Source organism: Macaca fascicularis, chromosome 15 (assembly GCF_037993035.2).
Source record: "Macaca fascicularis isolate 582-1 chromosome 15, T2T-MFA8v1.1".
Classification (NCBI taxonomy): Eukaryota; Metazoa; Chordata; class Mammalia; order Primates; family Cercopithecidae; genus Macaca; species Macaca fascicularis.
Genome location: NC_088389.1, coordinates 2,662,751 through 2,731,488, shown reverse-complemented (window position 1 = coordinate 2,731,488; position 68,738 = coordinate 2,662,751). Strand labels below are relative to the sequence as shown.

Genomic DNA, 68,738 nt, shown 5'->3' with positions numbered 1-68,738 from the left:
AGCTGGAGTAAGGGGAGGGGCTGGAGGCCAGCTCCCAGCTCTCTGCTGCTGCCAGGACTAGCTGGAACTGGGGCAGTGAAGCCCCAGGGAGAGGTAGGCCCAGCACCGAGTCTGAGCCCAGCCAGGGAGCCCCGTGCTCTGCCCCTAGAAGGGAGCATTGCCTGCTGGTGGTGGCACCTGAAAGGTTCCATGACCTGGTGCAACCGTGCAACTGTGGAGCCTATGTCCCCAGCTGCAAAGACAGGTATTCATGGTTCCTACATCCCGAGGTGTGGCAGAGATTGATGCAAAGCTCATTGCAGTGCAGGCATCAGCCCTGCTCCACAGCCTCCAAGCCCGGGCCATGCCTGTCCTAGTGTGCCTCTCACTGTCACCCCCGTCTGATGGAGGACACAGGCTGGTGCCGGCTCCTGGCACCCCGAAGAAGGTCCTTTTCCTTTCTGAGTTGACTGAGATTTAATTGCCCTCATTACCCGGTTTACAGTGCCTCTGGGGCGCTTCAAAGCCCTCCTGGCACCAGCAGCGTGCACAGCCCTCCCTGCCCCCCAGAGACGGATGTTGGCCAGAAGATCCCCAGGTTCATGGAGCCATGGGACCACCCCACAGGCTTTGGGCTCAAAGGACCTGGAGAATGGGGCAGGGAGATGACGGGGGGGCGCTTGGTGCCCGTGAGGCGCCTCGACAGGGCCGCCAGACCCGCAGGTGCCATCACTGTGTCTGCCCGGCACAGACACAGACTCAGCTCTGCCCCCAGGGCTGCAAGGCCAGGCAGGGTGATAGTACAGCAGCCATCTGGGGGGTGGGCCAGCTCGGGCCAGGGCTGCAGCGCCACGTGGATGGGGCCAGGGCATCTTCCTGAGCACCCCTCCACAAAAATAAAAGTAGTAAAAAATTTGATATTTTGGCTGGGCGCAGTGGCTCACACCTGTAATCCAGCACTTTGGGAGGCCGAGGCGGGCCGATTACAAGATCGGGAGATCGAGACCATCCTGGCTAACATGGTGAAACCCCGTCTCTACTAAAAATACAAAAAAAATTAGCCTGGCCTGGTGGCGGGCACCTGTTATCCCAGCTATTCAGGAGGCTGAGGCAGGAGAATGGCGTGAACTCGGGAGGTGGAGCTTGCAGTGATCCGAGATTGACCACTGCACTCCAGCCTGGCCGACAGAGTGAGACTCCGTCTCAAAAAAATAAAAAATAAAAAAAATCGTATTTTATGTCTGTGCTGGTATAAAGACAAATATATTCATATTATGTATTAAAGCATTTTCTTGGCCTTAAAAGTTCAGTTTTTTCTTCTGATTTTAAAATAAATTAAAATATTTCCATGAGCCCCGGAAAATCTCCCAGGTGCTGGTGCTCGGGCCTGGTGCAGGATTCGGCCCAAGAGGATGCCAGAGCTCAGAGATGGGGACCGACAGAGGGGTCAGAAAAGTGTCTCAGAGCCATTGGGCCGGGAGAGGAGGAACAGGCAGGAAGAAAGGGGGGTCACGGAGATGGTCGTGGAGGCCAGGTGGTCCCAGCAGCCCTGCCTGTGGCCACAGCAGCGGGAGGTGGCAGCAGTTGGATGAGATCCGGCAACATCCTGGAGGCTGTGGACGGAGCGCGAGGAAGGTGGGGGCTGCGGACGGGGCGCGTGGAAGGTGGGGACTGTGGACGGGGCGCGTGGAAGATGGGGACTGCGGACGGGGCGCGAGGAAGGTGGGGGCTGCGGACAGGGCGTGAGGAAGGTGGGGACTGCAGAGGGGGTGCATGGAAGGTGGGGGCTGGGGCTGCAGCCTGGAGCCCGGGGAAAATACCGCTGCCAGGATCAGCTGAGGTGGGGCCTGGGTCCAGCTTTCTGGGGGCTCAGTGAGCAGGGGTGCTGAGGCCCCAACTGGCTGCCAGGGAGATCAAGAGGCTGTCCCGGCCCCCAGGCCTCAGTTTCCCCACCTGTACAAGGGAGGTTTGGATAAGAGAGTCTCCAGAGAGGTTCCTAAAAGCCGAAGGAAGACATTGTGGTGCTGGGGAAAGGGGAGTGTCATCTCGGTCGAGGGGTCTTCACCTAGAATTCCAGAAAGGCGATGGGGTGGGGCAGCTCCCCCCAGCCTCACAAACACTGTGGCTTCCAGCTAGAGCTCAGCCCTCTCTCCAAGGACTCCTCCTGGGGTCTGCCTGCCCAGGGACAGACGCTGGGCCAGCTGCCAACCAGCCCTCTGTCCCCCTACCTGTGGGCGAGCACCTCCCCCTGCCTTCCTGCTCCCTCAGGGAAGCCGCCATCAGTCAGGCCTCAGCAGCACCTGTCACTCTGCAGGTTCCCACGTCCTCTGCCCTTGACCTCCAGCCTGCGCACGGCCTGCCCACCCTCCCTGGCCCCTGGCAGCCCCTCAAGGACATGGGGCAGTCCCCCCGGGCCTGGTGGTAGCAGTCCCACGTCATAGTCCTGCCTGTCCTGTGGACACTGGGAGAGCCCCTGAGAATCCTGGCTTGGGACACGACCGTGTGTGCCCCGAGGAAGAAGCTGCAGCTGATTGCACAGGTGAGCAAGCGGGAACTCCACAGGCTCCCTGTCCTGTGCTTGCCCCTGGGGGCCTCGGCTCCTCTCCCCAGAGGCCTGTGTGTCCAGGATTCCCCTGCCTCTGCCCTGGGCCCCTGGATGGATCATGGGAACAGCCATGGGGCCACCGAACAAGGCTTGAGAGGGCTGGGCAGGGTGGAGGGGGCTGCACCTGAGCCTTGTGTCCTGCTGGGGGTCCCTGGAGACTGGGGTCCTCGCCTGGGCCCTGTGCTCACCACTCTGCACTTTGGTTTCCTGGTGGCATCAGGACCCATCGCTCTGGGCCAGCTGAGGGATTTCCAGCTGGGACACCCAGGCCTGGTGGCTGCCCAAGGCCCCTGAGGCTGGGCCCGGTCAGGGCTTCCCAGCCCCTTCTCCATTCTTGGCAAACAAAGGCCCTGCCAGCCATATGCTGCGGCTCTGATTTGTTGGGCGGGGACCTGGAGCACTTGGCACGCCCTACCCCACCCACCCTGGCACAGCACAAATGCCTCTTAGCCCGCACAGTTCCTCCCTGCACCCCATAAGCCCTCAGACTGAGTTGCTCCCCACAGCTGGGTCACCATCACCCCAGCTGCCCAAGCGAGGGGGTCACAGCGAAGCCCCCAGCCTGCCTGTTGCAGGGGTGAGAGGAGGGGGCGACGACAGCGCCCTGTCCCCAGCTCCACTCCCTCAGGCACCGTCTCCTCCCCACAGCCCCCACCCGTCTCCTTCCTGCGACACCCAAGACCCATCCTGGACTGGGGTCTGGTGCTGGGAATCCCATGCTGGACCCCCAACCTGGCTCCCACCTGCCTGCCCTGCCCAGCCCCAGGCTGCCCCTCAGCAGCCCTCGCCCCCTAGACCCCAGACTCCTGTCTCCCCTTCCCCACTCCTCCCAGGCTGGGCTGGGTCCCGCCATGCCCATGTCTGCCCCTAGATCTGTAGGACCACTCGCCAGCTCAACCCTGCACCCCTACCCCCTGGCCACAGCCTCTCCCAGCCTGCACCTGCGGGGGCTTCGTAAATGACCAAGGGGAAATGAAAACGCCTGCACAGTTCCTCCCTGCATCCCATAACCCCTCAGACTACACCCCACAACCCCTCAGACTGCACCCCATCACCCCTCAGACTGCACCCCACAACCCCTCAGACTGCACCCCATCACCCCACAGACTGCACCCCACAACCCCTCAGACTGTACCCCACAACCCTCAGACTGCACCCCATCACCCCTCAGACTGTACCCCACAACCCCTCAGACTGCACCCCACAACCCCTCAGACTGCACCCCGTCACCCCTCAGACTGCACGCCACAACCCCTCAGATTGCACCCCATCACCCCTCAGACCGCACTCCACAACCCCTCAGACTGCACCCTACAACCCCTCAGACTGCACCCCATCACCCCTCAGACTGCACCCCACAACCCCTCAGACTGTACCCCACAACCCCTCAGACTGCACCCTATAACCCCTCAGACAGCACCCCACAACCCCTCAGACTGCACCCCATCACCCTCAGACTGCACCCCACAACCCCTCAGACTGCACCCCATTACCCCTCAGACTGCACCCCACAACCCCCCAGGCTGCACCCACAACCCCTCAGACTGAGCTCAGCTGTCCAAGGCAGAGGCTGGGCAGTGCCCTCCGCCCACCGGCTCCTGGAGCTCAGCCTGGGCTCTGGGAGTGGGGGAAGGGGTTAAAGACCCGGGCAAGAGGAGAGACTGGAGAGGGGCTAGTTGGAGAGAATCGGCCTCCAGCATCTTCCAGCAAAGAGTCTCCCTCCCACCCACACTGGCCTGCGGCCTGCAGCCATTCCCCAGACACCCGCTGCCACCCACCGGGCCAAGTGGAGGCTGAGTGTGGGAGGGCTGTAGCCCTCAATGCCCTGGGGGGCTCAGATGAGGAGGGGGCTGAGAAGGGGAGGGGCCCTAGATGGGGAGAAACAGAGAAGCCCTGTTAGACCAGGTACCTTGAGGAGGCTTGGTTCACATGCGTACACATGCTTATATGAGCGTGCACACACGGGCAGACACATGCACATACACACGGACACATTCTAACACACACATATGCACATGATTGCACACATGTATCCATGTTTGCACACACACATGCACGCATGGTCACACACAGATGCCCACATGCTAGCGCACACACACACACCCATGCTCACACACTAGACTCCCGCATGCTCACACATATACACATGCACATATGATCACACATGCAAACATACACGCACCCACGTTCACACGCATGCTCACACACATGCACACGAACACATGCTCACACATGCACACATACACATGCATGCATGCTCACACACATGCTCTCACACACACACACATACACACGCATGCATGCTCACACACATGCATACATGCTCTCACAAATATACACACGCATGCATGCTCTCACAAATATACACACACATGCATGCTCTCACACACATACACACACATGCATGCTGTCACAAATATATACACGCATGCATGCTCACACACACATGCATGCTCGCACACACATATATGCTCACACACGCACATACACATGCACCCATGCTCGCACACACATACACACACGCATGGTCACACACACATATATACACACATACACACATACATGCTCACACACACACACATGCACTCATACTCACACAGACACTCATTCACTCTCGCACATATGACTGTTCCTGGGGATGTGCTGCCCCCCTGTGGCTGCTGCCAGCTCCAGGTCCAGCCCGCTCAGCTGCCTGGTCCCAGGAGGGCCAGTAGGGATGCCTGGGGCGGAGGGGGCACTCAGCCACCCAGGGCCCGGGGCACCAAGGTCTGGGTAAGGACAGAAGCCACCAAGCCCTTGGTTTACTCCTCCCCTCAGTCCCCAGCACAGTCTGGGCTGGGACCCGGAGCCCTGGGTTCCCCAACAAACCTGCCCGTAGAGGGAACCCAGGCCCCTTTAGGACAGAGCTCGCGACCTCACCAAGGACTAAAGAAAGAAAATTAAACATAAACGAGGAAGAAAAAATAACGAAGACACCAGTAGACAGAAATGAAGTAGAAAGCAGACAAACAACAGAGAAAATCAAGGAAAGCAAGAGCGGCTAATTTGGAAAGATCCATAGAACCCACAGATTTCCACTTGGACGAATCAAAGGAAACGAAGAAAGGAAACCAGAAATCAGCACTGGCAGGAAGCAGAGGAGGCGCCATCTCACCTCCCACAGACACTGAGAGAGTGAACGTGTCAGGAAGGAGAGGAGGCACCATCTCACCTCCAACAGAGACCGAGAGAGTGGACGTTTAAGGAACGAGAGGAGGCGCCATCTCACCTCCCACAGACACTGAGAGAGTGAACGTGTCAGGAAGGAGAGGAGGAGCCATCTCACCTCCCACAGACACCGAGAGAGTGGACGTGTCAGGAACGAGAGGAGGCGCCATCTCACCTCCCACAGACACCGAGAGAGTGAACGTGTCAGGAAGAAGAGGAGGCGCCATCTCACCTCCCACAGACACCGAGAGAGTGAACGTGTCAGGAAGGAGAGGAGGCGCCATCTCACCTCCCACAGACACCGAGAGAGTGAACGTGTCAGGAAAGAGGAGGCGCCATCTCACCTCCCACAGACACCGAGGGAGTGAACGTTTCAGGAAGGAGAGGAGGCGCCATCTCACCTCCCACAGACACCGAGAGAGTGAACGTGTCAGGAACGAGAGGAGGTGCCATCTCACCTCCCACAGACACCGAGAGAGTGAACGTGTCAGGAAAGAGGAGGCGCCATCTCACCTCCCACAGACACCGAGGGAGTGAACGTTTCAGGAAGGAGAGGAGGCGCCATCTCACCTCCCACAGACACCGAGAGAGTGAACGTGTCAGGAACGAGAGGAGGCGCCATCTCACCTCCCACAGACACCGAGAGAGTGAACGTGTCAGGAAGAAGAGGAGGTGCCATCTCACCTCCCACAGACACCGAGAGAGTGAACGTGTCAGGAAGAAGAGGAGGTGCCATCTCACCTCCCACAGACACCGAGAGAGTGAACGTGTCAGGAACGAGAGGAGGTGCCATCTCACCTCCCACAAACGCTGAGACAGTGAACGTGTCAGGAAGGAGAGGAGGCGCCATTTCACCTCCAACAGAGACCGAGAGAGTGAACGTGTCAGGAACGAGAGGAGGCGTCATCTCACCTCCCACAGACACCGAGAGAGTGAACGTGTCAGGAACGAGAGGAGGTGCCATCTCACCTCCCACAGACACCGAGGGAGTGAACATTTCAGGAAAGAGGAGGCGCCATCTCACCTCCCACAGACACCGAGGGAGTGAACGTGTCAGGAAGGAGAGGAGGTGCCATCTCACCTCCCACAGACACTGAGAGAGTGAACGTGTCAGGAAGAAGAGGAGGTGCCATCTCATCTCCCACAGACACCGAGAGAGTGAACGTGTCAGGAAGGAGAGGAGGAGCCATCTCACCTCCCACAGACACCAAGGGAGTGAACGTGTCAGGAAGAAGAGGAGGAGCCATCTCACCTCCCACAGACACTGAGAGAGTGAACGTGTCAGGAAGGAGAGGAGGAGCCATCTCACCTCCCACAGACACTGAGAGGGTGAACGTGTCAGGAACGAGAGGAGGAGCCATCTCACCTCCCACAGACACCGAGGGAGTGAACGTGTCAGGAAGGAGAGGAGGAGCCATCTCACCTCCCACAGACACCAAGGGAGTGAACGTGTCAGGAACGAGAGGAGGAGCCATCTCACCTCCCACCGACACCGAGAGAGTGAACGTGTCAGGAACGAGAGGAGGTGCCATCTCACCTCCCACAAACGCTGAGACAGTGAACGTTTCAGGAAGGAGAGGAGGCGCCATCTCACCTCCAACAGAGACCGAGAGAGTGGATGTTTAAGGAACGAGAGGAGGCGCCATCTCACCTCCCACAGACACCGAGAGAGTGAACGTGTCAGGAAGAAGAGGAGGTGCCATCTCACCTCCCACAGACACTGAGAGAGTGAATGTTGAGGAATGAGAAGAGGGGCCATCTCACCTCCCACAAACGCTGAGACAGTGAACATTTCAGGAAAGAGGAAGCGCCATCTCACCTCCCACAGACACCGAGAGAGTGAACGTGTCAGGAACGAGAGGAGGTGCCATCTCACCTCCCACTGACACCGAGAGAGTGAACGTGTCAGGAACGAGAGGAGGCGCCATCTCACCTCCCACAGACACCGAGAGAGTGAACGTGTCAGGAACGAGAGGAGGTGCCATCTCACCTCCCACAGACACCGAGGGAGTGAACATTTCAGGAAAGAGGAGGCGCCATCTCACCTCCCACAGACACCGAGGGAGTGAACGTTTCAGGAAGGAGAGGAGGTGCCATCTCACCTCCCACAGACACTGAGAGAGTGAACGTGTCAGGAAGAAGAGGAGGCGCCATCTCACCTCCCACAGACACCGAGAGAGTGAACGTGTCAGGAACGAGAGGAGGTGCCATCTCACCTCCCACAGACACTGAGAGAGTGAACGTGTCAGGAAGAAGAGGAGGTGCCATCTCACCTCCCACAGACACTGAGAGAGTGAACGTGTCAGGAAGAAGAGGAGGTGCCATCTCACCTCCCACAGACACCGAGAGAGTGAACGTGTCAAGAACGAGAGGAGGAGCCATCTCACCTCCCACCGACACCGAGAGAGTGAACGTGTCAGGAACGAGAGGAGGTGCCATCTCACCTCCCACAAACGCTGAGACAGTGAACGTTTCAGGAAGGAGAGGAGGCGCCATCTCACCTCCCACAGACACTGAGAGAGTGAATGTTGAGGAATGAGAAGAGGGGCCATCTCACCTCCCACAAACGCTGAGACAGTGAACATTTCAGGAAAGAGGAGGCGCCATCTCACCTCCCACAGACACCGAGGGAGTGAACGTTTCAGGAAGGAGAAGAGGTGCCATCTCACCTCCCACAGACACTGAGAGAGTGAATGTTGAGGAATGAGAAGAGGGGCCATCTCACCTCCCACAAACGCTGAGACAGTGAACATTTCAGGAACGAGAGGAGGCGCCATCTCACCTCCCACAAACGCTGAGACAGTGAATGTTGCAGCAAGGAGAGGAGGCGCCATTTCACCTCCAACAGATACCAAGAGAGTGAACGTTTAAGGAACGAGAGGAGGAGCCATTTCACCTCCCACCAACACTGAGACAGTGAATGTGTCAGGAACGAGAGGAGGCGCCATCTCACTTCCCACAGACACCGAGACAGTGAACGTGTCAGGAAGGAGAGGAGGAGCCATCTCACCTCCCGGACACTGAGACAGTGAATGTGTCAGGAACAAGAGGAGGCGCCATCTCACCTCCCACCAACACTGAGAGGGTGAACGTGTCAGGAACGAGAGGAGGCGTCATCTCACCTCCTACAGACACCGAGAGAGTGAACATGTCAGGAACGAGAGGAGGAGCCATCTCACCTCCCACAGACACTGAGACAGTGAACGTGTCAGGAAATAGAGGAGGAGCCATCTCACCTCCCACAGACACTGAGAAAATGAATGTTCCAGAAACGAGAGGAGGCGCCATCTCACCTCCCACAGACACCGAGGCAGTGAACGTGTCAGGAAGGAGATGAGGAGCCGTCTCACCTCCCACAGACTCCGAGAGAGTGAATGTTTAGGAATCAGAGGAGGCGTCATCTCACCTCCCACAGACACTGAGAGAGTGAACGTGTCAGGAACGAGAAGAGGCGCCATCTCACCTCCCACCGACACTGAGAGGGTGAACGTGTCAGGTTTATTAACAGCTTTATGACCACAAATTTTCCAACTTAGATGACATAGAAAAATTCCTTGAAAGACACCCATGTCAGATCTGGCAGAAAAAGTGCTCATCACCAGAATGGCTGTAGATCTAGTAAAGAAATTCTATTTATAGGCCGGGCACGGTGGCTCAAGCCTGTAATCCCAGCACTTTGGGAGGCCGAGACGGGCGGATCACGAGGTCAGGAGATCGAGACCATCCCGGCTAACACGGTGAAACCCCGTCTCTACTAAAAAATAGAAAAAAAAAACTAGCCGGGCGAGGTGGCGGCGCCTGTAGTCCCAGGTACTTGGGAGGCTGAGGCAGGAGAATGGCGTGAACCCGGGAGGCGGAGCTTGCAGTGAGCTGAGATCCGGCCACTGCACTCCAGCCTGGGCGACAAAGCGAGACTTCATCTCAAAAAAAAAAAAAAAAGAAATTCTATTTATAACTAAAACCATCTCACGAAGACAATTCCTGGCCCACACGGCTTCCCTGATGGATGCAACCAAACATTTAGGAAAGAAATAATATCCATTCTACACAGACTGTTCCCAGAAATACAAGTTTACCAGGTCACCATTACCACAAGCCCAAAACCAGAAAAGATATCACGGGAAAAGAAAATTACAGGCCAACGTTCCTCATAGACGTAGACACAAAACAGTTTCTAGAATACTTGCCTTAAAAGTAAATAGAGGCCAGGTGAGATGGCTCATGCCTGTAAACCCAACATTTTGGGAGGCCGAGGCAGGCGGATTTATTGAGGTCAAGAGTTTGAGACCAGCCTGGCCAACATGGTGAAACCCCGTCTCCACTAAAAATGCAAAAATTAGCCGGGCATGGTGGTGGCAGGAACCTGTAATCCCAGCTACTCGGGAGGCTGGGACAAGAGAATCACTTGAACCTGGGGACAGAGGTTGCAGTGACCGAGATTGTGCCATTGCACTCCAGCCCAGGCAACAAAGTGAGACTTTGTCTCGGAAAATAAAAAAATAAAAATAAATAAATAAATAAGTAAATAGAAAAAAAATGTTTAAAAAGACAGACACAAAAGTTGTAACTAAATCTTAGTAGATCGAATTGCACAATGTATAAAGAGGATAATACATCAAGACCAAGGGGAGTTTATCCCAGGAAGTCAAGGGATCCAGCTTTCTTTTTTTTCGGACAGAGTCTCGCTCTGTCACCCAGGCTGGAGGGCAGTGGTGTGATCTCGGCTCACTGCAGCCTCTGCCTCCCGGGTTCAAGTGATTCTCCTGCTTCAGCCTCCCGAGTAGCTGGGATTACAGGCACCTGCTACCACGCCCAGTTGATTTTTGTATTTTTAGTAGAGACAGGGTTTCACCATGTTGGCCAGGCTGGTCTTGAACTCCTGACGTTAGACGATCCTCCTTCCTCAGCCTCCCAAAGTGCTGGGATTTGAGGCGTGAGCCACCGTGCCCAGCCTGTTTGTTTGTTTGTTTGTTTGTTTGTTTGTTTGTTTTGAGATGGAGTCTTGCTCTGTCACCCAGGCTGGAGTGCAGTGGCACGATCTCGGCTCACTGCAAGCTCCGCCCCCTGGGTTCACACCATTCTCCTGCCTCAGCCTCCCGTGTAGCTGGGACTACAGGCGCCCGTCACCACGCCTGGCTAATTTTTTTTTTTTTTTTTGTATTTTTAGTAGAGACAGGGTTTCACCGTGTTCGCCAGGATGGTCTCGATCTCCTGACCTCATGATCCGCCCGCCTCAGCCTCCCAAAGCGCTGGGATTACAGGCATGAGGCACCACGCCTGGTCGCCTTTTGCTGTTTTAACACCAGTGACCCTATATTTATTCTGACAACTTTCACATTCATGTTAACAGAATAAGAAGAAAATCCATGTAATCCCCTCGGGCAAAACCATAACAAAATGCGTCATCATTCATGGTGCAAACTCTCAGCAAACCAGTAATGGAAGGGAGCCGACTAAACCGGCAAGACCATGTATCTGAAACCATCGCTGAAGTCATGCCTGACGGTGAGAAACAGAAGGCCCGGCGCCAAGGTGGGGAACAGAGCCAGGGGGCTTCTCTCACCACTTCCTCTGCACCATGCAGGAAGTCCCAGGGCAATAAGGCAGGAAAGGGAAAGGAAGACATACATGATCCGGCATGTAGAAAACCCTTTTAAGGCCGGGCACCATGGCTCATGTAATCCCAGCACCTTGGGAGGCCGAGGTGAGAGCATCTCTTGAGCCCAGGAGTTGGAGACCAGCCTGGGCAACATAGCAAGACCCTGTCTCTATAAAAAAAATTTAAAAATTAGCCAGGCATGGTGGCACGCACCTATAGTCCCAGCTACTTAGGAGGCTGAGATAGGAGGATTTCTTGAGCCTGAGAGGCCGAGACTAGCCTGGCCAGCATGGCGAAATCCCGTCTCTACTAAAAATACAAAAATTAACCAGGCGTGGTGGCACATGCCTGTAACCCCTGCTACTCGGGAGTGGGAGGCTGAGGTGGGAGGATCACATGAACCTGGGAGGTGGAGGCTGCAGTGAGCCGAGATTGTGCCACTACACTCCAGTCTAGACAACAGAGAGAGACTCTGTCTCAAAAAAAAAAAAGAAAAAAGAAAAAAAATTGAACCTTAACTTTATTTCACTCTGCACAAAAATGAAATCAAGATGAGTCACACAGACGTAAACATAAAATCCAAGACCTTCTGGAAGAAGGCGAGAGAAAATCTTCACAATTTGCGGTAGGCAAAGACTTCTTTCAGGTCACAAATCACCAGATGTACAAGAAAAGAAATTGATAGCAAAGTAAATTTTTTTTTGCTGATCAAAAGTCACCATGAAGAAAATGAATAGGCAATCCAGAGACTGGGAAAAAATATTAATTGTAGATATCTCTGAAAAAAGATTTGCATTCATGGCCGGGCGCAGTGCCTCACTCCTGTAATCCTAGCACTTTAGGAGGCCGAGGTGGGAGGATCACCTGGGGTCAGGAGTTCGAGACCAGCCTGGCCAACATGGTAAAACGCTGTCTCTACTGAAAATACAAAAATTAGCCGGACGTGGTGGTGAGTACCTGTAATCCCAGCTACTTGGGAGACTGAGGCAGGAGAATCACTTGAACCAGGGAGGCGGAGGTTGCAGTGAGCCGAGATCTTGCCACCGCACTCCACCCTGGATGACAGAGTGAGACTCCATCTCAAAACTAAATAAATAAAAAATAAAAATAAAAAAACATAGAAAAGTGCTCAACATCTGTAGACACCAGAGAAATGCAAATTAAAATTATAGTGAGATGTGGCCAGGGGCAGTGGGAGGCCGAAGCAGACGGATCACAAGGTCAAGAGATCGAGACCTTCCTGGCCAACATAGTGAAACCTGTCTCTAAAAATACAAAAATTAGCTGTGCGTGATGGCGCGCGCTTGTAGTCCCAGCTACTCAGAAGGCTGAAACAGGAGAATCGCTTGAACCCAGGAGGCAGAGATTGTAGTGAGCCGAGATCGCACCACTGTACTCCAGCCTGGCAAAAGAGCGAGACTCCGTCTCCAAAAAAAAAAGAAAAATTACAGTGAGTTGCCAGTACATACTGGTTCGTCAATGGTAGCAAACGCATCTCACAAATGTAAGATGTTAAATAATCAGGGAAACTGTGTGCAGGCTGTTTGGAACTGTCACGAGAGACAACGTTGCAACAAATTAAGCTTAAAAATCTTAATTAGCTTTCATTCATGATTCTAAAATTGGCTCAGAACCAGGACAAATTCGAAGACCCCGGGGCTGCACATTTATGGAAACGGAAGTGACGCGCAGAGGCAGTTTTGGTGGTGGCCGCTGGGCGCTTTGCCTTGAAATCAGCGGCCACTGGCAACTGACAGGATGGCAGCTGCGGTGACCTGGACCCAGTCCCTGTGACTTCAGGCCAGGCCAGGCTGCAGTTTGCAGTAAGGACTCATGCCCCAGACCTCCTCGGTGAAAACTTAACAGGTCTCTAGGGTTCATTTTGAAAGCTTTATGTAAAAAATGGTGGCTTGGCCGGGCGCGGTGGCTCACGCCTGTAATCCCAGCACTTTGGAAGGCCGAGGCGGGTGGATCACTAGGTCAGGAGATCGAGACTATCCTTGCTAACATGGTGAAACCCCGTCTCTACTAAAAATACAAAAAACTAGCTGGGCATGGTAGCGGGCGCCTGTAGTCCCAGCTACTTGGGAGGCTGAGGCGGGAGAATGGCGTGAACCCGGGAGGCTTGAGACCAGCCTGACCAACATGGTGAAACCCTGTCTCTACTAAAAATACAAAAATGAGAGGCCGGGCACTGTAATCCCAGCTACTCCGGAGGCTGAGGCAGGAGGCTGAGGCGCTAACTCAGCTCACTGCAACCTCCACCTCCCGGGTTCACACTATTCTCCTGCCTCAGCCTCCTGAGTAGCTGGGACTACAGGCGCCCGCCACCACGCCCAGCTAATTTTTTGTATTTTTAGTAGAGATGGGGTGTCACCGCATTAGCCAGGATGGTCTCGATCTCCTGACCTCATGATCCGCCCGCCTCGGCCTCCCAAAGTATTTATTTATTTTTTGAAACGGAGTTTCACTTTGTCGCCCAGGATGGAGTACAATGGCGCCATCTCAACTCACTGCAACCTCCGCCTCCTGGGTTTAAGCGATTCTCCTGTCTCAGCCTCCTGAGTAGCTGGGATTACAGGTGCCCATCATCACGCCAGCTAATTTTTTGTATTTTTAGTAGAGATGTGGTTTCACCATCTTGGCCAGGCTGATTTTGAACTCCTGACCTCAGGTGATCCGCCCAAAGCACTGGGATTACAGGTGTGAGCCACCCGCCCTGGGCCATTTATTTTTTGAGGAACTGTTGTACTGTTTCCCACAGTGGCTACATCATTTTACATTCCACATCACACAAGGGTTCCCATCTCTCCACACCCTGAACAACACTTGTTACTTGGTTTTTGTTTTTGATTTTGTTTTTGAGACGGAGTTTTGCTCTTGTGGCTCAGGCTGGAGTGCAATGGCACGATCTCGGTTCACTGCAACCTCCACCTCCCAGGTTTTTTTTTTTTTTTTTTTTTTTTGAGACGGAGTCTCGCTCTGTCGCCCAGGCTGGAGTGCAGTGGCCAGATCTCAGTGCACTGCAAGCTCCGCCTCCCGGGTTTACACCATTCTCCTGCCTCAGCCTCCCGAGTAGCTGGGACTACAGGCGCCGCCACCTCACCCGGCTAGTTTTTTGTATTTTTTTTAGTAGAGACGGGGTTTCACCATGTTAGCCAGGATGGTCTCGATCTCCTGACCTCGTGATCTGCCCGTCTCGGCCTCCCAATGTGCTGGGATGACAGGCTTGAGCCACCACGCCCGGCCCACCGCCCAGGTTTAAGCAATTCTCTTGTCTCAGCCTCTGAGTAGCTGGGATTACAGGCGCCCGCCACCACACCCAATTCATTTTTTTGTATTTTTTAGTAGAGAAGGGGTTTCATCATATTGGTCAGGCTGGTCTCGAACTCCTGACCTTGTGATCCACCCATCTCAGCCTCCCAAAGTGCTGGGATGACAGGCGTGAACCACCGCACCCGGCCGTGGGATGGTGTCGATTACATCATTTTTCTCATCATAGGTTCCATTCTCCTGCTCCTCCGCATGCCTGGCAGGTCCTCTTCCTTTGGACGCCAGCCCTTGTGAATTTCACCTGGCTGGGTGCCGGGGACTCTTCTCTTCCGGGAAATCTTGAGCTTTGTCCTGGACGTGCCGTTAAGTGATCTGGAGGCAGTTGCATCCTTTCTAGTCTTGCTTTTATGGCTTGGTAGGAGGGCTCAGAGCAGAACTCAGGCTCAGGCTATCGTCCCCCGCCGAGGAGGGCTTCACCCAAGGCCCTGTGAGTTAAGAGATTGTCCTGCTTGGCTGATGGGGAGAGATGCTGTCCTCGGTCATGAGACGGGTCCTGTTCCGTCTCGTCCTTCCAGATGGCTTTTTACCAACCCTGGGGAGTTTCCTTATGGGAATCAGCAGGGCAGTCCTCTTCTGGATACTCCAGGGGTCCCGTCCAGATCTTCGGGGTCCCTCCCTGTGCGACGCTCTCCACTCTGGTACTGTCTGTGAACTCGAGCCGCCTCGGCCCCTCCAGCCTCGGGGATCTGCTGGGACCTGTGTGGGTTCCTCCTTCCCGCCCGCAGCCTGGACTGCCCTCCAAGGCAGTGAGTGCAGGTGACTAGGGCACGGCTGCTCCCGTCACTCAGGGTCACCGTCCTCTAATGCCTAGTGTCCCGTGTCTTGGAAGCCACGTGTCTGCGTTTTGTCTGGTTTTGTTTTGCTTTTTGGCTGTTTCGGGTAGGAGGGTAAGTCTATGACAGCTCACCTCAGCTGGACTGAGAAGTTTTTCCTAGAGTAATGGAAATATTCTCAATGTGGTTTTGGATGGTGGCTCCACAGGGTCTGCAGCGGACATACTCCCTGACCTCATATGATCCGGCGATTCCGCAGCAGATCCTGGGACTCGTGGCCTTCACCATCGTGGCAGCCAGTCCCTGTAATAAACCGCTTTCTCTGCTTACGCACCTCCTATTGGCTCTGCTTGTCTGCAGAGCTCTGAGGAATACAATGAGGTCCCCAGAGTGCCAGATCCATAGATGGAAAGTAGGAGGGAAGGTGCTGGGCTGGGGTGGGGTGTGGGGAGCTGGTGTTTCACGGGGACAGGGTTTCAGTTTGTAAAATGGAGGCGTTCTGCAGATGGGCGGTGGGTGACACAGCACTGGGAAGGTGCTTAGTGCCACTGAGCTGTGCACTTAACAATGGTCAAAATCATAAGTTATGTGTATTATTTCCGTGATTTTACCACAATAAGAAAACACCCAGCTGGGCATGTTGGCTCACGTCTGGAATCTCAGCACTTTGGGAGGCCGAGGCAGATGGATCACCTGAGGTCAGGAGACCAGCCTGGCCAACATGCTGAAACCTTATCTCTACTAAAAATACAAAAATTAGCCAGGCGTGGTGGCGGGCGCCTGTAGTCCCAGCTACTCGGGAGGCTGAGGCGGGAGAATCGCTTGATCCTGGGAGGCGGAGGTTGCAGCGAGCTGAGTTCGTGTCACTGCACTCCAGCCTGGGTGACAGAGCGAGATTGTGTTTCAGAAAAAAAAGAGAGAGAGAGAGAAAGGAGGGAAGGAAGGAAGGAAGGGAGGGAGGGAAGGAGGGAGGGAAGGAAGGAAGGAAGGGAGGGAGGGAAGGAGGGAGGGAAGGAAGGGAGGGAGGGAGGGAGGGAGGGAGGGAAGGGAGACTCATTGGCCGGAACTCCTTGGCTCCTGCGGCTGGGCCAGGGTGGCTAGGGAGAGACCACAGCAGGCCTCAGCCGCATCTGGCGGTCAGGAGGTGTCTCCACTGCAGCCGGAGCTGCCTGCTGAGGTTTGCGAAGTGGCGACTGCCTAGTGGATGCTGCTGCAGAAACGCCAAGTGTCACGGCAACTGGCAAGATGGCTCCGTCCTCCTCATTCTCCCACGAGGCAGTACATCTGGCTGCCTGAGCTATCCCGGACTTGAGCTCTGGCTGCAAGGGAGGTTGATAAAGGACATACTTAGCATGCCAGACTCCTCGGTAGGAGAAGGGGCTCCAGGAAGGGGTGGGACAAGTGCTGAGTGCCGAGTCCCTGCAGCGGCTCCATGGCTCCAATGGCTGGATGGGAGACCAGGGCTTAGTGAAAGGACACACACCAAGGTCAGAGTGCCAAGGTCAGAGTGCCATGCCAAGGTCAGAGTGCTAATAAGATGCATCCCCCGAATTTTTCCCCTGGAGCCAGGGGCTCAGCCACTGCTGCCCAGAAAGCAGCACCAAGGGGACCCAGCAAGTGATAATTTTCTGTAGAAAAGAAAGAAGTGGCCTGATTGGTTCCTCATGCCTAAGATTGGGCCTCCAGGCCCCTCAGCCTGGTGCCCTTGAGCATCTGTCCCTGCCTGACCTGGGGCTGTCACTCAGCTCCTCCCTGTCTGCTGTGCTGCACACGCCTGCCCCACATACCAGACAAGACCTCCTCTTTTCCCCACGTTTCCCATGGATGTTTGCACACAGAGGCTCAGTTCAGGGCCTATTAACTAAAAAAAAATTAAATGATTTCATTTTATTTTATTTTATTTTATTTTATTTTAAGAAAAGGTCTCACTCTGTCACCCAGGCTGGAGTGCAGTGGCACAAACACGGCTCCCTGCAGCCTCCTCCCGGGCTCAAGCGATTCTCCCACCTCAGTCTCCCAAGTAGCTGGGACTACAGGCAGGTGCCACCACACTGGCCAATGTTTCCATGTTTTTGTAGAGATGGCGTCTTGCTTGCTGCCCAGTCTGGTCTCAAACTCCTGGGTTCAAGCGAGTCTCGCCCCTCAGCCTCCCAAAGTGCTGGGATTCCAGGCATAAGCCATCACACCTGGTTGTGTTTTTTTAAATTTTAAAAGCAATGTGTGCGCCTAGTTTAAAAGTTTCCCCAAGACAGAGAGAAAATAGCAACTCCAACTCCAGAAGTGATCACTTAAAATTCTTTTAGCCGGCCAGGCGCGGTGGCTCACGCCTGTAATCCCAGCACTTTGGGAGGCCGAGGCAGGCGGATCACGAGGTCAGGAGATGGAGACCATCCTGGCTAATAGGGTGAAACCCCGTCTCTACTAAAAATACAAAAAATTAGCCGGGCGCGGTGGCGGGCACCTGTAGTCCCAGCTACTCGGGAGGCTGAGGCAGGAGAATGGCGTGAACCCGGGAGGCGGAGCTTGCAGTGAGCCGAGATCGCGCCACTGCACTCCAGCCTGGGCAACAGAGCAAGACTCCGTCTCAAAAAAAAAAAAAAAAAAATTATTTTAGCCAACTTAGCTCTTCTAGCCAGCATCACCTCCCTATTGTGAAATAATATGCTCATCGTGCAGGTCCTTGAAGCTTCCTGTTGACTTCCTACCGGAAGATGAGGATCTGACTTTCCCATCTTTCCCGGACCAGTGCATGCACTTCTCCCCTCCCACCTGATGACGGATCCCAAATTCTTCACACAGGTAGTCAGCGCTTGCATTAATATAACTATGTAATTGTTCACACTTGAGCCAAGTACTATATGATAAATGCATTTCCTTTTTACAACTTTTTGTTATTCCTGGAATTCGTAACTACTTCCTTTTTCACTTAGTTAGAATATTGGTTAAGTTACTGAGGCAAAGAACCAAAACACCAGGAATCTAAACATGATACAGCTGGTTTCTCACTCACATGAAAGTCCTGAGGCTGATGGGCTTTCCTGCCACTCTCAACACGCGACTTCTGGCTCAGGATCCAAGGGGCTACTCCACCTCTCACCTCTCCCTGCCTGCAGGAGGGAGGGAAAAGGTCTTCAAGACAGTGGCCCTGGCCAGGCACAGTGGCTCACGCCTGTAATCCCAGCACTTTGGGAGGCTGAGGCAGGTGGATCACAAGGTCAGGTGTTCGAGACCAGCCTGGCCAATATGGTGAAACCCCCAACTCTACTAAAACTACAAAAATTAGCATGGTGGCGGGCCCCTGTCGTCCCAGCTACTCAGGAGGCTGAGGCAGGAGAATCGCTTGAACCCAGGAGGTGGAGGTTGCAGTGAGCCGACATCACGCCACTACACTCTAGCCTGGGCGACAGAGTGAGACTCTGTCTCAAAAAAAAAAAAAAAAAAAAGAGAGAGAGATTCTTCCTTTTTTTTTAAAGTTATGGGACCGGGTTTGCTAATAACGTATGTGATGAGAACAGTTGATTGCAGTCTCACCGTGAAGGCAAAAACAAACAAAAAATGAAACCCAAAGGATATACAGAAATAACCCTGTCCACCGAATAAACTGAATAGTGTTTATAGCTGTATAACCCAACTAAGTAATCTTTCTCCCCTCTTTAGCTTTTATGCACCACCTGCCATTCTAGATATTACCAATCACTCTAAACAATATTAATAATAAAAACCAAGGCTGGACGCGGTGGCTCACACCTGTCATCCCAGCACTTGGGAGGCCAAGGCAGGGCACCTGAAGTCAGGTCAGGAATTCGAGACCAGCCTGACTAACATGGTGAAACCCCGTCTCTACTAAAAATATACAAATTAGCTGGGCGTGGTGGCGGGCGCCTGTAATCCCAGCTACTCGGGAGGCTAAGGCAGGAGAATCACCTGAACTTGGGAGGTAGAGCTTGCAGTGAGCTGAGATCGCGCCTTTGCACTCCAGCCTGGGCAACAAGAGTGAAACTCCATCTCAAAAAAAAAAAAAAAGGAATAAAAGAAAAAATAAATAAAAACCAACCACTTTCAATCTGATAATTCTGGGCAGAAAATTGGATATAGTTTGGACAAGATCTTTGAGAAAAATTCATACACACCAAATTAACTAGTTCTCTTACAAAACTGCTGTAAAAATACACATCATCACGAAACATACAGAACTTTAGAATCCAGCTAAGAGTGGAGAAATACTGAATGTCTTAATTTATCTGGAGGGGGCTGTAAATCCTAAGGTGGAAGGGCGTTTGAGCGTTCTGGCGTGTTCAGAGATTCTAGTGTCTAGTATCTCTCGAACACACAAAGACCATTTTGAAGGTGGTTATGGCCAGGAAACCTCGGGGTGGGTTCTCCCGGAAAAGGACCCTTTCTTTTCATGGGAAGATCTGGAAGTGGCACCTCCCACTCCTGCCCTGGTCCGATTGGCCAGAACGTGGTCACAGGCTAAGTCAGAGGCTGCAAGGAGGCTGGGAAACATGGTCTTCAGCTGGAGAGCCTTGAACCCGGTGAAACTCCTTTTACCGTGAAAGGGGAGAGTACAGCTTGGGTGACAATCAGAGGTCGCCGTGGCAAGGGTGGTCCTCCCCCAAGCTCTCCCACGGAGCCACAAGGCTTGTCCCCGTATTCCCTCACCCATCAGGTCACCACTCCTTTCCATTTCTTTTCTTTTTTTTTTTTTTTTTTTTTTTTTTTTTTGAGACGGAGTCATGCTCTGTCGCCCAGGCTGGAGTGCAGTGGCCGGATCTCAGCTCACTGCAAGCTCCGCCTACCGGGTTCACGCCATTCTCCTGCCTCAGCCTCCCAAGTAGCTGGGACTACAGGCGCCCGCCACTTCGCCCGGCTAGTTTTTTGTATTTTTTTTAGTAGAGACGGGGTTTCACCGTGTTAGCCAGGATGGTCTCGATCTCCTGACCTCGTGATCCGCCCGTCTCGGCCTCCCAAAGTGCTGGGATTACAGGCTTGAGCCACCGCGCCCGGCCCCATTTCTTTTCTTGAAGGCGTCTCCCGGCCTCCTGGAGACCTTTGTCCCTACCCCCCTCTCCTCTGGACTGGCCACACTGAGAGCCTCCCCTCAGCTGTGACTCTGCCACTTCTTCTTCTCAGTCATCACGGGATGCCCCCTGTGCATTTTCCACCTTTGAATCCCAGAGATTAGGGAGCCGGTCCCTCTGCAGAAGAGCGCGGGGGCCTAATGCCCCTGCGGAATCCCCTCGCCAGCCGCAAAGCCGGCAAGCAAACCCTCACCCCAAAGCGTCTGGCATCTCCTGGTCGCCTCAGGGCAGCCCAGGAACCATAGCAGTGGCTGGGACAGCCCAGCCTGCCTCCCTTCCCGACGTGCAGGCCGTGCCGCTGTGTGACTCCAAGGATTCAGGAGTCAGGGGGCCAAAGTCAGCAGCCGGGCTTTCCCTGGAGGCTGTGCCCAGAGCTCCCCAAAAGGTGGAATGTCGGGCCGGGCGCGGTGGCTCACGCCTGTAATCCCAGCACTTTGGGAGGCCGAGGCGGGCGGATCACGAGGTCAGGAGATCGAGACCATCCTGGCTAACACGGTGAAACCCCGTCACTACTAAAAACTGCAAAAAACTAGCCGGGCGAGGTGGCGGGCGCCTGTAGTCCCAGCTACTCGGGAGGCTGAGGCAGGAGAATGGCGGGAACCCGGGAGGCGGAGCTTGCAGTGAGCTGAGATCCGGCCACTGCGCTCCAGCCTGGGCGACAGAGCGAGACTCCGTCTCAAAAAAAAAAAAAAAAAAAAAAGGTGGAATGTGGTGACAGCGGTGCCAGCTGGCTGCTTGCAGGACCCTGGCAGTGACCCCGCAGGCAGGGCCCCCAGGACAGCCTCTGGGGAGCGCCTAGCCTTGCAAGTGGGGACGGAGCACAGGATCCCAGGGTCCCAGGCCCCACTTCCCAACCAAGCCTAGGTCCTCTCCCCACCCCCTCCTCGAATCTTAAGCGCCTTTGGAGAGAAGCCACGCAGGGCGGGACGCACAGACTGTCAGGGCAGGAGGGATGCGTGTCCCAGGGAACCCGGCCCAAGGCTGGCAGCGGCAGGGTAGAGGCCACCGGTCCAGGGCAGCGTCCGCGGGGAAACACTGCCGCGCTGTGGGCATTGGGGGAACTGCAGTCGCCGCCCCATGTGCCGGCTGCAGGGGGGCGGGGGTGGGGCCCAAGTCAACGGGCATGGATCCCCGGAACCCCTCAGCCTTTGTCCCAGGGGAAGCTCCTCACATCCCTGGTGCCAGGGCCCTGGGAGCCTGTGAGACCAGGGTTCTCCCTGCCCAGACTCTTCCTCCAGCCTGGAGGGAACAATGGGGGCGACAGGCACTGACCACCAGGCAGGCAGCAGCAGGGCGGAGCCTGGGGTACCAGGGCGCAGAGGTGATCGGGTGCTGAGCCCTCCCCGATGAGCTCAGCTCGGAGGTGGGAGCCCCTGACCCTTTCCCAGGACTCTGAGTCGGCCTTGGAGAGTGTGGTGTTGGGCCCAGCCACAGAGGTCAGCAGATGGCGGGTGGCAGGCGCTGGGGCCCCGGCTGTGCAGGAGGGTCAGGCCCCGGCACACCCTGGCATTTCCTGTGCAGACCCAGATGGGTGAGGTCAGCTGAGAAGGGAAGAGGCCACAGGGGACTTCCTCCATCCTCTCAAATTAGTGGAGGCAGGGCCCCAAGCCAGGCCAGGGCCTAGGTGGACGTGCTCTGGATGTGGCAGCCTCTCCTCTCCCAACCCCCAGGGAAGCAACTCTCAGCGACAGCCCCAGCCCCGGCGGATGGGTGGGAAACTGAGGCACGGCCACATCCACCGATGACAACGGGCCTGGTCAGTGACCGTGGGTGGCCCTGCGCTCTCCCGCATGCAGGTCACAGGCTCCAGCCACGGCCAACAGAAAATGACTCTCCCGGCCTGGCTCACCCACTCTCAGTCAAGGACGCAAAGGTCCCTCCTGCAGCAGGGCCAGGACCTGAATCGAGCCACTGGGCTCAGGATGGATGCCTCCCGGGAAGCCAGAGAGAGCCCTGTCACCACGGAACGGGTTAGAGGGGCACAAGCCTCTGCGGGCCTCTCCCACGTCCCCCACCCCCCGTGCTTCTGCAGAAGGGGGGTCTTCTGGGGCTCTGGTGCCTTCCCACAGCAGGTGTCATCAGGGCGGGAATACAGTCCCCACCACCTACCCGTGGGTTTCACATGCTGGGGGCAGTCATCGCCCCAACCTCGACAAGCCAAGAGGACTGGATGTGGCCCCAGCACCCCAGCAGCAGCCATGTCCTCCCAGGGAGGCAGCAGGGAGGTAGCGTGACTTACGCCTGGGGTGGAACAGGCTGCAGGGCCTGCTGGGAAGCCGTCCCCAGACCCCAGCTCAGTCCTCCGGCAGATTCACTCCGAGGAAAGTTGTGTCGGTGACCTGGCCGGTGCTAGGCCCCCAAGCCCGCCCGCCAGCATTCTTCAAGTCTGCACGTCCGAGGGCAGGAGGGAGCGTGGACCCCGGCAGCCTCGCCCTAACTGGGGTGGCCCCACATCCACCAGAGGGCAGCTGGGCCCAGTCCCAGCCATCCCCTTCAGGAGCCAGCACAGCGGGAGGCTCCCTTGTCAGCCAGAGCCTGGGTGGATGGCAGAGCCCCGGGGGCCGCCTCTGGCCTGAGTTTGTGTCTGGCTCCTCACCTAGCTAGAACCTGACCTTGAGAGGTCACTGTCGCCCTGGGCCTCAGTTTCCCCATCTGACAGGTGGGGAGAGCGTTAGCATCCACATCACGGCGGCCCCACAGGGCAGTGCAGCGTGAAATACTCAGCTAACCCTCCAGACCCCAGAGGCCAGGCCTCCCCGCCCCGCTGCCCCTGCCCCATCCTGCACATCTGCCCCCACCTGGCTCCCCTCGCTCCCCTCGGCGTCCCGCTGGGTGGGGGCCTCCAGCGCCTCCGGGCTTCCAGGCAGGAAGGCGGCCGAGAGGAGCGTTTCCGCGCAGGCTGCTGTGCTGGGAGTGCAGCCCCTGATAAGGACACGCATGGCCGGCTGCACGTCCGCCTTTTGTCCCTGGCTCCCGCCAGCCCTTCCTGCTCTGGCCTGCAGGGTGGGGACTGAGGGCCCAGCTGCAGCCCTCCCCCCACCCCCGCCTCCACTCTGCCCCTGGCTCCACAGCCCCTGGGGTCCTGGCTGCCCTGGGGGAGTTTGAGGCCCCCAGTAGCAGCAACGGCTGGGGCCCTGGACACACTTGGGGTGTGGGAGCTCTGGGAAATCAACCCCGGGGGACTGCTGGGGCCAAAAAGAAGCAACAGCCCCAACCCAGCAGGGCCAGATGTTCTACTCTCCCTCCCCCAGTTTCGGCTGCCAGGAGGGTCCCCACCCAGGGTCCCTTGGAATCCTGCACAGGCCTAGGCAGGCTCCCTCCTGGGCTGGACCGACCACGGTCCTGCTTGAGGTCCTGGAGAGGCGCTGGCCTGGCCCAGCCCATGTGCCCCACGGACACCCCTGGCTGCTCCTCCGGCATCTGTCTTGAAGTACCTGCCCAGTGTGAGCCCAGCATCAGTGACTGAGGGGCATCCATCCTTACCCCCGACTGCCCATGGTGCCCAAGCAGCAACCTCACAGCCGGTCTGCTGAGCTGGGCTGAGGAGAGGTTCCACCCACCTCAGAAGGAATCCACTCCCATCCCCTAAACTCCAGGAGCTGCCCTTGGCCGAGGAAGGAGGGCACGGGGCAGGCTGAGCCCAGGGTGGCAGGTGCTACACGGTGCCCAGGATGCCTGGCAGGAGAGAGACCGCAGCCCAGAAGGCTTCCCCTGCAGGACTGGGGGCCCCTCAGTGCTCACACCTCCCACTGGCTCGCAGGGCCCCCTACAACATGGCCCATGTCTCAAGGGATTGGAAGGATCCCCCCACAGAGGCCATCGGCAGGGACTAGAGTACAGCCCAGTGGGGCGTCCACCAGTGTGATCAAGCACTCAGCCAAGATGGTGCGAAGGGTTCAGGTCTTTTTTGAATAGCACCTTTATGGCCGGACGCAGTGGCTCACACTTGTCATCCCAGCACTGTGGGAGGCCGAGGCAGGCGGATCACCTAAGGTCAGGAGTTTGAGACCAGCCTGGCCAACATGGTGAAATGCTGTCGCTACTAAAAACACAAAAATTAGCCAGGCGTGGTAGCAGGCTAATTCTCCAGCTACTCAGGAGGCTGAGGCTCAAGAATCGCTTGAACTCGGAACGTGGAAGCTGCGGTGAGCCGAGATCACGCCACTGCACTCCAGCCTGGGCCACAGAGTGAGATTCGGTCCACAAAAGACTTCAGAGGAGACCCTGCCCCCTGGTGCTCTGTACATTCTTCCCCTAAACTGGGCTCAACTTCCTTGTTCTACGTAAAAGTTGGGCAGATGGAATTAAGCCCTCAGAGCATTCAACTTATTTCATAATTTTCAGAGCCAGCCGGGAGTGCAGGAGGGAGAACTTCCCTGTGAATGTCCTGTGATCTCAGGACGCAGAGAACCCTCATCGGCCAAGGGAGAAGTCACTTCCGGATCCACAGATGGTGTGTGAGTGCATGGCGAGCGCCTCCAGGACACACTCACTGTTCCTTCTCTCTGGCCAGACACCAGCCAGACCCTGCGTGTGCATCGTGCTGCTCTCTGCAGCTGCCTGCGAGGGGTTCCTGCAAAGGCCAGCACCTCGGTGAAGAGCCGGGGGCTGAACTTGAACTCAGGGCTACCAGAGTCAGGCCGTGCTTTTTCACCTCTGCCCATGATGTCAGAGCCTTTCCCTAGCAATGTTTAAAAAGTTACTTCTGCCTGGAAAAAAATGGGGAAAATGGCAAATTATATTACGTATAATTTGATAATTTTAAAGAGTTAATGATGTCATTATTACTCAAACCCATTGAATTGTACATTTTATTATTTTTTTTTTTCTTTCTTTTTTTTTTTTTTTTTTTTTGTTGTTGTTGTTGAGATGGTGTTTCATTCTTGTTGCCCAGGCTGTGGTGCAATGGTGTGATCTCGGCTCACCACAACCTCCGCCTCCCAGGTTCAAGTGATTCTCCTGCCTCAGCCTCCCGAGTAGCTGGGATTACAGGCATGCGCCACCACACCAGGCTAATTTTGTATTTTCAATTTCAGTAGAGACGGGGTTTCTCCATGTTGGTCAGGCTGGCCTTGAACTCCCGACCTCAGGTGATCTGCCTGCCTTGGCCTCCCAAAGTGCTGGGATTACAGGTATGAACCATCGTGCCCTGCCTATTATTATTTTTTATTTTATTTTATTTATTTGAGATGAAGTCTCCCTCTGTTGCCCAAGTTGGAATACAGTGGCGCGATCTCAACTCACTGCAATCTCTGCTTCCCAAGTTCAAGAGATTCTCCTGCCTCAGCCTCCCGAGTAGCTGGGACTACAGGCGCCTGCCACCTCGCCCGGCTAGTTTTTGTATTTTTTTTTTTTTTTTAGTAGAGACGGGGTTTCACTGTGTTAGCCGGGATGGTCTCGATCTCCTGACCTCGTGATCCGCCCGTCTCGGCCTCCCAAAGTGCTGGGATTACAGGCTTGAGCCACCGCGCCCGGCCTGTGATGAACAATTTTCAAGAGCAGAGTGTCTTTATTCACTAGAGTCGCAGCGTGTCCCATAGATCTCGGCACGGACTCCTCAACTGAAACTTTGTAGCCCATAGATCTGGGCAGCCACTCCTCAACTGAAGCTTTGGCCTTCAGCCAACGTCTGCCCACCCTGTCCCCGCCCACCCCTGGGAGCCACTGCCCCACTTTCTGCTTCTAAGTTCCACTATTTCACACTCCACATATGAGTAAGAGCCTGTGGGATTTGTCTTTCTGTGCCTGGCTTATTTTACTTAAGATTGTGACCTTAGGTCAGGCGCAGTGGCTCACGCCTTTAATCCCAGCACTTTGGGAGGCCAAGGCAGGAGGATCACCTGAGGTCGGGAGTTCAAGACCAGCCTGGCCAACATGGTGAAACCCCATCTCTCCTTTAAAAATATCAAAAAATTAGCCGGGCGTGGTGGTGGGTGCCTGTGGTTCCAGCTGCTCAGGAGGCTTAGGCAGGAGAATGGCGTGAACCGGGAGGCAGAGGTTGCAGAGAGCCGAGATTGCACTACTGCACTGCAGCCTGGGCGACAAAGTGACTCTGGTTCAAAAAAAAAAAAAAAAAAAATTGTAACCTCCAAGTTCACACATGTGATCACAAGTGACAGGGTCTCCTTGCTGAAGGGCGAACGGTGCCCCGCTGTGTGTATCCGCCACACTTATTTATCCATGCGTGCACTAACTTCCTTTCTTGGCTATTACGAAGCGCGCACCATGCCCGTGGCCTGCAGGTATCTCTTAGACACACCGATTTCATTTCCTTTGGGTCTAAACCCAGAAGAGGGATTGCTGGGTTACATGCAATGTTTAATGTTTTGAGGGGCCTCCACACTGTTTGCTGTGCCACTCTAGCCATTTTTAGGTGTCCCTCAGGGGAATTCTATTCACAATAGGGTGCAATCACCACCACTATCTATGTCCAAAACTTGTTCGTGCTCCCAAATTGAAACTCCATGCCCCTCAGGTGTGTATCCCTGTTCTCCCCTCCTGCGGCCCCTGGTAGCCACTAAGCTGCTTCCTGTCTCTATGGCTCTGCCCACTGTAGACATCTCTTGTCAATGGAATCACTCAGGGCTCATCCACGCCACAGCTCCTGCCACGGTGTTATTCCTTTTATTTATTTATTTTGAGACAGAGTCTTGCTCTGTTGCCCAGGCTGAAGTGCAGTGGTACGATCTTGGCTCACTGCAACCTCCACCTCCCGGGTTCAAGCAATTCTTGTGTCTCAGCCTCCCAAGTAACTGGGATTACAGTTGCAAGCCACCATGCCTGGCTAATTTTTGTATTTTTAGTAAAGACGAGGGTTCACCATGTGGGTCAGCCTGGTCTCGATCTCCTGACATCAAGTGATCCGTCCACCTCAGCCTCCCAAAGTGCTGGGATTACAGGTGTGAGCCACTACCCCTGGCCTAGTGTTAATTTTTTTTTTTTTTTTTTTTTTTTTTTGAGATGGAGTCTTGCTCTGTCACTCAGGCTGAAGTACGGTGGTGTAATCTCAGCTCACTGCAACCTCTGCCTCCCAAGTTCAAGCGATTCTCCTGGCTCAGCCTGCTGAGTAGCTGGGACTAAAAGCACACACCACCACACCTGGCTAATTTTTGTATTTTTAGCGGAGATGGGGTTTCACCATGTTGGCCAGGCTGTTCTCAAACTCCTGACCTCAGGTGATCCACCTGCCTCGGCCTCCCAAAGTGCTGGGAGACTTTACAGACGTGAGCCACCGCCCCGGGTCTCATTCCTTTTTTTTCTTTTTTTTAATACTTTTTGTCCCTTTTTAAATATTTAATTGAGACAGGGTTTTGCCAAGTTGCACAGGCTAGTTTTGAACTCCTGAGCTCAAACAATCCACCCTCTCGGCCTCCCAGAGTGCTGGGATTACAGATGTGAGCCACCGCCCCTGGCCAGAGCTTCATTCCTCTTTACGGCTGAGCTGCGTTTCACTGTGCCGGTGGGCCTCGGCTTGTCGATGCACTCATCCGTGGACGAGCATCCGGGCGTATCCACTTCTTGGCTCCTGTGAACACGCCGCTGTGTGTACACTGCACGTCTGTTTGAATCCCTGCTTTCGGGGAACGTACCCAGCGGTGGAGTTTCGGAAAGTGTGGTGATCCTATGCTGAGTCTTGTGAGAAGTGGGGGGACCCTTTCTTTGTTTGTTATTATTTTTAATTTTTTTTTCCAAGCTCTTCTCTCTGAAATTAAAACGTGTTCATATAAACTGTGGCCCTAAAGTCGGGCGTGGTGGGGTGTGCCTGTAATCCCAGCTACTCGAGAGGCCGAGGCACGAGAATTGCTTGAACCACAGAAGTGGAGGTTGCAGTGAGCTGAGATTGCGCTGCTGCACTCCAGCCTGGCTGATGGAGTGAGACCCTGTCTCAAAATATAAATAAATAGGCCGGGCTCACGCCTGTAATCCCAGCACTTTGGGAGGACGAGGTGGGCGGATCACGAGGTCAGGAGATCGAGACCATCGTGGCTAACATGGTGAAACCCCGTGTCTACTAAAAATACAAAAAATTAGCCAGGCGTGGTGGCGGCACCTGTACTCCCAGCTACTTAGGAGGCTGAGGCGGGAGAATGGCGTGAACCCGGGAGGCGGAGCTTGCAGTGAGCCCAGATCGTGCCACTGCACTCCAGCCTGGGCGACAGAATGAGACTCCGTCTCTAAATGAATGAACGAATGAATGGATGAATGAATGAGTGAATGAACGAACTGTGGCCCACCCAGACTGTGGACTCCTATGCAGCAGGACCAAGTCACAGACACACATAGCACAGACCATCCCTAACCCATCTCGGCCACGCGCGGTGGTTCACGCCTATAATCCCAGAACTTTGGGAGGCCAAGGCAACCTGATCACCTGAGGTTAGGAGATCGAGACCGTCCTGGCCAACATGGTGAAACCCCCGTCTCTACTAAAAATACGAAAATTAGCCAGGCATGGTGGTGCGCACCTGTAATCCCAGCTACTCAGGAGGCTGAGGCAAGAGAATCACTTGAACCAGGGAGGTGGAGGTTTCGGTGAGCCGAGATTGTGCCGCTGCACTCCAGCCTGGACAACAGAGTGAGACCCTGTCTTAAAAAAAAAAAAAAAAAAAAAAGCCATCGTGCTGGGCACAGGGCACCGGCCACTGGGCTCCCACAACACAAATCTCCCAGGAGCAGCAGAGGGCACATCGGGGCTGCCAGGGGCTTCGGAGGGGTGGGAACGTTCTATCCATCCTTTGCAGTGAAGATTACATGGGGGGTGCTCATTTGCCCAAATGCATTAAACTGTCCACGTAAAGAGGGTGCCTCTCAGAGGACTTTGGGGCAGGGACATCTGTGCCCGATACTGTCCTGGCGGCCATGTGCCCTCATACACTTGCCCAGACCCTGAATGTGCTACACTGAGTGACCCCAGTTACACCGTGGGCCCCAGGTGACTGTGACATGTGAGCGCAGGTTCACCCACGTCACAGACGGATGGCTCCGATGACGGGGGGCGGTGCACGTGGGGGTGGGGGCTGTGGCGTGGGACCTCTGTACCTTCTCTCAATTTGGCTGTAAGCCTACAACTTCCCTAAAAAATAAAGTCTTTTTATTTTTTTTATTTTTATTTTATTTTATTTTATTTTTGAGACAGAGTCTTGCTCTGTCGCCCAGGCTGGAGCGCAGTGGCCAGATCTCGGCTCACTGCAAGCTCCGCCACCCGGGTTTACGCCATTCTCCTGCCTCAGCCTCCCGAGTAGCTGGGACTACAGGCGCCCGCCACCTCGCCCGGCTAGTTTTTTGTATTTTTTAGTAGAGACGGGGTTTCACTGTGTTAGCCAGGATGGTCTCGATCTCCTGACCTCGTGATCCGCCCGTCTCGGCCTCCCAAAGTGCTGGGATTACAGACTTGAGCCACCGCGCCCGGCCTTTTTTTTTTTTTTATTTATTTTTATGCAGCTCTCTTTTCCTTAAAATAAAGGCTCTAAAAACGTGTGATTCCACCTCCCCAAGGCTGAGCAAAAGCGCCACGTCTGTCCCTGTCTTTCCCGGGGGCCGGCAGGGAGTGGGTGCCCGGCGGTGACTCAGCCCTGCAGCCTCCCAGCCCTTCCCCGTATGCCGGCAGGTGACGCGGATGCCTCCGTCCCTCGTGGGGTTTGTGGAGAGCGTTGATCAGCGCCAGCCACCAGAACAGAACCTTCGCGAGGTCCCGCAGATGCCGGGCGCCGGGCTGTGGTCCTGGTGCTGCTTCTCATCAAATCCACTGGCTCTTCGAGAGGAAGCATGTCACAGCCCAGGTCAAACAACAAGCAAGAAAATCACTCTTCATTTTGGAATTGTAAAATAAAACAGAAATTATCCTCAAGCTAGAGTGACCTTGCTGTCCTGCCCCAGCCACCCCCCACCTCCCAGCACCTGCACACCCCCCCTACACCCTCCACCGAAACCCAGCCCACCGCCCCCGGGAGGGCCGTGGAAGAGGTCGGAGAACGCATCCCCTCTGGCTCCCGGGGTGGGGGCCCGCTGTGGGTTGGCTGGAATCAGCCCCCCTCCCCCACGTCCTGGGTCCCTGCAGCCCTGCAAGAAGGACACCCAGCCACCCCTCATGCCAGGGAAGCCGGGGCCAGGGAAGGGCCCAGGAGGGTTTGCTCTTCCTGTGGCATGTTGTTCCTTTAAAAATCCCTGCTGCTGGCCCGGCGCCATGGCTCACGCTGTAATCCCAGCGCTTTAGGAGGCCGAGGCGGGTGGATCACGAGGTCAGGAGATGGAGACCATCCTGGCTAACACGGTGAAACCCCATCTCTACTAAAAATACAAAAAAATTAACTGGGCATGGTGGCGAGCGCCTGTAGTCCCAGCTACTGGGGAGGCTGAGGCAGGAGAATGGCGTGAACCCGGGAGGCGGAGCTTGCAGTGAGCTGAGATCCAGCCACTGCACTCCAGCCTGGGCGACAGAGAGAGACTCCGTCTCAAAAAAACAAAAAGAAAAATCTCTACTGCAGGAGTGGTGGGGGGAGTTGGCTGGGGGTGTGGACTGTGGTGCCACTGTGGCCAAATTTGTGCCACCTGGTGCTCAAATTCCAGTACCAGGGACAGGAGGTGGGGAGGGCAGGAACCAGGCTCCCTCAGAACGAACCAGTTGCCCTCCTGCTCTGCCATGGGCCACGGTGGGGGTGGGCAGCATGTGGCCCGTCTGAGCTGCAGCTCCCTCCTGGAGCAAATGGACCCACTTCCCAGTGTGTTGCAGATGCCCTGAAGGACCCACCACACCAAGTGGAATGCGGATGTCCTGGATAGAGTCTGGGCACAGATTAAGATTTAACAAGGAGGACAGAGGTCCAGAGAAGATGGAGGCTTGTCTGAGACCACCCAAGAAGCTGGGACCCATTTCCTGTACCCAAGGAGAACCTGGACACTCAGCCCAGGCCGGAGTGTGGATGTCCGCCATGCTGACCAGGGCTGGTGGGCGGGGCCTGGCCTTCCTGGGCCTGGTCCAGTTGTGGTCTGGGTTCAGTTGGGGGCTGGGGCAGGAGGAGGAGGCCTGGCTGGGGCTGCAGGTGTTTCCCAGTCATGGAGGCCAAATGAGGATGTCTCAATGGGCGGGCAGCTGCCTGCCCCTGCCCCATCCACAGGGCCAGCAGCCCCAGGAGGAGGAGACAAGGCCCCTCTGCGATCCGACCCCTGGCTGGAGTCTGCAGAGAGGTGCCTCTAGCCTTCTGTGGCCCCTTGGACAGAGCGGCAGAGGCCAGCACAGCTCTAGACCCCTGCCAAGCCTGCACCCCAGGTCCTGGCCCTGATGGCCCCTCAGAGAGGAACCAGGACAGCTGTCTCAGGAGCTGGGAGAGGATGGACTCTAGCCTGGGCCCCTGCCCCCATCTGCTGGCCCAGCCGGGGACACTGGCTCCTCAGTGCTGGCACTCCCACCGGGCCGCTGGGCACTTCACTGCCTCTCTCTCCACCTGCGGCCTCCTATCTGGGGAGGGCACCGGCCTGGCTCTGGGGTCAGACAGCCTGGGCTCCAATCCTCACTCTGCCTCTCACCGCTGGGGGGCCTCAGGCAGCCCCCACAAAGTGCCCCTACCTGTAGAGGGCCAAGAGACCGGCCCACAGGCTGTGCAAGGGTCCAGGAGAGCCTAGGGGTGCGGAAGCCGCTCTGGCCCAGGACACAGAGGGTCCCTCGAGTTCACCACTCCATCCTCCTGCGCGTGGGGTCCTGGCAGGACCCCGGATGTCTCAGCCCCTCCCCACCAGCTCCTCCAGCCTCGCTGGGGTTGGAGCAGGCGTGTGAGCAGAGAAGGTAAACGGGGCAGCTGCTGCGGAAAACAGTCCACAGCTCCTCCAGCGATGAAGCATGAAGCACCTGGGGACCACAAGACCCAGAAGCCCCGGGACCAGGTGTCCACCCGGGAGGAAGGTCACATGTCCTCACAGACACATGTACACGCATGTTCGCGGCAGCACCATTCCCAGCAGCCAAGAGGCAGACACATCCCCCGTGTCCGTGGACAGATGAGTGGGGAGATAGGACGCCTGTCCACACCATGAAATGTTCAGCCAAGCCGGGCGCGGTGGCTCAAGCCTGTAATCCCAGTACTTTGGGAAGCCAAGGCGGGTGGATCACGAGGTCAGGAGATCGAGACCATCCCGGCTAACATGGTGAAACCCCGTCTCTACTAAAAATACAAAAAACTAGCCGGGCGTGGTGGCGGCGCCTGTAGTCCCAGCTACTAGGAGGCTGAGGCAGGAGAATGGCGGGAACCCGGGAGGCGGAGCTTGCAGTGAACTGAGATCGAGCCACTGCACTCCAGCCTGGGCGACACAGCGAGACTCCGTCTCAAAAAAAAAAAAAAAAAGAAAAAAAGAAATGTTCAGCCGCAAAGAGGCTCAAAGTCCCAACACACATCACAACACGGCTGGGCCTCAGACACATGCTCAGTGCGAGAAGCTGGACACAAAAGTCCACACGTGGCGTGACCCGTCTACGTGAAATGTCCCGAGCAGGCGAATCCAGAGACAGGCGATAGGTTAGTGATGGCCAGGGCCGAGGACAGGGACAGAGGGTGACAGCTAGGGGACGGGATCTTTAGGAGGTGGGAAAATGTTCTAAAATCCACTGTGGCAATGGTCACACAGCCCTGCGGCTCCACGAAACCCACTGAGCTGTGCACTTTAAATGGGTGGATTACTGTCTCAGTTACAGCTCAGTGAAGCTGTGAAACTGAAAAGAAGCACCCTGGCCGGGTGCGGTGGCTCACCCCTATAATCCCGACACTCTGGGAGGCCAAGGTGGGCGGATCGCTTGAGGTCAGGAGTTCGAGACCAGCCTGGCCAACATGGAGAAACCCCGTCTCTATTAAAAATACAAAAAATTAGCCATGCGTGGTGGCACACGTCTGTAATCTCGACACTCTGGGAGGCCGAGGCAGGCAGATCTCTTGAGGTCAGGAGTTTGAGACCAGCCTGGCCAACATGGAGAAACCCCATCTCTACTAAAAATACAAAAAATTAGCCTGGTGTGGTGGCACATGCCTGTAATCCCAGCTACTTGGGAGGCTGGGGCTGAAGAATTGCTTGAACCTGGGAGGCAGAGGTGGCAATGAGCCGAGATCACGCTGCTGCACTCCAGCCTGGGCGACAAGAGCAAAACTCTGTCTCAAAACAAAAAAAAGAAAAAAAGAAAGAAAGAAGTCCCCAGCCAGCCTTCAGTTCTCTCTGAGCCTCGGCCTGGCCCCTCCCGGTGTGCCTGCAGGAAATGACCCCCCAGCGCCACACACCTGGCAGGGTGGAGGGAGCACGGGCTGGTGGCAGCCTTGCCTCTCAGGCTGCTCCAGGCCAGGGTCAGCCCTATAGGGGTGACTTGGGAAACCCAGTCTCGAGAGGTGAGGCGTTGCCTGGGGTCACACGGCTGGCAGGAACGGCCAGGGCTGGGCTGCCGGGGCCCGCACGGCCCTCCCGCCTCCACCAAAACCCACTATGTTTATTCAGGGACGTGAAGGGGTGCCCAGGTCCAGCAGGCAACAAGCCGAGCAGAGCCTGCCGTCCCAACAAGACGGCCAAGGGAGCTCGGCACCCTCAGTCCCCCAGACAGGGCTCTTCCCCTCTCTGGACCTCAGTTTACCCATAGGTGAAAGGAAGGCACAGTCAGATGGTCCCTAAGGCCCCAGGGACCCAGGCCAGCCTTGCCCTCCCCCACAGCCCCAGCAGCGGGGCATCTGAGCCTTTCATCAGGAAAAGGAGACTAAATTTATGCCTCAGGCCCCCTCTGCACTTGGCAGGGCAGAGGTCAGGCTTCCGGCGGCCCCCACCCCTTGACGCAGTTCCCCTTCCCCTCTGGGGGGCTCTATTGTTCTCGAGGGCTGGTTCCCAATCTCCCCAAACACTCACTTCCTGTTTCCTGACCGAGAGGAAACAGAGATTCCTGACCAGGCAGATGCCTTTTTTTCCCTTTCTCTCTTTACATTTTTTAAGGGTATTAAATAATAATAATAATATGACGGCAGCCTCGGTGCTGAGGAGCGTGGACTTGGGGGCTGGAGGAAGCCCAGGGCCACCTGTGTGGGGTTCTGTGGACCCTCCTTTGAGAATCTGCTGGAAGCTACGGACCCCTCCTCCCTCCCCACCAGGGAAGGGCCCAGGCACAAACTGTCTGCATTGTGACTGGGAACAGGGAGACCCCGGGACCCTCCCCAGGACTCCCAAGACCCTCCACGCCCTGATCTGACATGTGGGGAAACTGAGGCAGAGAAGCCTTCAGGGCACCTGTGGTCCCTGGCCCTACCGGAGCTCCATGACAACCCCGCAAGAGAGACGGGCATGAAGCCTCCAGGGAGGGCCCCCCACACCCTTCCCAGAAGCCCACAGACCCCAGAGGCATGGGCTTCTCCAGGGGAGGGCCCCCCAGCCACTGTGCCTTGCGGAGACTGGGGTCCCTGTGGCTCTGGGTTCCTGTCCAGCCTGCTGGGGAAGGCCTTGGGAGCTTGAGCAGCCACTCCCATGGGGCCTCAGTTTCCTCGTCTGTAGATGGGGTCAGATCATTGCCTCCACCTCGCAGGGCCAGGGCAACGGCCCCAAGAGGAGACACCCGAACCCAGCACCCTGCTCACAGGCCTCTCCGTCTCTCCCACTATTTTCTCCCCTAAAGGCTTGGAGCGCCTGGCCGCCAGCTCTCCCCACACGGGCAGGCAGGGAGAGGACAGGGCGGAACTGCCGCCCCTCCACCGGCTGCCCCACAGGCCCCGAGTTCTCGGGAACTTCTCCTTCCGTCGCGGGAGATGAAGCATTTTTTCCCTTGATGTTAACGGCTGCCCCATCTGTCGGGCCTGGAAAATCACAGCCCACTGAGTGGGGCTTCTGTGCCGTGTACCAGTGCCAGGCGTGAGGGCAGCCTCAGGGGGCCGGCAAGTTCCCCTTCCTCAGCCCCATGGGAAACTCAGCAGGGGTGGGAAGTAACCTCCAGGGCCTGCAGGAGCCGGATCCCAGATGCTGGACACTGGGACCAGCCCCCTTCACGACGCTGAGGACCCCGATGGGTCACGTGAGGCCCTGGCAGCCGCATGGGGTGGGGACTCCGAACTCACTCAAGGGAGTCACATGACCCTCCTTCAATAATCTGCTGGAAGCTACGGACCCCCCCCTTCCTCCCCCCAGGGAAGGGCCTAGGCACAAACTGCCCACCCCATTACTGGGAAGTGGAGACCCCAGGACCCTCTTCAGGGCTCCCAAGACCCTCCATGCCCTGGTCTGACACGTGGGGAAACTGAGGCAGAGAAGCCTTTAAGGCAACTGTGGTCCCTGACCCTACTGGAGCTCTATGACAACCGCGCAAGAGAGACAGGTATGAAGCCTCCAGGGAGGGACCCCCACACCCTTCCCAGAAGCCCACAGGCCCCAGAGGCACAGGCATCCCCAGGGGAGGGGCGCCCCGCCCACTGAGGGACTCCATCTGAGGCTCACCCTGCTCAATGGGACTTCCTCGAGAGTCAGCCCCGACTACCAGTGCCCACCTCGTGAGCTGCCAGGTAGCACCCAGTGTCCACCTGGGGATCCCTCTCCCAAGCTTACTCCCCAGTGGCGGCCTCTTCTCTCTCCTCCCCTCCAGACTCCCCAGGTGCCACCAGGGACATCCACCAAGCCTGCAGCTCACACAGCCCCCCGAGGCCCACACTGTGCTCTCACCCCAGTCGGATGTCTCCCCTGTGAAGCAAGTCTCTCCCTAGGGACAGATTCTGCTGTTTAAAAAATAAGATTTTCTTCACCTTCCTATATGAACAAAAATAACAATACAGCAATACCACTGCAAAATCATCAGAATGGCTAAAATGAAAAAGACAACAGCAAGTGCCAGCAAGGGTGTGGGGTGGCCGAATGCTCCCGCGCTGCTGGCAGGGGACCTGAGAACTGCTGGGCATTCCCTGGCTTCCTGCCCCTCCTGGGACTGGAGACCCCCCAGGAACAGCATAAGGGGATTGCGTCTGTCGGCAAATCTGCCAAGAGATAACATGAGGATGTTCAAAGCTAAGCCCCCAGGCTGGTAACAGTTCCGAGGCACCAGCAGTGTGTGTGAAGAACAGGGGGGTCTGTTCTCCTAGGGATGCCTCCAGCACCTGCTGCCAGCAGTGGGGCACGCCGGTCCCCTGGGGCGTGGCCAAGGGGCTGTGTCTCCTGCTCGGGCTGCCGGCCCCTCTCAGGTTCACTTTCCCATTTCTAAGCCCATGTCTCGCTGCAGCTCGAGTTTGCCAGGCCACCACTGGGTGACACACCCAGCACAGTGGGGGACTCCACACTTTCTGTGCACCTGCTCCGAGTCACCTCTCCCAGGTCCGGGCCTCTGCCCTGTGGAGCGGGTACCCTGGCAGGGGCACGGAGCATGGGCAGGATTGGACTTTGTGCTGAGTGTGATGGCGCCTTGGGAGAAGGTCACACGACCCGATGTCTCCCTCTGCAAAGCTCCCTGGGCACTGGGTGTGAAGGGCAGCGGCACCCAGCAAGGCCGAGGAGGGGCGACTGTCATCCAGGCAGGAAGCGGGGTGGACCAGACCAGGGTAGGGACAATGTCGGGAGAAGGGGACACTCAGATGCAAAGCCGGTGGGGACTTGCCAAGAAGCCAGCCCACAAGGCCATGGACACCTCCACGCCGTCAGCTGGAGAAGTGGGCGGCCGCAGGAAGGGAGACAGGAGCAGTGAGGGAAAGGGTGAGGGGTCCCCTGGGAGACCCCCGAGGCTCAGGGCTCAGGCCCCTGGGATCCAGTCCTGGGCCTCCATTTTCCACCCTCGAGCAAGCGGCTTCCACCCATGAGCCAACTGCCTCCTCTGGAAATGGAAGCCCCTCAACTCAAAGGGTATCAGGGGCTGGAGCAGGCAGGGAGAGGAGAGAGGAAAGACGGGACGCTCACTTCTGCCTGCCCACAACCTCACTCAGGAGCAGACGGCTCCTCTGCCCGCAGGCACCCCTGCCTGGCAGCTCCCTCCAGCCCCCGTCGGGTCCGGGACGTCCTCTGATGGGAAGGTCCCACCACATCCGTGGCTGACAGAGTCAGCCTGTCCAAGGCCGGGGGGCGCTCGGGGTAAACAGGAAGCCCCATCCCTCCAGCACTCTGCTTCATTCCCTCCTCCTGCACCTCCTGCAGCCCGGCTCCCATGGCCGCGCCTGGTGCCCCTCAGTCTCGCGCCACCTAAGATGCCCAGGCTGGCCTCCGCCAGGGGCTTAGTCCACCCTCTCCTGGGGCTGCAGAGGCCAAAAGCACCCTGGTGAGGGGTTCAAGAGGCCCAGGAGGGCCCGGGGGGCTCCGCCAGGCCCCTCCACGCCTCTCTGCCCAGCCAGCACGCTCTGGGAAGGTAAGGCAGCCCTTCCCCTTATAACTAACCTCAGAACATTCCCAGGTGGCTGGAAGGCCACTGGGACAACCTGGCCCTACTGACAGGAGAGCCGATGGGGAAACTGAGGCCTGTGTGGGGCACAAAGCTGGGACCAGAGCTCCAGCTTCCTGCCCCTGCCAGGCCTCCACCTCTGACGCCACCCCAGGCAGGGTGAGGCCCCAGGCTCCAGACCTTCCAGTGCCCGGATGAGGACAGCTGCAGGCCTTGGGGTGGCCGCCCTCTCCCACCAGGTCTCGCCCTCTGTGCTGGGCCCCCGAGGTGAGAGGAGGAGGCCAGACAGCCTGGCTTTCGTGGGGCTGCAGCCTGGGCAGGAGGCACTGCCGACTTCCACAATGATTCTCTGCTACAGGTCTGCGTGCCATGATCCCAAACGCACGCCAGCAGAGAGAGCGGCAAGCACAGGGAAGGGGCACTCCAAGGACAGGAGGGTGAGGGAGGGGCCCGCCTGCCCCCTGCTGAGCCCCTGGGCCTTGGACACAAAGTGTGCTCCACCCATACCAGAACCCAGGGGCAGCCTCAACCCCCTGCACCCCCAGTACCCTCTGGAGTCCAAGAGAGTATAGACAGAACCCACTTCTGTCCCCTGACAACTCCTCGCCCCTCCTGTCCCTGCTGGGCCCCTGGCATTAGGGCAGTACCCCAGTCCGCCTCCTGTACCTGCCCCTGAGGCTCCGGGAGCCTGAGAGAGTGGAGTGCCCCTCCTGTGGTGGCTCCAGGAGACGGGATAGGGCAGAGCCGGCACTCTGGGCCTGAGCCCAGGCCTCCTTCCCTCGGGGAGGGTCTAGTCTTGACCTGGGGAGGGGCTGGGGGCAGGGCAGAGTTTGTCAGGGGGGGTTGCAGTGAAGAACAAGTTGGCCGCAGGCTGGGCCCAGCCCCCCAGGCTGTCACCAGGAGTCCAGTGCCAGGAGGACAGCCTGGGGAGGACCCAGACTCTGCCCTTGCCCCCTGGCCTGTAAGCACAGCAGTGAATTCACCGGGAAGGCCCCCAACGGACCAAGCCTTAGCGAGACTCGTGCACTTGGCTACTCAGCTACTCCTGCCCCGAGCTGTCCCCTGGCCAGACAGGTGTGATGACAGGGGCTGCTCCAGGCTGGGACATAGGACAAGCTGGGGTGGGGGACATGGGGCTCCCCAAGAAGAGGAAGGAAGGGTGAGGCGGCCTCCTGTGCCAAGCATCCTAGCCCTGCCCAGCCTCCAGGCTCACCTGGGCCGGTCACTTCTCCCTCTGGGCCTCAGTTTCTCCCTCTGTACACAGAAAGCGTTGAATCTAGCCCACCCCATGCTTGTAGGTCCTTCTACCCGCAGGCCAGCACAAATCCAGGGGCGTGCAGGTGGGGGAAGAGGGGGCAGGCCGCAGGGACGCAGACAGAGGGCAAGAGGGCACCTCCTGGGATGGGGGCACAAGCCTATTGGGCCCTATATGCAGGAGTAGCTGAGTAGTCGAGTGCAGGAGTCTCGATAAGGCTTGGCCCGCTGGGGGCCTTCCCGGTGACTTGACTGCTGTGCTTACAGGCCAGAGGTGAGGGCAGAGTCGAGGTCCTCCCCAAGCTGTCCTCCTGGCACTGGGCTCCTGGTGACAGCCTGGGGGGCTGGGGCCAGCCTGCTGCCAACTTGTTCTTCACTGCAATCCCCTCCTGACAGCTGGAGGGACAGGCTGGCCAGGGCAGGACGAGCCACTGGGGAGAGTCAGGGGGCCGAGGGAGGCACAGGGCGGCTGAGGGTGCGGCCAGTAGGGTAAGGGCCAGATCCCAGGGTGGCCTAGTGTGGAGGAAGTGGGGAAATGGGGTTCTGCCTATCCGCTCCAACCTCGGGGCAGGGGCCACCTCTGGAGAGAGGCCCCTCCTGCTCAGACCAGCAGTGCCTGGGTGCCAGGAGCGCCCCCTTCAACCATCTCAATGACCACGGAGCAGGTGCAGAAACTGAGGCCTGGAGAAGAGTGAGGGCCTGCCTCGCTGAGGCCCTGAGCCCTGACCACAGCCTGGTGCCCAGAGTAGACCCTTCCTCTGGCCATGGGTAGAGGGGAGCTGGTCCCTGCTTGAGGGGGAGGTGCATCACGTGTGGGTGAGGTTTCCCAGCTGCCCTCCAAAGTCCAGTGGGGAACTTCCCCAGCTGCCCCAGCCTCCCTTGGCCCAAGTTGTCCAGCTGAGTGGGCCTGGAGAGGTGGGGACACACTGACCGCCCAGGGCCAGGGAAATGGGGGTGTCCCAGGCATCAGGCCGACAGGGGCTGACCCCAAAGCAGGGCTCACACCCCACAGACAACGGGGCTGGGAGAGACCCTGCTGTCCTGGATTTTCAGGCTTGCCCTCCGAAGCCACCCAGCTCCCTTCAGCACCGTGCCCCTCCCACCCAACCCACCATTGCCACAGCGGCTCGCTTGGCCTGAGGCTCCCACTGCCACCTGAACAGGGAAGCTAAGGGTCAGACCTGGGGGCTGGGACCCCAGGAATGTGACAGAGCACCCCCTGTGATCACCCACAGTGTCCCGCATCCCTCCCTGCACCCCCGGCCGCAGTCTGCTGCCAGCCCAGAGCACCCCTGTGAAGTGGGGCTGAGGGCATTGGGCCTGCTTGCCCATCTCCAGGGCAGGGGCTCACGGTCTCACTGGCAGCTCTCTTGGGGGAGACAGCTTGGACTCCATGCCTGCCGCCTCCCATCACCCCCTCACCATGGCGGACCTTGGCAGACCTTGGGCCTCAGGGACCCACAGAACAGGCTGTTCTCAGACCACTCAGCCTGTCTTGCCACCTCAGTCCCTTCTGGCCAGGCCTTGCCACTCGCCACCCTCACTGGTCAAGGCTCCAGTGCGGCTGGTCCCTGCCTTAGCCTGGGGCCCCTCCAGGCTCCCACGCTGTGTCACACACATCTGGGGGTGTCCTGGGGGAGAGCCCAGCACTCTGTGGCCCAAAGATGCAGCAGCTCCCTTCTGTCCAGCCACATGCAAGCGTGACCTGTGGACCCACGGTCCCGGGAGGGCCCTGGGCTTGTCTCCTCCATCCCACGCTCTCCCCAGAGTCTCCCCAGCAGGGTCCAGCCCTGCTTTCTGGCTGTTTTGGGGCTAGACTCTGATGGCCCATGGGACAGCTTCCCCACCCCCGGGCAGTTTGTCCAGGCCCCCTCACACGGTGGCCCCCGCCCCCCTTAGGCTCCTGTTTGTCCGACGACACGTCCCCGTTATCAGCGGAGAACACACACAGGAAGTCCGGCTGGGAAGGGCCCATCCCAATCCCGATTACCCGGGACGGAGCATAAAAAGCCGCCCTTCCTCGCCCGGGGGGAGCCTCCCTGCACCAAGCCAGCCCAGCACGGCTGCAAGGGAGGCTCCTGTGGACAGGCCAGGCAGGTGGGCCTCGGGAGGTGCCTCCAGGCGGTCAGTGGGCCTAAGGCCCCAGCAAGGGCCAGGGTCCATCCCCGGTCCCAGGACACAGCAGCGGGTCACCATGGCTACGCCTGGGCTCCGGCAGCATCAGGTACGGCAGGGGTGGCCTTGGAGGGGCAGGGAGCGGACAGGGCAGGCCCCCCGTGCCCCTCACTCCCGCTGACCACGGCGCCTGCTGGCTGCTCCGCAATCTGCTTCCCGGCGAGGTCACAGGGGAGGGGGTCCCGGTCTCCTCCCCTTCTGCACAGAGGAGGCCACTGAGGCCCCTGAGCCAAATGCCTGCTAGTGGGTAGCTCAGTGTAGATCCCAATCCAGTCTGCTGACTCCAACACTTCACCCCCAGCTGCCCTTCCCCTGAACCCCACCCTCTGGCCTTTCTCTCCCTCCGCAGAGCAGCCCCTGGGGTTGGCAGCAAAGTTCAGCTCAGCTGGGCCCGCTGTGAGGGACTTAGTGCTACATCCTGGGGTGTCCCAAGGGCTGGGGTCTCCTCAGCTTCTTCCTAGCAGTGGGGTCTGGGGAGGGGAATTGGCCCCGAGGGAGAGGAACCCCAAAGCCAAATCTGTAGCCAGGATGAGCGGTGTGAACCCAGGGTGCGGGACGTGGGGCTCAGGCTTCGTGATGACTTGGTAGGGTGTCATGGGCAAATAGGTGACTCTGTGGGCCCCCCGTGGACCTTGGAGAAGCCCTTGTTCTCCCTCTCCCCAGCCCCATGCAGAGTGGCTGAAGCCCCATCCCCAAACCCCCGGAGTCATAGTGGGTCCCAGAAGGTCCCACTTTTTGTCTCATACGTCCACACCAAGAGGCCTGTCTGAGAACCCCCACTTTCCAAATGGTGGGGCCTAGCCAGGACGGGGGTAGCGAGGGCTGGCTCGGGGCCGCCCCGGAGCTGCCCTTTCTGCTCCATTGCCTCTTCCAGATTCAGGCAGGAGACGTGGGGAGGCAGGTCAAAGGGTTAAGTGACCGCAGCTCCAGAGATGAGGCCAGGGGCAGAGGACAGGGCAGGGTGGCTCTTCCCCCCAGAGGCCCCCTAGGCTCCACTCTGAACACTTCACTGCCGGGGGCTGGGTAAGAGCCCCGCGTGGGCTCAGGGTGCCAGGAGGCCCAGGACTCCCCAGTCAGATGAGGAACGATCCCTGACAGCAGCTGCTCTGGCCGTCCCTCGGACCACGTGCCAGGGGTTTCCAGGGCCCCTGGTCCAGAGCAATGGCCACTGGATTGCAGGGTGGAGCGGCCTTATTTTGGGGGCTCCTCTCCAGGGACCTGGGCCCCTCCTTTCCTCCAACTCTCATGCACCAAGGTAGGACCAAGCTGGTGGCCCTCCTCAACCCATCTGCAGGCCTCTCGCCCAGCACCCTGGGTTTTGGGGACGGACCTCCAGCTCCACTCACAGCAGCCTTTCATCCCCACGCCGGGGAGTCCAGGGCTGGAGGCAACAACCCCATTTTACTGAGGCCAGGAGCTGTGGATCCGAGAGGACGATCAGCTCGGGACAGGATGGGATCGGGGTAGGTACAGGATGGAGGCCTGTAGGCCTAGTGCAGGTGGAGGTCCCACAGCAGCACCAAAGGCTGGACCCGGGCCATCCCAGCCCCCAGACATCAGGGTGACCAGGACTGTGCATAGGCACTAACCCACACCTCTTCTCCAACCGCAGCCCCCAGGACCGGGTAGGCACAGGTGGCCCCCATCACCCGGAGGAGCAGCTCCCGCCCCTGTCCGGGGGATGACGGATTCTCCTCCGCCAGGTGAGTTCGGGAAAACCCCTTGCTCCCAGGGAACACGTCTCACACAGGTGCCCACACTGGCTACGAGACAGGGCGCTGGCTCCTGCAGGGGTCTGAGGGTCTACTGAATTGGGCTGGCCCAAGCCCCACGTGCGGCGCCCTCAGTAACAGCTGCAACAATTGTGTTGTGGCCATGACCTCATCATCACTAGATCCCAGGGCTGTTTAGCCCCATCTTACAAATTTGGAAATGGAGGCCTGGAGAGGAGAGGTGACCAGCCCAGGGGCCTCCGGTGTGAGAAGACTCCCTGGGGCCCTGTGTATTCTCTGGGAGGAGAGTGTTCCGCGATGGCCCTGACTGTCCTGAACACAGCAGTGACCCAGTGAGCCCGGTGAGGGTGCCTGATGCCTGAGAGAGGGCCAGGTGGGGGCCGGCACAGGGGCCCCCAGCCTAACACGCTAAGGCTAGGAGGGAGGCCTGGGCTCTGCCATGTGGTCTTGGAGGAGTCCCGGGTCTCTGGGCCTGGGGTGGGGACGGTCATGATGCCCACTGCCTGCGAGGCTGCAAGACCGAGCTCAGTGCTAACCAGCACCGGGTGCCTACCGCGCGGCCCCCCAGTGGCTTAGATAGGCGTCCCGGGGTGATTTTCAGCCTGGGGGCTTGAGAGCTAGCAAAGGGCCCGCAGCCCCGTCAGTGTGGGCGCCCTGGGCGGCCTCTCCCGGCTCCTGGCAGCCGGGCTCGGTGGTCGTGCATCCGCTCAGCGAGCGCCCTGCCGCGGGGACTCGGGCCCTAGGATTCCCGGAGGGGGGCTGGGGGGCTGCGGCTCAGAGGCGCTTTTGCGTCAGCCCCGGGTTCCAGCGGAGTCACTGCCCGCCCGCCGCGGGGCCTCAGTTTCCCCGTCTGCGCAATGGGGGCGGGGCGGGGCTCCGGCGGGGCCGCCAGGTGGGGCGGGGCCGGGGGCGGGGCGGGGCGGGGCTCGGGGCCCCCACGGCGCGGGCTCGGGCGGCAGTGTCGGCGGCGCGTGCGCGCCCCGGATCCGGCGGTGAGTGCGGAGCGAGCGGGGCGCGCCGGGGTCGGGGTCTGCTCGTCGCCCGGGCTGGGGCGAGGGCGGGACCCGCGGAGCCCCCGGGGACGGGGGACCTGGCCCCGCGCGGAGCCGGGGGCGGCTCCGGGACGAGACAGCGCGACCGCGGGGCCCAGAGCGGGGAGCGGGCCGAGGCGTCCGCGGCTGGGTCGGGCCGGGCCGGGAGAATGGGCCCAGCGGCCTCGGGAACCGGCTCCCCCTGCCGGCGGCTGGCGGGCGGCGCGGCGGAGAGGGCGGGGGGCGCCGCGGCCCCTCGTCCTACCCGGTCCGACCCAACGCCTCGGGGCCCAGCCCCTGCTGCCTGCTCCGCCCCCCCCAACCCCGGAGCCGGCCGCGCGGCTGGGAGGGGGCGGCGGTCAGGTCCGTCTCGCTCCGCCTCTGCGCCCTCCCTCGTGGGCCTCAAGGTCTCCAGCCCCGCTCCCGCCGCGAGGGGTCCGCCAGTGCCTGCGGCGCGGCCAGGCCCCTCCCTCTGCGGACCCGGCCTCCCGTGGGTGGGGGCTGCGGGGCTGCTGCCGGGCAGGTGGGGAGGGAGCCCGTGGGCGCTGGGGGCACGGGGACCGGACTGCTGGTCCACCTGGAGCCGCCCCCCCCTCCCCGCCCGGCACCTCTGGGTTGAGGCTGTGGCACCCCAAGGGAAATGGGGCTTGCAGCACCAGCTTGCAGAGCGCCATGGGCTTCCTCTGGCCTCGGGAAAAGCATGACTTTCAAAAATTGAGTGTCCACTTCTCAGCACCGCTTCCTTTCCAGACGACTCTCAGGAATTGTGGGGGGTGCTGTGCGAATATGTGTGGGGGGCAATGAGGTCTGGGAGATTCGCCTCTCCCCAGGCCTGCCCTGGCATCTCCCTGCCCACCCCAAGCCACCCGGCCGCTGCCCTACCTCTTCCTTCCCGGGTCCTCATCCCCAGTGTCACCTGTCCCCCCACTTCGAGTCTTGCTTTGGGGTCGCACAAGGCCCAGCCCCTAACAGTGTCCTTCACCCAGGGCCCATCCCCAGAGTTAATCTCCAGCCAGCTCTGACCCCTGGACAAACTCCTGCCCAAAAACTGCTGTGATGTCCCCACTGCCCCCCAGCTAAGTCCCTGCCCCTCAGCTGCCCAGGACAGCCTCTACCTAGTTGGCAGCCTCTGCCCTGCCCTCTTCTCTCCAGCGCATGGAGAACAGGAGGTCCACGAAGGACCCCCAGCCACCCTCCCGCTGGGACTGGGTGATGCCGTGGCAGTGCCCGTGGGAAGCAGATGTGGGTGGGAAGACACCCAGTGGGGCTGGCCAGCAGCGACTGAGGACAGCGTGACTGTTTATAGGACTGGCCGTCAGAGCCAAGGAGGGGCCTCAGAAATCCTATTCTCGTATCTGAGGAAACTGAATCCCAGAGAAGGGACAGCCTTACCCCAGCCTCTGCCCCTGAAGCCTGGCCTTTCCCTTCTGGGAGCCCTGGAGTGCCTCGGAAGGAACCCACCCAGCCTTTGGGAAGCACCCTTGAGAGGCCCTGGGTGGGACCCCGGAGCATGGCAGGGGCTCGCCAGCTCTCCAGACCCCTGGCTGTGTATAGGACAGAATCCCCACCCCCGGCATTGTCACAGACCATTAATTCTGGGCTCTCTCATGCTCTCAGGAAGCCTCACCGGGCCCCTGGCTCCTGCGGCACAGCCAGGAGGGGGTTGGATTCTGGCTCTGGTGACACTGTAGGGGGCTGCTGCCCACCCCCAGGTGTGCACCTGTCACAGCCACTGTCCCAGGATCCCTGGAGGCTGATTGCACACATATCGCAGCCTGGGAGGGACCCCCTCTAAAATGAAGGCTGCCCCTCTGGTGGTCTTAGAATGTGTGCACCCCCGAACGGTTCCTGCTGGCTTGCAGCTGCCGGCCCATCCCCCGGGGCCGGTTCCACACTCAGAAGATGAGAAACCAAAGCCCAGAACAGCTGAGGCCAGCATGTCCCTAGTGGGGCTGGATCTCAGCTCTGCCCGCGAACACCCCGTTTGCACAGACTGGGGTGCAAACTCACCCCTGCCCTACTGTGAGGAGGGCCCTGGAACCAGGCAGGACAGGAGAAACTGGGCCCCAGGAACTGGGGAGACGTCCAGCAGGATCCACTGGATTCCTGTACCAAGAGCTCTGGACAGCATCGCCCCCCTGTGGTCCCCAGGCTGTGGCCCCAGCTGTTTGTGGCTGGCGAGGGTCTCGATGGCTGGAAGAGGGGGCCAGGGGAGGAGAGAGTGGGCACCACCGTGGGGCTCTCCCACTGGTGGAGGCTCCAGCGGAGATGAGCTGGGCAGGCCTCATGGAGCAAGTGCAAATTGCATCCGTGGCCTGGGGGCAGAGCATCTTTGGGGAGACTTAAGGGTCATGCTTTGTGCCCCAGGCCACCCAGAGGAGAAGGCCACCCTGCCCGGAGGCACAGGCCATGTGGGGCTCTCAGGAGATGCTACTGGTGTGGCTTCTGGTGTTGGCAGCGGGCGGCATGGAGCACGCCTACCGCCCAGGGTGAGCCAAACCCTGACCTGTGAGTGCTGGGGTGGGGTGACCAGGAGCCCTCAGCCTGTCCTGGAGGCAGCCCTCAGCACCTGTGGGGGACTCCCTGGGGACTCCTGCAGAAGGTCCTGCCCCAGCCGCATGTCCCCATCATTCTTGGGTCCTGCTCTGGGACTCCTGGGCTGACCCCTCGTCCACCCCCACAGCCGGAGGGTGTGTGCCGTCGGGGCTCACAGGGACCCTGTCTCTGAGTCCTTCGTGCAACGCGTGTACCAGCCCTTCCTCACCACCTGTGACGGGCACCGCGCCTGCAGCACCTACCGGTGAGTGCCCCACCCAACCGAGCCCACCCAGCCCCAGCCTCCCAAGGCCAATCCCCCAAGTTGCCCCCATCTGCCACACATCAGCCTGTCGAGGGGGGGGGGCGTGAATCCTGGGGCCTAAGATGGGAAACTGAGGCCAGAGCCACGAGAGGGCCGACTGAGATGGGTGACCCAGGGCGGTTGGAGCCAAGGGGTTCCATGGTCACCTCCAACGTCCTAATCCTTGCTCTCGTCCCGACACGTCTCAAAGGGCAGCACCGCTAAGGGCATCCCCATGTTGAGAGGGGTCGCCCGTCCTGTCTGCACCCCTCCACTTCTGGGGGATTAACCCCTCCCTGCCCTGTATCCCTGGCTGCAAGGTCCCATCTCCACGGAATGGTGCCCGACTCCCCACTCCACTGAGCAGCCCCTCCACGTGACGGCCCCCAACGGGCACAGATGAGGCCCTGAGAGGTCCCGTGTGCCCACACAAGGGGCTCACACCCCCCAGTCTCAGCCTCGGGCAGAGTCCTCCTTCCTCGGTGTGGGAGATCCACCCCCTGCTGGGGGAGGGGCTTGGGAATTCAGTCTCCTGGAGGTTTAAGAAGTGCTCCGATGCCCAGGGCCCACACTCTGCCATGACCCGCTGCAGGCCAGGCAGGCCCTCTCCTCTGGGCCTGGATGCCCCCACAGGAGGAGGCCAGATAGGTGGGGCACACACAGGCCTGGCCACTGCCTCTGCTCCATGCAGAATGTGGCTGGGCCTTCCTGCTGTGGCTTGAGTCCCGGCCAGCACCGGAAGTCCCAGGCAGGGAAACGGCTGTGCAATGACCCCTCAGTGCCATCCCTTGGGGAGAAGACCCCTGGGGACACGCTGGGGTGACTCTGTCCACTCTGAGAGGGGACTCTAGCTGCCCAGTGGGTGGCTAAGGGGGAGTAGGATGCTCCTCTGAGCTGTCCCGCCCACCCCACAGAACCATCTATAGGACCGCCTACCGCCGCAGCCCCGGGCTGGCCCCCGCCAGGCCTCGGTACGCATGCTGCCCCGGCTGGAAGAGGACCAGCGGGCTTCCCGGGGCCTGTGGAGCAGGTGAGGGCTATGCCCCTCGGTGCCTGGTGTTAGTCAGAAGGGCAGCTATTCCCCAGTCTTCCAGCAATGCTCCTGCTGCTTTTCTCAAACCCGGAACAAAGCACCACCTTGCCACAGAGCACCCACTCCCTAGCAGCTGCCCCCACAGGGTGCTGGGGACCCAACTGAGCTGGTGACCAGCCTCCCCTACCCACAGCAATATGCCAGCCGCCGTGCCGGAACGGAGGGAGCTGCATCCAGCCTGGCCGCTGCCGCTGCCCTGCAGGATGGCAGGGTGACACCTGCCAGTCAGGTGAGGCTGGCTCCACCCTGGGGGACCCTGGAAGGGGCCTGGGCACCTCCTTGCATGTCCTGGGGTTACTGCTGGCCCATGAGTGAGTGATTGTGAAGGGAGCTATGTCGGCAGGACCCCTCCCACAGGCATGGCCGCCTGACACCCCATTTCCCACAGATGTGGACGAATGCAGTGCTGGGGGGGCCGGCTGTCCCCAGCGCTGCGTCAACACCGCCGGCAGTTACTGGTGCCAGTGTTGGGAGGGGCACAGCCTGTCTGCAGATGGTACACACTGCGTGTCCAAGGGAGGGCCCCCCAGGGTGGCCCCCAACCTAACAGGTAAACTCAGCCCTGGCTGGGCCTGGCCTGGGGAGGTGGGCAGCCAGTGGACATTGCCATGTGGCTGTGTGTTAGGCACGGTGAGGGGCACTGGAACCTGGGTGGAAGGTGGTGGGGGCTCCCTCTCCAGGGAGGGAAGACGGGGCGGGAGGACAGGTGGGTTCCTGAGAACTGGGGGCAGGTTGCCTGGAGCCTCACGGTCAGCCAAGAAGGCGGAAGTGCCCGTCTGCGTGCAGTGCAGCATTCTGGAAGACGCCACGCCCCCGCTGGTGATGGGACATTATTACTTTTGGTACGCGCTGTGACACTTCAAACTCGTACCGTGAGTAATAATGCGCTGTCCACAGCACCGCATCGAAAGCGCCGCTGACACCACAGCTCCGACCTCCCTCAGCGTGGCCGGGACCCTGAGCAGCTGCGCAGAGCCATGCGCCCCGATGTACTTAGGTGGCACAGCCCTGAGACCTCTGGCCAGCGCCAGGCAGGCGTCGGGGCCGGCAGAGGCCTGGATCTGAGTCTTTGGGCTCTGCCTCTCCCTGGGGAAATGAGGGAGCCTGGGGGTGTGGGTGGGGAGCCGGCCGACCCTGACCCAGCGCCTGGCTCTGCCCCCAGGAGTGGACAGTGCGATGAAGGAGGAAGTGCAGAGGCTGCAGTCCAGGGTGGACCTGCTGGAGCAGGTGAGGCCTGGGGTGGGGCAGGTCCTCGCGACAGCGGAAGCCCAGGCCAGGATATAGGCTCCATAGTCTCCTGAGACATGGTCGCGACCCACAGATGGCTGGGGGTGGTCTGAAAAGGTCCTGGCCCTGGGGAGGCAGCTTCCTTGCTGCTGACTGCCGAGGGGGCCCTGGCCTGGATCCATACTGGGCAGAGGCAGCCAGACACTGACCAGGACCCCCAGGGCTGGAGGAACCAAGCGTGACAGCCCCCTAGACCATACACACAGCCTGGACCCAGACAAGACCCCCCACCCCCCACCACCTTTATCCCCACCAGGACAAAGAGCTCTTGCCAGTCTTCCCACTGGCCAGTGGTCCAGCTGTTCCCCTAGTTCTGCCGGGGACCCCAAGGCTGGGACCACCCGGCCAGCCTGATGCCCCAGGCACCCACTCTGCCGCAGGCTCTTCTGGCACAGCAGCCCCCTCTAGTGGACACCTGGAGCCCTGCTGCAGGGGCTGGGGCTGGAGGCTTGTGGAGCCCTTCCCCGGGGGGTCCCCCCTAGACCCTGGTGGAGCAGAGAGGGCGGGGCCGGCCCGGAGTCACCACCCTTCTGCACCCGCAGAAGCTGCAGCTGGTGCTGGCCCCACTGCACAGCCTGGCCTCGCAGGCACTGGAGCACGGGCTCCCGGACCCCGGCAGCCTCCTGGTGCACTCCTTCCAGCAGCTGGGCCGTATCGACTCCCTGAGTGAGCAGATCTCCTTCCTGGAGGAGCAGCTGGGGTCCTGTGAGTGCCCCCCACCCTCCAGAGCCCTCCTCCCGGGTCTGCGCCCAGTTGGCCTAGAGGGGCTACCCAGGCTTGGGGGTCGGGGGTGACCAAAGGCCAAGGGGTCAGATCTGGCTGGGCGGGGAGGCTATGGGGAGCAGTGACCTCTGACCTTAGCCTCATCCAACCCTAGGCTCCTGCAAGAAAGACTCGTGACCGCCCCGGCGCCCCAGGCTGCACTGAGCCCTTCACCCTGCCGTGCAGCCCCCATGCCCCTGGGCGACATGCTGGGGGTCGACACCACTTTGGTGTCTCAGTGGAAGGCCAGGCAGGGCCCTCTTGCTCTTCCTCCTCCCCTTCCTCAGGAGGCTCCCAGGGCTCTGGTGTGGGGTGGGCTGTGGTCTTCTGTGTCAATCCACCCCTAGCCAGCCCAACGGCATCCCAAGGCCAGGTGGGCCCTCAGCCAAGGGAAGGTACGAGCTCACGGACTCTCTGCTGGAGACTGGGACCCGTGGCACAGGCCAGGCAGCCCGGAGGCTGGGTGGGGCTTCAGTGGGGGCTGCTGCCTGACCCCCAGCAGAATAAAAATGAAATGTGAGCTGCTGTGTCAGTGGATGGACTCGGGGCCTGGGGGGAGGGCTCTCACCTCCTGGCCACCCCACCCAGACCCGCTGCCGGGTGCCGGCTGGCAAAGGGGGCCAAGTGGAGCTGGGAGTAGGGTGGGGAGGGCACTCCAAGGGAGAGGGGCTGGGCAGGTGGTTTCTTTGAGGCCACAGAGAGCTTTGTCCTGGGGATGTGTTGGCCCCAACCAGAGGCCAAAAAGCAAATCTCTGGCCTCCTTCCCAGTAGCCTGAGGATCCTGGCACACCTGCCCCAATTAGGCGACACCCCCCACCCACCGATGGAAATATTAGAGGGTGATGTGGGCCCACCCCTGGAAAGAGAACACGGGTGGGTGGCGGTGCCTCCACCCCAGGCTCTTAGGGAGAGCAGCTGGGAAGACACAGCATGGGCTCTACCATCCTGGTCACCCTGCCTGCCCTGTGAGTGACCACAGCTGTCCAGCCACTTCCAAGAGTGTGTTTATAAAAAAACAGCAACGGAGTACAATGCTGACTCCAGAGTCCTCCACGCCGGCAGGAGCAGCAGGTCCCACTTCCCGGCTCCCTGTGGCCCAGGGTGCGTGAGTCTGGGACTCCCGGCCCTCCAGGCGCCTTCTCTCCGAGAGCCTGATGCAGCTTGTAGGCTGGACCCTGGAGCCCAACTGCATCCGAGTGGGTCCCAGGTGGCCAGAGCAGAGGGCTCGGGCAGTGAACGTCGGGCCTTGGGGTCCTCCCGTCTGCTCCTGGGCTATCCGGGGGCCTTGTGGCTCAGCCCACCTGCCGGCCACAGCCTCAGGCCTCATCCTCATCATCCCAGCTCTGAGGTGCCATGGGGGTGAGTCCCTGCCCTCGAGCCTGGGGAGGGTCCAGCTGATCCCCCTGCAGCGGACGCCAGGGGCCCATGTCTGAGGCCAGTGACAGAAGGGACCTCCTGCTTCCAGGGCTGAATGAGAGCCGGGGGAGCCGGACACAGTGGTATTTGGAAGCCTGGGTGGGGGTCCCCTCTGCCCATCCTCCAGCCATTGGCTTCCCACCTGCCCTCCCCAGGTCCTGCCCTGCCGTGGTCTCAGCTACTGGGCCAGCTGCACGCCAGGCCCCGCAGTGGCCCCGTTCTCCTGGGGGGTCTTGGAGATGTGGAGGAAGGTGGTCCTCATGGCCCGGTGGCAGGTGTCCACGAGTGCAGGGACATCCGCCTCGGTGAGGCCGCTGGTGGGGATGGCTTCCAACACCTGCACTGTGACTGTTCCTGCCATGGGGAGCAACAGACCTCAGCAGCCTGTGGGGAGCTGGGGCCCACCTCAGCCCTGCTGCCCCAGCCTCACCTCTCCCCGGCCCCCCATAGCCACTCCCTGGGAAGCCCCTGAGGCCAGGCTCTTCTCCTGGACTCCCTAGCCGTGGTGGGTTATTTTAATTGCAGTAATGTTGGTGCAGTAACACCGATAGCTGCCTGGCCTTCATGCCAGTTTCGACAAGTCTATGCTCCCGTTACCGCCCCCAGAAAGCCCCCCTTCCCGATCGCCCCTGCCCCACTGCCTGGCCTCTGCACTCCATACGGGGGGCTGTGGGAGAGATGGAGCTGGGTTCCCCCACTGCTTTCCAACTTTGACCCCACTGTCCCACCTGGGCACCAGGTACCCATGTTCTGGGAACTGGCTGGGAGGGCCAGAGGCTGTGAGCCTCGCCGCCTGTGCCCTTGGGTTGCCTGGGCTCCATCTACCCCATGCAGGCATCAGCCTGGACGCACGGGCTCAGAGGCCACCCTTCAGCCCTGGAGGAGGCCACCTCAAGGCCCCCAAGCTGTGTGCACAGCTGGGGTCTATCCGTGCAAAGCCGGGCATCCAGGCTACCCTCTTGGAGCCTCAGTTTCCTCATCTAAAAAATGGGCCCAGCACCACCCATCTCACGGGGCCACTGGGAAGGGTGACTGCCATGAGATCATGAAGCCCAGAGCCGGGACTCCAGCCTGAGTCACTCATTCGCCACATGGTCACCATGTGGCCACGCCACGGGTGCCACCCAGAAATGGGAACGACGAGGGGCCCGGGGCTCCGTGACCATAGGGTCAGGCAGGGCCTACACCCGGGGTGTACACAAGTGGGGGTACCTGAGGTGAATAACTTCTTCTTGGTGTTGTAGAAGGAGGAGAAGGAGGAGTACACCACGGGGACGATGGGCACCTGTGGGCAGGGAGACACGCGGCTGAGGCAGCCCTGGGGACAGGCCGGGCACACCCCGGGCTGCATATGGTTGGGGAGCCCTGTCCTGTGGCCCACCTGCCCCTGCCTTCGCTGCTGCCATGGGTCCTTGTGGCTGTCCTGCCCTTGGGACCTGGGATACCTGTCCTGCTCTGGTTGGCCCAGAGTTGCAAAGCTCATCCTGCAAATCTCTACTTACCTCCTCTAGGAAACCCTCCTGAGCTAGCACTTATTTGTCTGGTTCACGCCTGTCCCCGTACTGGATGTGTAGCTAGCCAGTGGGGCAGGGCCCTGTCCGATGTAGGAGGAGGTTATGGCGCTCTTCCCTGCCCACGCCTCCCTCCCAGTCCTCTCTCCATCCCAGGAAGCTAGTGAGGGAGGCAGCTCTAGCCGGGGAAGGGGTGGAGCCTGCTGGTGTTCCTGGAAGCCACCGGGGTCAAATCCAAGGGCACTTGGGGGTGATCATTAACCTGAGGCAGCCAGGGAACCTCCAGGGGGCCGGCAAGTAGGCTGGGGACTGGAGGCAGGGAGGGAGGGGGCCAGCAGGTAGGTGGGGACTGGGAGCAGGGAGGGAGGGGGCCGGCAGGTAGGCTGGGGACTGGGAGCAGTCTCCTGGCTGCCGCCACCCCCAGCCTCCCCCATCACAGCCTCCCATCTCCCCTCTCCTCTCCCAGAGCCGATCCAGCCGTCACTCCGCCCCCAAAGGGAAGTGACATCAGCCCCAGGCTGGGCAGGTGTGTCCTGCACCTGGGCAGGGCTGGGATCAGAGCCCACGGATGCCCGCCCAGCCCAGTGCCTCCGGGGCTCCCCAGGCCTCACAGCCTTAGCTGGGAGCCTCCGGAAGGAGGGCCCCCTCCCACCCACCTTGCACAGGGTCAGGCACCGGGGGCCACTACAGGCCAGTGTGAGGGAAGGACCTGAGACCCCGGCCCTGAGTGAGACCCCACCCAGGTAGGGTAAAAGCTCCTTCTCCTGACGCAGCTCTCCCCAGCACAGCGGCAGGGGCAGGACAGGTGCTGTGGGGTTGGGTATACCCTGGCCTCTCCCAGACACCCTAGGACACGCTGCACCCCTGGAGGCTGGGGACCAGGAAGTCCAGAGTCTGCAGGTGCCGCTCACAATGAGCTCCACCCACCCCAAGCTCTGGCCCGACCCGCCGCTACACCAAAAGCCTGGCTTGTCCAGACCCACTGCCCATGCCCTGATGCCCACCCCAGCCAGGCACGGGCCCAGAATGAGCCTCCTGAGAGCCTGGCGGGCAGAGGCCAGCGGCCCGGCTTCCCACCCCTCTACCTGCCCAGCCTCACAGGCCACGTCCTGGGTGCTCACCAAGGGCAGCTGGTCACTCGGGGCTCTGTGTGGGCGAAAGCCTAAGGGGCTGCCCTCCCTGGCCGGTCAGGGGGCAAGTGTGGGAAGGGGCAAGGAGGCCCTGTCCCCAACTCAGTGGGAGGAGTCCCTTGCCTGCCAAGGGTCCTCAGCTTGGCTGAGTGGTCACCTCCTGCCTTAAGCCAGCCTGACCCCGCCTCCGCAGCCTGCACCCCCCCGGGAGGGCTGGGCTCGGCCTACCTGTGCCTGGACCGCCAGGTAGAAAGCACCTTTCTTAAAAGGCAGCAGGTCCCCGTTGTCGTTACGAGTACCCTCGGGGTAGATCCACACTTTGAGCTGCAGGGAGAGAAGAGCCTGGGCTGACCTCACGCCCAGGCCACCCCAGAAAGGCGGCGCTCCCTCCCCTCCGAAGAAGCCGCACTCGGTGAAGCAGCTGGCGTGGGACCCGATCTGAGGAGCAAGGACGATGTGGGGTTTTTTCTGCCAAAACCAAGTCACAGGCTGGTCCCCGCCTGACCCCGCCCGGGCCCCACCCCGACCCCACCCAGCCCCGGCCCTGCACACTCACGTTCTCCCTGACCATGCGCTCGCCCAGGTCGGCCATCACCGTCATGGCAGTGCTAGAGCGCTGCCGGTTGATGAAGAAGACGCCCCCGAGGTACATGATGAGGCCCACGGGGCCCAGGAAGAGCAGCTCCCGCTTGGCGATCTGCACGCAGCGCTCCGGAAGGACCTCCATGAGGCCTGGGAGACAGAGAGAGAGAGACGGGGAGAGGGGGAGACAGTCGCTGAGCACCCACAGACCTGCCTGGGGCCCTGCCTTCTCCCTGGCTACCTGGGCGGGTCGTGTGGCCTCCGAGCCTCTGTGTCTGGCCCTGAGGGAGGGACTGAGGCCAGGCTCGCCCAGGCACAGGCAGTGTCTTGTCCTCTGTGTCTTCGTCCTCGGGACCCCGCCCCAGCCCCGCACAGCCCCAGCTCAGCGGGCCCCACTCAGAACCCGGAAGCCGCCCCGGATGCCCGGCCTACCCATCATGTCCAGGATGCTCTGGTGGTTGGAGACGATGACGCAGGGCCGGGCCTCCTGCAGCCTATGCTGGTCCCGCACCTTGAAGCGGAGCCCATAGAAGTACTTGAAGCTTCGCACGAACCAGCTGATGATGCTGCAGGGGAGGCCACCGTGAACACGGGCCCCGCAGATCCCGCAGCCGAGGCTGGGGCGCGGAGGCCTGGGGGTGGGGTGCGGAGGAGGCCGGGGAGGGGCCCTCCTGGCGCAGGGCAGGAGACCGGGAGACACACGGGAGGGAGCCGAAGGGACAGAGTCCCGGGCCCGGCTCATCCACCTGGATGGCTGCCCTGCCTCCATCTCCCCAGCAACAGGGGAAAACCCAGAGCCTCTGGAACTCGGATGCTAGGAGCATGGGCAGGCGCCCACTTCCAAATCCACGTCCAGGGGCCTGCCCAGTCCTCAAACACCCCACAGGGGACCCAGCCGGAAAGGAAGCGGCACTGGCTCTCACGTCCACCATGAAGGACCCACGTCAGGGAGAGCAGCCTCTGCACCCCTGCAGAGGAGATGGGGCCCCACACACCCTGGGGAAGGTCACTGGCCCCTCAAGGCAGGGCCACATCAGGAATAAAGTGTCAGTGCCAGTGGACACCTCTGAAAGGACCTCCGAAAGGCTCTTCCAGAAAACAGCCAAGACCGAGTCCTTCTCTCACCCCTACCCTACAGAATCAGGCCGGGTTACCTTTCCCCATGAATAGGCGGCGGGGGGCTCGGGGCTTGTCTGAGTTCACACCAGGAGCAGGAACAGAGCCAGGGTCCTGGCCACCTGAGCACCGGCCCCAGCAGCCCCCACTCTGGCAGGGGCCCAGCCCACTGGCGGCTGCCCTTGGAGCACCTGTGAACGTGAGGTGGCCTCGTCCAAGCAGCCCATCGTGGTTGGGACCAGGGATGTCCAAGGGACACCTGAAGTCTCTGAACAGCTCCAAGCGCCCCAAGCCTGTGCCCTGCTGCACTGCCAGGAAGCTCTGGGCATACCCCAGATATGGTACCTGCGCATCACAGGGCAACTGGCAGGGATGGAACCAGGAGGACGGAGCTCACCCCAAAGCTCCAGCAGAGGTAGATGACCAGGGGCAAGGCTGTGCCAGCGCTGACTGGGGGGCTCCCAGTGCTGCTCCCCTCTCCATGCAGAGTAGTGTCCCCCGCCATTTGATCCCCCAACAGTCCTGAGGGCCCCCCGCTTTGTGCAGATGAGTCTGAGTAACTGCTCCAGGCCACAGAGCAGGGTTTCAAAGCCGAGGCCTCCTCTCAAAGCCACACTGGTGGGGATTTTTGTTGTTTTAATAGGGTCTTGCTCTATCACCCAGGCTGGAGGGCAGTGTCACAATCTCGGCTCACTCCAGCCTCCACCCACCTCAGGCCGCTGACTAGCCTGGGACCACAGACGTGCGCCACCACACCTGGCTAGTGTTTGTATTTTTGGTAGAGATGGGGTTTCACCGTGTTGGCCAGGCTGGTCTCAGACTCCTAGGCTCAAGCAATCTGCCCATCTCGGCCTCCCAAAGTGCTGGGATTATAGGCCCGAGCCAACTCGCCCGGCCTTTAAAAAAAAAAAACAATCGTGGTAAAATACACGTAACATAAAATGCATCTCCTTGGCCTTTTCTGGGCGCACGGTTCACAGGCGCTGGGCACATTCGGTGTCCTGTAGCCATCTCCTCCCTCGTCTCCAGAACTGTCCACCTTCCCTGGCTGACGTCTGTTCCCATACGACACCAACCCCCCCCGTCCCCTCCCTGCTCCTGGCGCTCTGCCCTTCCATGTGTGAGCCCAGGCCTGTGGCAGCACCACCTCCGGCGGATGGGGCAACGCTCATGACCCCGGTTGCAGATGGGGAAACTGAGTCAAGGGGGGCCTAATGGTTAATTCTGATGATGAGTCCAGCCGTCCGTCCCTGGACTTGGAAGCCTGGGGCCTCCTCAGATCTGCCCTCCTCAGCCAGCTCCGGAGACGTCTCTCCAGGCCATGCCGGCCACCGCCCCCTCCCACCCAGAAGGCGTGCCCGGGCTGGCAGCACCCGCACGCTCAGGGGAACTGCAGGGCTGTTTTGCCTCCACACTCATCTGCACGATCCAGCTCCCCGGACCCCTGTGATGCTCCAAGAAGTCAAGGAGGCAATAGCTGGCAGTTCACCAACAGAACACACGGAACTGTCTGCTGCTAGCAAGACGGTGGCGTCACCAATCAAAGAAATGCAAACGGAAACAAGAGACCGTCCTCATCCTTCCCCCCGGCACAGATTAAAACGCCTGATAACAGGAGGTGCCAGCCAGGGCGTTGGGAACGGGCCCAGCACCTGGCAGGAGTGGGGAGTCGCACAGACACAGATGCTTCCAGAGGGCAGGTTGGCAGGCCCGGCCAGAGCCCTGAGGAAACCTGGCCCCTCTCCTCTCAGAATCTTCCAGGAATTCACCCGAGGCCTGGAGAAGCCTGGGGTGCTCAAGTGTGCGGTGAATTAGGAAAACCTGAAAATGCTTAAATGTCCGCCGGTAGGGAGAGGGAAAGTAAATTAGGGTCCGTTTCACAGCCAGCTGCGACAGAGGGAAAGAACAGGGCAGGTCCACACTCACATCCTGTGAAAGATTTCTAGCAGCAGCCAAGACGCACCTGCAATTCCAAAGCTAGCTGCCTGCAGAAGTCTCGGGTCACATCTGAAAGGGACAGTGGTTCCCTCTGGTAGTGACATTGGCCAGTTCCATCTTTTATCTACTTTTTTTATTTTTGAGACAGGGTCTCACTCTGTCACCCAGATTGAAGGGCAGTGGTGTGATCTCAGCTCACTGCAACCTCCACCTCCCAGGCTCAAGCAATTCTCATGCCTCAGCCTCCCGAGTAGCTGGGATCACAGGCATGCGCCACCACGCCTGGCTAATTTTTTGTATTTTTAGTAGAGATGGGGGGGGTCTCACCATGTTGGCCAGGCTGGTCTTGAACTCCTGACCTCAAGTGATCTGCTCGCCTCGGCCTCCCAAAGTGCTGAGATTACAAGCATGAGCCACCACACCCAGCCTTTTTTTTTTTTTCTTTTTTTTTCTTTTTTTTTTTTTTTTTGAGACAGAGTCTCGTTCTGTCACCCAGGCTGGAGTGCAGTGGCACCATCTCGGTTCACTGCAACCTCCGCCTCCTGGATTCAAGCAATTCTCCTGCCTCAGCCTCCAAGTAGCTGGGATTACAAGCACACGCCTCCATGCCTGGCTAGTTTTTGTATGTTTAATAGAGACGGGATTTCACCATGTTGGCCAGGCTGGTCTCAAACTTCTGACCTCAGGTGATTCTCCCGCCTCGGCCTCCCAAAGTGCTGGGATTACCAGCATGAGCCACCACAGCAGGTCAGCTGGTTTCTTAGTGTTGACAACTGCATCTTGGTGATGGAAGATATTAACAAGAGAGGACTGGTGAGGGCCATATGGAGTCCCCCTGTAATATCTCTGCAACTTCTCTGTAAATCTAAAATTATTAAAAAATGAGATGTCCATTTATTTTTTTTGAGACAGAGTCTTCCTGTCACCTAGGCTGGAGTGCAGTGGTGTGATCTCATCTCACTGCCATTTCCACCTCCCGGGTTCAAGCAATTCTCCTGCCTCAGCCTAGCAAGTAGCTGGGACTACAGGTGTCCACCACCACGCGGGGCTAATTTTTGTATTTTTGGCAGAGATGGGGTTTCACCATGTTGGCCAGGCTGGTCTTAAACTCCTGACCTCATGATCCGCCCGCCTTGGCCTCCCAAAATGCTGGGATGACAGGAGTGAGCCAGGCACCCGGCCCTCCTGTTTTGATTGTGGTATAACATGCACCACTTAAACATTATCATTTTACCCGTTTCTCAGCGCATGGTTCCATGGCACTCAGCGCATCCCCTGCTGTGCGGTCAGCACCACTCTCTAGCTCTAAAACTTATTATTATTATTATTTTAAATATCTAAGCTGCGGCCGGGCGCGGTGGCTCAAGCCTGTAATCCCAGCACTTTGGGAGGCCGAGACGGGCGGATCACGAGGTCAGGAGATCGAGACCATCCTGGCTAACACGGTGAAACCCCGTCTCTATTAAGAAATACAAAAAAAACTAGCCGGGCGAGGTGGCGGGCGCCTGTAGTCCCAGCTACTTGGGAGGCTGAGGCCGGAGAATGGCGTGAACCCGGGAGGCGGAGCTTGCAGTGAGCTGAGATCCGGCCACTGCACTCCAGCCTGGGTGACAGAGCGAGACTCCGTCTCAAAAAAAAAAAAAAAAAAAAAAATATCTAAGCTGCTTAGGGGATGGATCGTGCACTGATACTTCTCTCAACTGTGAAAGACACAGGTTACAAATCCCCGCCCAGCAGGCAGCGCTGAGCAGACACTCTGTCCTGCTGCCCACCACCGGCCCCTGGTCCTCAGGCCAGAAAGATGGACGGACGGAGGCTGCCCCAGGCCAGGAGGAGGCTGTGGCTCTCCAGAACTCTGCAGCCCATGGTGTGGCTGGGGGAGAAAAGTATACCCTGGAGGCAGAAGAAAGTCCAAGTTGTCCTCAAGGGGACAAAGGGCCACCTGCACCAGCCACGTGGAGCCACTGCACTTCCTCCCCTAGTGTCCCATACATAGTTCAGAGCTCTCTGAAAGCTGGTGGGAAAGTATAGACTCTCACTTTAAAAGCGGTTCCTGGCTGGGCGAGGTGGCTCACGCCTGTAATCCCAGGACTGTGGGAGGCCGAGGCAGGCGGATCACCTGAGGTCAGGAGTTCGAGACCAGTCTGGCCAACATGGTGAGATTCCGTCTCTATTAAAAAAACAAAAATTAGCCAGGCGTGGTGGCAGGTGCCTGTAATCCCAGCTACTCAGGAGGCTGAGGCGGGAGAATCACCTGAACCAGGGAGGTGGAGGTTGTAGTGAGTCGAGATGGTGCCATTGTACTCCAGCCTGGGTGACAGAGCAAGACTTCATCTCAAAAAAAAAAAAAAGTGTTTCCTCAGAGAGGAAGGGCCTGAACCTTGTAAGCCCTGCAGAAGCTCCTGCAGCCAAGGACACCCCGGGGGAACCCAGGCAGAGAAAAATCGCCTTCTAAGCACAGAGACCCCCTGTACCTCCTGTGTGCAAAGCCCCGAGACAAGGGTTCTACGTGAGTCACCCTTTCATTCTGAGGGTAACCCCCCAGGGTAGGTACGATCATAACCCCGCTCTTCAGATGAGGAAGGTGAGGTTCAAGGTTCAGCAAAGTTGAGTGACTTCCCCGAGGCCACACAGCAGGGAAGCCAGAACAGGCCTGAGCGCCCCCTCGGAACCCTGCTTCTGAGCTGGCCGAGTCGTGCTGGGGCGGCGAGGGCCCCCATTAGGACTCTAGGAGCTGATCCTGAGGCTCCCTCCCTCCCCCAGGCTCCGCAGCCCCCTCAACCCCTCAGCAGGCTGGGAGCCTACTCCGGCCTCCCCCAGCAGGAAGCTCAGAGTGGCCAGAGCGGCCACTGTCCCCAGGCTTCCCCGACCAGCTTGCCCAGCCCAGGTCCCGTCCTGGGCCAAACACCCTGCCTCACCCAGACTCTCCTGCCACCCACCACAGGGGGACGAGAGGCTGCCCTGTCCTTTCCCCAAAGCCTGGGGCACGTGTCGCTGTGCTGCTCCAGGACACAGTCACACGGACCCCAACTCCAGGTCCTGGACTCCCTGCCTCCCCAGGGTACCCCAGCAGGGGCAAAGCCAAGGTCGCCGGAAGCCTGCAGCTTGGGGAACCCTGCTGGCCGCTGCCAGGCAGGTGACTGGTGCCAGCTTTGCCCAGCAAGGCAGGAGGCCCAGGAAGCAGCCCAGTGCCCAAAACCAAGCAAGGCTGAGCCCAGACTGGGCCCTTCGGGTGGCATTGGAGCAGCGGGCTCCTGCTGAAGGAAAGCCCAGGAGCCCTCGGACTGTAGCCCACCGGCCTTGAGCGAAGCACCATAAGAGACCCCTCTGGGGTCTGTAGGAATCCAGCCTCCTCAGACCACCTGAGCTCAGCCCCCAGACACCTGGGCTGCTCCCACACCCAGGCTCTGGGCCAGACGGGGATTTGGATCCCATTTCCCTTCTTCCCAGCTATGGCCTCGGGCAATGCACTTGACCCCCCCCAGGCTCATTTGGAAGGGTGTACGGGCTTCCACTCTATAAGGCCCGACACCCGGCGCACCCTCGGGCCAGGACAGGACCTCCACCAACAGTTGCTGTGACGAGGATGACACAGGAGGGAAAGAATCCAAAATGGGCGGGCCTGGGTGTGGTGGCTCACGCCTATGACCCCAGCACTTTGGGAGGCTGAGGCAGGTGGATCACTTGAGCCCAGGGGTTTGAGACCAACCTGGGCAACAGAGCGAGACCTTGTCTCAAAAAAAACACAAAAATCCAAAGTAAATCAAAGCGAAAGGCCCCTCAATGTGCCTAAGTCCCCGGTCCCACCAGCAGTGGGTTCAGGCAGCTGGGAGGCGGGTCTAGGTCAGAGCCCAGGCCATTGGCCAGGCTGTCCTCGTGGAAGGCCACTCACTGACCCTTGCCCTGGTCCTGGGCTGGGACACTCCCAGGAGACCCAGCAGCCCTCTGAGCCAGGACTTGCCCATCCTCAGCTATGTGAGCTCATTCAGGGCAGCCTCCCCTCAACCCCTGGGGCTCGATGGGACCACACAGAGCCATCAAGGATGTTCCGGGGACGGGGCCCCAGAGAGGAATCTGGTGTTTTCTGACAAGTGTCATCCGAGCTGCAGCACAAGGCAGGACGGGTCCATAGGGGTGGGGGGTCCAGCCCACACAAACACCTGGACGTGGGGGGTCCCCAATGACTCCTCAAAGGGGATGTGTGGGAGTGCAGGTACGGCGGGCTGGAAGGAGGTGGGGCCAGAGAAGCCCTCCCATCCCTCAATCAGGACAGCGCCAATTTCTGGGCCTGCAGAGAGACACCTGGAGAGCTCTGGAGAACCAAGGTCACAGTCTCCCTTGGGACTAAGACCCCAGTGCTGCGGTGACACAGGGCTCCCCGATGGCACTGTCCCCACCGGACATCTGTCAGGGGACCCAGGACTGTGCACTGGCCGGCAAATCTGGATCAAACCTTGCCCGACATCCCAAGTCCCCTGTGCGTTCTTCCCACACTGGGCGTGTGGCGTGGGCACCTGCTCCACGGGACAGGAGCCGCCCTGCAGCCAGGAGCTGTCACGACCACTAGGTCCTGGCCTCCGGATACCAGCAGAGCATGGGGTTCAATTCGGGGAGCATCCTTAAGAGGAAGGTCACCCCTTTTCTCTCTAGGACGCTGAAAATGGTAGGAACATAGGTCAAAGGAGCCGGAAACTAACTGCTGTTTCCCTAGGCTGCCCATCTGGTCTGCTTTTCTGCATGAAAAAGTAAATTTCTCTGTGGGTTAAGCTGCCGTCTTTAGAGTTTTCTGATCCTGTAGCTGGACCCAGCTGTAGGACACAGAGGGGCTCTGGGCTTTGCTTTCCTCTGTTGAATGGATGTACCAGGGCATCGGCCCCCGGTGAGGAAACCTGCCCTGCAGCTCCACCCTAACTGTGCACACAGGGAAGGGCTCGGGGGCACCCCCTGCCTGGGAGGGGTCCATGGTCTCAGCCCCAAGCCCGGTGGGAGCAAAGGCTGCCTCAGCGGTTCTAGTCCCATCACCGACCCTCACATGCTCAGAACTACAGTGTGGACAGCGGGGGGCTCTTGGGTGCCGCCTAGAACCACGTGGGGAGGGGCTGGGCCTCAGCCAGGGCAGCCATTGCGCAGGGGCAAGACGGAGCACCCCTCGCAGAGCTCAGGCCTGCCACAGGGCTGCCCCGACGGCGCCAAGCGTTGGGCTGGGAACGGGGGGAAAGGGAAAAGCAGGTACTCTGGAGTCACTGTCAGTGGGTTCGAACCCCAGTTCCACCCTGTCCTGGCTTGGGCACCCTGCCCCAGTTTCAAGTTGCTTATCTCAGCCTCAGTGTCCTTATTTGTAACACGGAGCACATGCGAATCCGTGTTCCTGAGGCTGGAGACACCCGTGGCGCACAGCAGCAACAGAGGCCAAGTATCCCCTCCCTCCCTTCCAGCCCCCCGGGTCCCTTCCCTGGCGTGACAAAGCGCCTCCTGTTCATCTGCCTTTCTCGCCCCTCCCAACGGCCCCCACGGAGTGAATGCATGTTCACAACAGCCCCACTCTTAGCCATTGCTGGGAGTCTTGGGAGCCCGTGCAGAGGTGTAGGGAAGGCAGCCATGGAGCCCCAGGCCTCTACTCCAGACTGCCCCGCCCTCCGGCCCTCCCTTCTCTTCAGGGACCAAAGCCGGAACAAAGCACCTGCTGTTAGCAGCTAGTGTCCCAGAAGCCACTAGTCCGCAGGCCTGAGCCTGGGTGCTGCCCTGGAGAGGTAAGGGTGGCAGGAGGGTCCCATCCAAGCACCATCAGAGGCCCCAGGTCCCGAGGACACCCGGGTTAGTCAGAATCTCCAGGCTGAGATGGGGACAGGGCCGAGTGGGTGAGTGGGGCAGCAGGGCCAGTGCCAGCCAGCGCAGCCAGCCAGGTCCATAGAAAGGGCAGCAGGTGAACTGCGACTTGGCCCCTGGGAAACATCCATGAAGTTCAGGCAGAGGCCCCTGCGGAGCAAGCCAGGCTCTCACACGAGGAGGCTGCCGATGAAGAGACCCATGGCCTGGGGCCTAGCTCAGTTAGTGGGGTCTGCTCCAGGGTCTCCTAAGTCAGGGGCACCGTCACTTCTGCTAAAAGAACAGGACTCTGTCCCCTGTCTGTCCGCACCCCAGGACACACCCGGCCCAGGATGCCCTGCTGGCGTCAGAACCACACATGCCATTTCCTCGGGGTGGGGGGCACCCCCCCAAGGAACCCATAGACTGGCCCCTCCTCAGCTGGGAAAGCTGCACCCTCACTCCTACTCAGAATCACCCCAGGGGCTGAGCCCCCTTCACAGAGACCCCTGCCCACAGGGGATCCCAGGGCCAGAACCACAGGTGAGGCCTTCAGATATTCCAGCACAGGTGCCCAGAGCCCAGCCCCCCGGAACTCCCTGTTGCTGGAAACTGCCTTCCTCCCTGAAGGGCGCTCCACTGGGGAAGTCGGCGCCAGTCACCACCTGGGCCAGTCCTGGAGGGTGCGCTCCCCGGGACCCTGGCCTGGGCCACCCGGCCCACATCAGCACCGGTCACACACATGTCCGGCTGAGCAGCTACCAGGCCCTTCTCGGACTCTCCATGCTCACCATCAGCCCCAGGGTCTTTCTTCATATTCCTGGAGCTTCTGGGGCTCCGTGGGAAGCCATGGTGGGGGTGGGGGCGGTCCATGAATGTAGGCCTGTTCCAGAAGCCTCAGCGCCCTCCCAGGACTGGCAAGGACAGCGAGTGTGGGGAGCTGGCAAACCCTCACCCACTGCCCCTGGAGCCACGGGGAAGAGGGCCTCTGGGGCCGCAATGCCCCCACCTCAGGCCATTGCAAAAGCCACTGGCTGGGCAGTCCAAACAGGGCAGAGAGAAATGTAGCAACAGCCTGGGGATGGCTAACAGGGAGAGGGGGCAGGCAAAAGCCTTCTCCGGCAGCCACCCCGCCCAGGAGCAGCCAGCCCCCGCCGTCCTTAGCAGTCCAGTCTGAACTCTGGCCCCCAACCCCAGCCTGGCAAAACCAAGCTCCCACCTTCTGGAAGGTGTCCAGGGGAACATTTCAGCCCCGCCAAACCCTAGTCCTAACTCTTCCTTCGCTTCGCGTGGAAGCTGGACCCCCAGACCTGGAGGCCAGCGTCGCGCTCCCCAGCACGGAAGCAGGTCCCCTCCGGGTCCCCCACCTCCCTGCGAAGAAGAAGGGGAGAGAGGGGAACCCGCCTCACAGGTGCGCCCATCACCAGGCCGACGGGCAGGAGGGCGTCGGAGGGAGGATGAGGGGCGCCCCACGCCGCCGTGCGCCCCAGTGAATGGCCCTGGGGCAAGTCCCCGCAGCCCCGGCCTCGGTTTCCCCGCTCAGGAAGCAGGGCTGAGCCTCTCCCAGCGCGGCCCGGCCCCCTTGCTCTCCGAAAGTCGCTCCGCCCCCAGAACCCCACGCCGGGCTACAGGGACGCGGCGGAGGCCGAAACCGGTGTAGACGCCCGGGGCCAGGGCGGCGGGTGGGGTGCTGGGCACTGTGACGCCGGCTCCGGGAGCCCTCCCTCCGGGACCCCCTCCCGTGCCCGCCGCCGGCCCAGGCGCGCTCTCCCCGGAGCCCCGGAGCGGAGCGGGGCGGGCCGGGCGGGGCAGGAAGGAGGGAAACCCAGAAGAAAGTTAGGGAAGCGGAAGCGGCGCGGCGGTTCCCCAGCCCCTCCCGGCGGCCCCCGGCCTTGCCTCATGTTCTCCACCGTCCGGCCGCCGTGGCGCAGCAGGCAGACGAGCGAGGCCACGGCGGACATCGCGAAGCACAGCGCGCAGTACAGGGCGACCTTGGCGTAGAACTCGGCCGCGCGACTCAGCTGCACCAGCAGCAACAGCAACAGCAGCGCCGCGGCCAGACACGGCCACAGCTCCATGGCCCGGCCCGGCCCGGCGCCCGACGGCGCGGCCCTGCTCACTCCCGCTCCCGCTCCCGCTCCCGCTCCTCCCCGGCGCGCTCAGGCCCCTTATTGCGAGGGCGGCGCGGCGGGGCGGGGCGCGGGGTGGGGCGAGGAGCGCGCGGCAGGGAAGGGCTAGGTGAGGCGCCCCGCCCTGACACTGTCCCCAACCACGCCCCGACACGGCCCCCTCACCAGGCCCCGCCCAGACACGGCCCCCCAGCCCCGCCCGACATTGTCCCCAACCCCGCCCCGACACGGCCCCCCCGTTCCCGCCCTGGGTCACCCGGCCCGTCCCTCCACGGTCTCTCCCCGCAGCCCACTGCCAGGTCACCGAGGCTCTGGCGCTCTGCTCCCACCCTCCCGGTCCCACGGGACTCCCCCATCCTGGCTTCCCTGACGCTCGGTCTGTGGCGCTGACCCCCACGGTCTGGGCCTCCTACCCCGCCCGGTGCCCCCTCGCCCCGCTGCCAGGGCAGCCACAGGCTCCTGCGCCCAGAACCACAGCTCCCCAAGGGCGTAAAGGCAGCGGGGACGCGACCGCCCGTGCCAGGCCGGTGGCCACGCAAAAGGCCGCTCGAACCGCCCCCGAGTGACCAGTGGCCACCTGGCCGAAGGCCTGGCTCTTAGGGTGCCCTCGGGCCCCTGTGGGGAGACTCTTGGTGGCGGGCAGGCAAACTGGGGAGTGTTTCTGCGTGGGGCTGGGATGCCCCACACTGGGTACCAGAAGTAGCCTTGTCACCAGGGACGCTCCCGGGGCAGGCAAGGTGGGTGTCAGGTGGCAGCGTTCACATCCGCTTGGCAGCACGGCCAGCGTGGCGGGGCAAGGTGCGGCTGGGACAAGGGCGGCAGTCACCTGGCCCAGCCCCGACCCAGCGTCCCACCTCAGGGAGCAGATGGAGCTTGAAAAGCAGTTTCCTGGCCGGGCGCGGTGGCTCACGCCTGTAATTCCAGCACTTTGGGAGGCCGAGGAGGGCGGATCATGAGGTCAGGAGATCGAGACTATCCTGGCTAACACAGTGAAACCCCGTCACTACTAAAGCTACAAAAAATTAGCCGGGCGTGGTGGCGGGTGCCTGTAGTCCCAGCTACTCTGGAGGCTGAGCCAGGAAAATGGCGGGAACCCGGGAGGCGGAGCTTGCAGTGAACCAAGACTGCATCACTGCACTCCAGCCTGGGAGACAGAGTGAGACCCGGTCTCAAAAAATAAATAAATTAAAATAAATTTAAAAGGCCGGGCGCGGTGGCTCAAGCCTGTAATCCCAGCACTTTGGGAGGCTGAGAAGGGCAGATCACGAGGTCAGGAGATCGAGACCATCCTGGCCAACACGGTGAAACCCCGTCTCTACTAAAAAAAAATACAAAAAACTAGCCGGGCGAGGTGGCGGGCGCCTGTAGTCCCAGCTATTCGGGAGGCTGAGGCAGGAGAATGGCGTAAACCGGGAGGCTGAGATCCGGCCACTGCACTCCAGCCTGGGCGACAGAGTGAGACTCTGCCTCAAAAATAAATAAATAAATAAATAAATAAATAAATAAAAGAAAAGCAGTTTCCTGGGGTCCCTCCTCATACGGACTCGAGTTTGCTGCAGTTGCTGGAGTGCTGGCCGCCCTGTGCTCTAAGGGGTCAGTAGGGGACTACAGCCGCTCTTTTTTCAGATGCAGAGTTGAGCTATTAAAACATTTCCCTGCAGAGTTGAGCTATTAAAACATTTCCCTGAATATTGGCCGGGCGCGGTGGCTCAAGCCTGTAATCCCAGCACTTTGGGAGGCCGAGACGGGCGGATCACGAGGTCAGGAGATGGAGACCATCCTGGCTAACACGGTGAAACCCCGTCTCTACTAAAATACAAAAAAAAAATTAGCCGGGGGAGGTGGCGGGCGCCTGTACTCCCAGCTACTCGGGAGGCTGAGGCAGGAGAATGGCGTGAACCCGGGAGGCGGGGCTTACAGTGAGCTGAGATCCGGCCACTGCACTCCAGCCTGGGCAACAGAGCTAGACTCCGTCTCAAAAAAAAAAAAAAAAAAAAAAAAACATTTCCCTGAATATTGTAACCACCCCCCAAAACTGTGCTGAGACAATGACAAATACAGAAACTGCTCTTCAAATGAATGGGGAACTGCAGTCCGGCAGTCCGGAGGTCTGAGAGCTCCGCTGCTGTGCCTGGGAGGTTGAGAGGTGGCTGCCGAGGGCTGCGGGGCTTTCACCTCCCAGGGCAGATGTGGTGGGTGCACCCTGCAGCCAGGAGTGCCACTGCTGGAAGCTGGGGGATGTGGGGGTGGGGGCTGAGGTCCCAAGTGGATTTCCTGGAGGGGTGGAGCTTCACAGCACCTTCAGCTGGAGGCTCTGTCCCGAGCCTCCCAGGTCCCGAGCAGGTTGTACCCTGGCTGTGGAATCCAGTCCTCACAACCCTCAGGCCTGTCCAGGGGCTTTATGTGCCAGCCCCCTTCTTGTCCTTTACCTCCCAGCCCACTGACCGTTCCAGGGTGGCCGCCATCTTCCCGCACCCCCGGGTGACTGTGTGTGTGTTGGACGCCTCTCCCTCCTCTCCTCCGCCTGGCATGCAGCCCGTGGGGCCTCGTGTGTTTTGTGCACCGTGTATGACCAGCACTCAGGCCAATGCCTGGCACATAGCAGGTACGCAGCACACACTTTCCATAGCAGCAAATGCATCCCCATTTTACAGAGGGAAAACTGAGGCTCTCAAGGGTGAACACCAGACAGCCGGGACCGACTGGTGGAAAGAGGAACAGAGCGAAGGCTCCTGCCAGGGCTGGCGGGAGCAGCGCCAGGGCAGCACACGGTGACCCTGTTGCCTCTCCAGACAAGTGCGGTTTTGCCCACTGCTCTCCTGAAGAGGATGTGACCCAATTTCACCTCCTCCCTCTTCTCTGCACCTTGCAGAAGGGTTGAGAGAAATGTCCACTTTTCCTCTGACAAGATCCGAGAGGAGGCGGGCTGGGGACTCAGGGAGTGATGAGGAAATATTTTGTATTTTAATATAATGCCACATCTGGGAAGCTAACACATTCTTTGTTTCTA

The 68,738-nt window shown here is 59.6% G+C and overlaps 2 protein-coding genes across 21 annotated transcripts; one reads left to right on the top strand and one right to left on the bottom strand.

The window, feature by feature from the left end:
- Window positions 1-37,660: 37,660 nt before the first annotated feature.
- On the top strand, window positions 37,661-50,621 carry EGFL7 (EGF like domain multiple 7). Of its 20 annotated transcripts, none has more exons than XM_074015997.1 (12): window positions 41,210-41,405; window positions 42,736-42,819; window positions 42,969-43,059; window positions 45,738-45,832; window positions 46,488-46,609; window positions 46,804-46,920; window positions 47,874-47,989; window positions 48,186-48,281; window positions 48,441-48,602; window positions 49,215-49,279; window positions 49,882-50,044; window positions 50,217-50,621. In XM_074015997.1, exons 5-12 carry the CDS (start codon window positions 46,530-46,532, stop codon window positions 50,237-50,239), a joined length of 822 nt encoding a protein of 273 aa, XP_073872098.1. In that variant the 5' UTR covers window positions 41,210-41,405; window positions 42,736-42,819; window positions 42,969-43,059; window positions 45,738-45,832; window positions 46,488-46,529; the 3' UTR covers window positions 50,240-50,621. The 20 variants fall into 20 exon arrangements, with proteins under 20 accessions (XP_045230074.2, XP_045230071.2, XP_005580465.3 ...); XM_074015996.1 differs by lacking the exon at window positions 45,738-45,832 and adding an exon at window positions 43,251-43,430; XM_065529825.1 differs by having other exon boundaries at window positions 42,651-42,819.
- Window positions 50,622-51,088: 467 nt separating this feature from the next.
- AGPAT2 (1-acylglycerol-3-phosphate O-acyltransferase 2) lies at window positions 51,089-65,735 on the bottom strand. The gene is made up of 6 exons (XM_005580403.4): window positions 65,496-65,735; window positions 55,173-55,306; window positions 54,715-54,890; window positions 54,387-54,482; window positions 52,730-52,802; window positions 51,089-51,871 (listed from the first exon to the last, which is right to left on the bottom strand). Exons 1-6 carry the CDS (start codon window positions 65,675-65,677, stop codon window positions 51,696-51,698), a joined length of 837 nt encoding a protein of 278 aa, XP_005580460.3. The 5' UTR covers window positions 65,678-65,735; the 3' UTR covers window positions 51,089-51,695.
- Window positions 65,736-68,738: the final 3,003 nt, after the last annotated feature.

Coding starts and splice junctions, on each gene's coding strand:
- EGFL7 (XM_005580408.4), top strand. CDS start 46,530: ATGTGGGGCTCTCAGGAGATGCTACTGGTGTGGCTTCTGGTGTTGGCA. Junction 49,280..49,881: donor GGGTGGACCTGCTGGAGCAG/GTGAGGCCTGGG, acceptor CTGCACCCGCAG/AAGCTGCAGCTGGTGCTGGC. Junction 50,045..50,216: donor GGAGGAGCAGCTGGGGTCCT/GTGAGTGCCCCC, acceptor ATCCAACCCTAG/GCTCCTGCAAGAAAGACTCG.
- AGPAT2 (XM_005580403.4), bottom strand. CDS start 65,677: ATGGAGCTGTGGCCGTGTCTGGCCGCGGCGCTGCTGTTGCTGTTGCTG. Junction 55,307..65,495: donor CGGACGGTGGAGAACATGAG/GCAAGGCCGGGG, acceptor CCTCCCCTGCAG/CATCATCAGCTGGTTCGTGC. Junction 52,803..54,386: donor ACCTGGCGGTCCAGGCACAG/GTAGGCCGAGCC, acceptor CCCTGCCCACAG/GTGCCCATCGTCCCCGTGGT.